Consider the following 72,089-nt stretch of genomic DNA (forward strand, 5'->3'; position numbering starts at 1 on the left):
CTGAGCTTTGTCTTGGCACCCTGCAACAAATTGGTCAACAGACTCATCTTACCTTTGCTGGCAAGTCATAAGCTCAAGCCTATGTTTTGGGAAATTGACCTTTACCTTCAGTTGCTCCTCCAGGAACGTTCATATCTTGCTAGGGGCCTTCTGATTCTCAGCTGACAATCATGTGATGATCCATTATAGGCCCTAATTGTCCACTCCTATCTTGATTTTCACAGCTTGTTTCTCTGGTTTGCTGAGTTCGTGATTCAGCAAACACAGTTTCAAACATTGTGGAAACAATTTAAATTCAGGAGCTATATTGGATGCTTCCAATCCATCACTGGATACCTGAAAGCCATTTTCTGGATGATCCGGCTTTTATTTTTATAAATTTAGGATTTTTTGCAGGTTTTCTTTTACACTGGCACACTTCTTTTATGGGCTTTCTACTTTACAGGTACAGCTTTCTGCTTTTTTTCAGACAGATTTGTTTTTGCAGGCCTGCCCCTTTAAGCGTGAGAGACTACAGCTGCCTTTGTTTACACAGCTTGTCCATTTTTTAAACTGTGATTTTTTTAAAATGAGAGAGCGAGGTTTTTTCCCTCTATGGAGCGTACTGCAGCTTGCAGTACTGGCAGCTGTCACAGCCAGACTCTTACTTTGTGCTCGACCTGCAGTGATGCAGTTGAGCTTTTCAGCTTAGGCCCCACCCACAAACCAAAGAAACCTGGTAAACTAAAGCTGCTATGGCCGTAGCTACTGTTTTTCATATATTTTGACCCACTGCCAAATTAGTTGAAAGCTCCAATCTACTGGCAATTGCCTACTATCTTCACAGAATTTCAATGCCTCCCATGGTCCTGTCTGCAGTCCGAGCTCACTGCACTGTTGTGAGGTCTTCTGCCTATATCTTTAGACACTCAGGTCAGCAATTAGCTGTTCTTTGTCTCTTGGTGTGTTCTTCAGAAAAAAATCAAACATTGCCACAATGTAGTATTTGGTCGTCTTCAGAAAAATAAATCCCAAACAGTGCCACCATGAAATATTGCTTGTTCCCTCAAACTCACAGGACTATAAGATTCCAAGAATACGTAGGTTTTTATTATAACTTAAACAAGAACAGATATATACGCAGCTATTGCAAGAGCATGCCAATACACCTCTTACTCTGTCAGGCTACACCCACAACTCCCTAGTCATGTGTGATGTGATATCACTTCCTCTCTGACCTTCACTTACAGCTTCTTAAGGAGGTCCTTTCTTCCAGTGGTCCCACAAAATCTAATTGGCCACCTCTGCATTTGCTGTCCTATTGAGAAGAGAGAGGAGCATAAACATGGTAATTAATTATACGCCAGTTAATATAATGTCAAGTTGTGTACAAACTCTGAGGGCTGGATTTTCAAATCGGGATTGGAAACCCGACCCCGGATAGTTTCCAGGTCCCAACACCACGCTGCCTCTGTGTCACGCGTGGGACGCTATATTTACATGTAAATGCCCTAATTGGGTGGGAGGCAACTCAGTGCCCAATTAATGGGGTTGAGCATCACCAGGAGGCGGGAGTTGCCTGCAGAGCGCGAGCGGCGAAGGCAGACGGCAGCCATGATGGGGACTGCTGCTGCTTTGCTGAAGAGAGCAGGCAGCACTTTGGAAGGTCAGCACCTTCAACAATCTCAAAAAGCAGCCAAATGGAAGGCAAAGCACTCAATCCAGTGCAAGATCCACCAGCAGCCGAAATTTTTCATCATCAATTAAAAAAATCTTTAATCTCTGCCCGCTTTGAACCCGACAGGTGTGCATTAACATGCACTGGATTGTTCAGGTTCTGAGATCTCAGCTTTGAAAATTGGCTTCCTACACTTCCTGGCCCATTAGCAAGCTCTTCAAGGAGCTAAATGAGCTGTTAATTGGAGGCAAATGGGTTCCCCATTCCCCCCTCCCACTCTGCCTTTGAAAATTGCCTTGAGTTCCAAATGTGGCAGCATCCAGTGCGACCCCCTGGGAACACGATTTTCAAATCCCAACTCCATCAGCAATTGAAAATCCTGGCCTTAGAATCCCATAATTTAAGATAAAAGCAAAATACTGTGGATGCTGGAAATCTGAAATAAAAACAAGAAATGCTGGAAATGCTCAGCAAGTCTGGCAGTATCTGTGGAGATAGAAGCAGAGTTAATGTTTCAGGTCAGTGACCTTTCATCAGAACTGAAGAAGGATCACTGACCTGAAACGTTAGCTCTGCTTCTCTCACCACAGATGCTGCCAGACCTGCTGAGTATTTCCAGCATTTCTTGTTTTTATCCCATAATTTAAGATAAAGTCAGTGAGCATTTAAAACAGCATGGGCTAATTCAGGACAACTAGTGCAGATTTGATAAAGGTATGTCATGTTTGACAAGTTTGTTAAGTTTTTTAAACAGGTGCCTAATTGGAATGTAGTAAGTATATATAGATTTTTCAGAAGACAGTCAACATGATACTTGTTAGAAAAATTCAGACATAGAGAGTTTGACATCTTTGAAAATGGATAAATCGCCAGGACCAGATAGATTGCATCCCAGGTTGTCAAAGGAAGCTAGGGATGAAATAACGGATGCACTGAGGATCATCTTCAAATCCTCACTAGATACAGGCAAGGTACCAGATGATTGGAGGTCTGCGAATGTCGTACCATTGTTTAAAAAGGATGCGAGGGATAGGCCAAATAATTATAGGCCAGTCAGTCTGACCTCGGTGGTGGGTAAACTGTTAGAATTAATTCTGAGGGACAGGATAACCTGCCACTTAGAAAGGCATGGAGTAATCAGGGATAGTCAGCATGGATTTGTTAGGGGAAGGTTATGTCTTACTAACTTAATTGAGTTTTTTGAGGAACTAACAGGGAGAATTGATGAGGGCAGTGCAGTGGATGTGGTCTACATGGATTTTAGTAAGGCATTTGACAAGGTCCCGCATTGCAGACTGGTCAGTAAAATGAAAGCGCATGGGATACAGGGGAATGTGGCAGGTTGGATCCAGAATTGGCTCAGGGACAGGAAACAAAGGGTATTAGTCAATGGATGTTTTTGCGAATGGAATGCTGTCTCCAGTGGCATTCCACAGGGCTTAGTGTTGAGTCCCTTGCTGTTTGTGGTGTATATTAATGATTTGGACTTAAATGTGGGAGGCATGATTGGGAAATTTGCTGATGACACAAAAATTGATTGTGTAGTAAATAGTGAAGAGGATAGATGTAGACTCCAGAATGATATCAATGGTTTGGTTGAGTGGGCAGGAAAGTGGCAATTGGAATTCAATTCAGAGAAATGTGAGGTAATGCATTTGAGAAGAGCAATTAAAGCGAGGGAATGCACAATAAATGGGAGGATATTGAGAGGGGTAGAAGAAGTGAGAGACCTTGGAGTGCATGTCCACATGTCCCTGAAGGTGGCAGGACAGGTAGATAGAGTGGTGAAGAAGGCATATGGATTGCTTTACTTTATTGGCCGAGGTATAAAGCAGAGATATGATGCTGGAACTGTTTAAAACGCTGGTTAGGCCACAGCTGGAGTGTTACTTACAATTCTGGTCACCACATTACAGAAAGGACAGAATTGTTCAGGACAGAGTACAGAGCAGATTTACAAGAATGTTGCCAGGGCTTGAAAGTTGCAGCTACGAGGAAAGATTGGATAGGTTGTTTTCCCTGAAACTGAGGAGGCTGAGGGGAGACTTAATTAAGGTGTACAAAATTATGAGAGGCCAACATAAAGTGGACAGGAAAGACCTGTTTCCCCTGGCGGGGAGGTCAGTTACCAGGGGATACAGATTTAAGGTGATTGGTAGAAGGATTAGAGGGGCCATGTGGAAAAACTTTTTCACCCAGAGGCTGGTGGGTGTCTGGAATTCACTGCCAGGAATGGTGGTGGAGGCAGAAACCCTCAATTCTTTTAAAAGGTACCTGGACATGCACCTGAAGTTCCGGTACCTGCAAGGCTATGGACCAGGTGCTGGAAGGTGGGATTAGATTGGGTGGCTAGTTTTTTCAGCCAGCACGGACACAATGGGCCGAATGGCCTCTTTCTGTGCCGTAACCGTTCTATGGTTCTATATGGTGAAAGAAGAAATGTAGCAGCACAAATAGAAAATTGGCTGAGAAACAGGAACAAAAAGTTCGGGTAAGTGAGCAGTGCTTGGATTGGAGAAGGATTGAAACTTTTATGCCGCACTTTTGTTTTCAGTATGTATAGATGATTTGCCATACGCATAAGGAGTTCAATCTCAAAATCTGCTGATGACACGGGCATTAACAAACAGTGAGGACTGTAAAAGACTTCAGGAAATCAGAGACAGGTTAACAGGATTGCAGACAGGGGTGGCAGATACAATTTCATGTGGATACTTGTGAGGTAATATATTTGGAAGGAAAAACAAGGAATGTGAGTCGATACTTAATGGGATGACATTGAAGGGTGTGGATAAAGAGAGAAACCTAGAGGTTCCAATATATCATTCTCTAAATGTGTGAGTGCAGGCAGATATAGCCATGAAAAGGACAATAATGGTTTGGATTTTAGAGATAGGAACAAAGCGTGTAACAATCAAGAAGTAATAGTAAATTACTGTTTGCAGATCTGCCACTCCACTATAGAGGGTATTCTAAAGGGCATTAATACCACTGAGAGCATACAGCATAGATGCAGCAGGATGATGCCATGGATGGAGACTGTACTTGTGAGTAAGATATTAGAAATATTTCTTCTAGAGTAGAGAAGGCTAAGCAGAGATTTAATAAGGTTTTCAAGCAATGATGTTTTTGGTAGAGTGAATAAAGAAAGACTATGTCCTGTGGATGGGGAGACAATGATGAGTAGTCATCAATTTACATTTATTACTAAATAGTGAGGAGAGAGGTTAGAAGAAATCTTTTTACACAGAGGATTATTGTAATATAGAATGCTATGCCACAGGGGATGGTTGAGGCAGAGGCCATTGTTCCTTTATAAAGTTATAAACATTTGAAGCAGAGGAAAACAGAGCTTTGAGTAGAGTCTGATTAGCTTTGGATAGTTCTAACAAAGAACAGACACAGACACTGAGCAAAGTGGCACTCCCCTACCCTGTAAACTTCTATCATTCAAAGATTAAATGACTTTTCAGTGCTTATCATAATGAAATCAGTAGGTCACAAAATAAATACTACTGCACACTTTGATAGTTAATTGCATTTTTTGAGAAATGGATAGCAACGTAGAAATATCAATCCATTTTGGTAGTGCTTTGACTTAAGAATAATTGAGCATGTTTTCTGACCTGGTCTTCACAAGAGCACTAATGAATTTTGTTCTGTACCACTGAGTGGGCTTTGTGATTGAAAGAGTTTTGAGAAATGTTGAAGAAGTGTGATCGGGTGCTTTAAGTGGAATTACTTCCCCGACCCTTTGAAGTGGATAGAAATGAATTTTGCTATGGTAATTGGAAGTTTAGACTGCTGCCACTGCTGCAGTCCTAGTTACATGGCAACAACAACTTGGATTTATATAGTGATTATATTTTTATCGGGATTAATTAATAGCTCAACAAAGAGTTGGCACAGGCATGAAGGGCTGAATTTTCCTGGTCCTTCGGAGGCGGGTTAGGAGGCGGGATCGGGAACAAAATTACAGATTCTTACATCGGGGTGGCTCCCCAATGCATTCCCACCTCCAGGCATTCTTGTCGGAGGAGTTGTCTGACCTGCACCACTATCCGCCTGGCAGCGGTAGGCAGCCAGTTATACTCAATGAAGTCCCTACTTGGGGGTAAAGTGGTGACATGCCAGAATCTTTTTTACAATTTAATAATTTTTCAAAAGGTGGTTCCGTCTTGAGGCACCCTCGCAGTCTCCTGCCTGCCTCAGCAGCGCCCGCCTCTCCTGGTATGGCTGCCAGCCGGACATCGCAGCTAGCCCTCCTATTGTACCCGCTGGTTCCCTGGGCCACCCGCCATTCTTAATCGGACAGGGCTCCCTGAGGCAGCTTCTTCATTGGCCACCTCCAGGAAGGTTGTGATCGATGTCCTGCCATGACCACTTCTGGGTTCTTGACATGGAATGGAGGGCGACGTTGCAATCATGACCCAAGTGGGAAAATTCAGCCCAGTGGATCGAGTGGGCTGCTGCAGCACTGAATGATTCTTTGAACCTGTATACAGTAGAGGAACAGGGAATCACTAACAGTAACTTTTGGATTTCCATGTTTAACTGCACATGTGAGGACACCAGAAGTTACTTTCAATTTCACAGTTGTAGTCATGGCGAATGTTGACAATTTCATTGTCACTATAGCTGCAAAATCCAGGCCTATATACATACTGGTGTGTTATTTATTTTCTTCTACATTTCAATGAGAAAACTGCTAGTTTAGAAGAACCATTCAATCCTATCAATTACTGAGTAACAATTGTAAATGCTGGAAACAAAAGAAACTTGTCAATTTTAATTTACATATAGTTAATTAGAGATTATTGTGTACTGGGGAGATCTCTTGGGATTAGAAGCAAGCAACTATAATGCCTAATTTCAAAATGGGAGGTAAATTTGACCCAGCCAACCACAGGCGTAATGTTAATAGTCAGTAAATAATAAGAATCACTCTAAACAGTAGTTTGAAGGAGTACTTGAATAACAATAGCACAATAAGAAACATCCAGCAAGGGAATGTAGTGTTGTAGTGTTTTGAAATTGCAATTGCACTGTGCATTGTGTACTCTAAAGACTGCTGTAGAACACACATTCCAGCAAAGGGAAAGTGAAAGTAAAACAGAATAAAGAAAACTCAATTATGTTCAACAGCCTACTGCTTCTGTCTCATGTCTTCTGCTAAACTCAGCTAAACCTCACTCCAGTCCCAAGAACGTCACAGGAAAGATCATGCTTAAGAAGCCTCTCAACTTCTTTGAAGATGTAGAAAACAACGCAGACAGCTGATCTCTCCCTCATATAATTTATTTTAACTTTCAGAAAACTTTTGACAAATTTGCCATGAAAGTCTTCTAATAAATGTAAAACCGTGGGAATCTGGTTAGAATGACAGTAACTAAATAAGTTCTGATGAAAGGTTATCGACCTGAAGCTCTCTTCACAGAGCCTGTCAGACCAGCTGAGTGTTTTCCAGCATTTTCTGTTTTTATTTCAGATTTCCAGCATCCCTAGTATATTGCTTTTGTTTGACTGGGTAAAAAAATAGGAAACTGAAGAGTAGATTATCTTAGTTCTGTACTTGGGTGTAATGCAGCAGGTGCAGGAAAAATCAACCAGATCTATAAGGATCCCTCTTGATTTTCTGTCCATCAATCTAAAGGCATGATAATTGGGTGATGACAGATGATGCAGCCACAGATATGGAGAAGGTTTCAGACAAATTATACAATTGGGAAAAGGAATTGAATATTAATGCGAACAAATACAAATGTGTATTGAACAATAAAATGAACAATATAGTCAATGAGGGGAATTTGCACAGGGAGCTTTAGAAAGGGGCAAGGAAGTGACAATAGACTCTTCACGTTCAGTGTTAAGATAATATCAAGAAAGAATTAAAAAGAGTAAACAAAGGTTAGGATAGATTGCCAGACCAGGCTATAAACCTACTGAGGTTATGCTGAGGCTTAAAATGATTGGTCTGACCTCACCTGGAGTACTTTGCCCAACTTTATTCAGTATGCTTCAAAATAACTAAATACATATCAGACAACATACAGGTAATAACAGGAATAATCAAAAACAGATGAGGTATGAGGAAAGAATAAAGATTCAGCTCTACTGTCTAGAAAGGAGCTTAAAGAGTTCTCGTTGAAGTATATGCTGTATTAACCTGCATAAAGTGAATCCAGAATATTACTTCACAGTAAGTTAGGGCAGTAGGACAATAATCCTTAAATATAACATTAGTTAAAAGCTATTTTAAACAGATCTTAAAAGAAAATGTCTTTCCTCAATGGGTAGTTGTCTGAAGTAATCAATTAGTTAATGTATTGTAGTCAAAGATATTAGGGGAGTTGAGATGTATGGCTGGGTGAGATGTGTTCAATGGGCTGAATGGCCTTTCACATCTGTGACTTTCCATACATTCTTTTTATTAAATTATCCATAAACACATGGGATAGAACTTCCATGCTCCTCCTGCCATAACATCAACATAAACCCATTTATATAAAAGCAAAATACTGCGGATGCTGGAAATCTGAAACAAAAACAAGAAATGCTGGATTCACACAGCAGGTCTGGCAGCATCTGTGGAAAGAGAAGCAGAGTTAACGTTTCGGGTCAGTGACCCTTCTTCGGAACCCATTTATGTCACTTCTCTTAGATTTCCGCCGATCCTCCGCTGAATTAATGCTGGACAATCTGGAGAGCTTTTGCGGAAATTCCAGATGAAGGTATTCAACTGCCATGATTATTTAGGTTGACTTAGCAATACAGGTTTTTCCTGCACTTGGTATACAATGGACCCAGCCTCAAGGGGTAAACGGGTCAATTTTACACCTCTTTATATATTAATGTCAATCCACTCTTTGAGATGTAGGGCTGAATTGTATAAGCCCGTGCTGAAATCGGCGGTGGGTAGATAAAATTGTGGCCCATCCACACGGGCTGCCACGCTAAAGAGCCACCACGATTCCAAGCATGATGGCTCATTTAAATAGCTAGGCAGGCCGTCCCCTCCGATCATGTGTGGGGGGGGGGGGTGCGCTGTCTGTCCCTGGCAATGGCGTCAGCTGCCTGTGTACAGGCTCTGAAGCCATTTTTAAAGGGCTGTTCGCCCTACCAGCAAATGTAAATATTTAAAGAAATACTTATTGAAATTAAATAAATACATCTCTTTTCCCCCTCCCACCCCCTCAATAACAATTAAATTAATTATTTGCCCTTCGCCCCCCCCAAAAAGACACTTACCTTTACCAACTGACCTTCCCCCCACAAACTGCACAATCATTAAACCATAACCCTTCCCACCATCCCCTACACCCATGATGCTAATTTGAACCCATTCGCCACCCCATGCACTGAGAAACCTACCTCCTCCCTGTGCCCCATCAGCATTGCCCCTTGTTTCCCTGGATGGGGATCCAAAGGCACAGCAGTGCCGGCCACTGGGGTGAAGATTGCAGTGGGACATTAGGAGGCAAAGAGAGAGTAATTAATTCAAGTAATTTAATTTATTGAAATACTTAAATTGCAGTCCTGTGGCCGAACGTCAGGGAGGGGCCACCACAAGGCCTCGTTGCCGCCGGCATTATCAGGCCAGGCCCTGCCAGTGTCGAGGTCCGTGGTGGGCCTCATCCGGGGCCATCTTCAGGCCCCACCCCCGCCACGGATCCCAATGTCGAGCCATTTACTATTTGTGTTATGAACAATCAGGATCACAATACATGCTTTCAATAATGTTAGCATAGCAAAATCATTGGATATAGGAGTGCTTTTATCTCACATTGATATTCTCACCAAGGAAATGTTATTAAATGAAATACCAAGCTAATGATAGTTGCTTGTTTCTATATCATTATTTATGCTAGATTTAAATATTTTAGTACAGATTTTCTCCTTGTCTCGTGTCCTACATCCAACAGTAATTTGGCAGTAAATATACTGTATTATCATACTCGCCCTAAGGCAAAATTTATCCTGCCAATGCAGGGATAATGTTTCCAGCAAAGGACAATACAGTGTATCAGTGACACATTTTGAGTTAAGCAATTACTCATTCTAAGTAGCATGGTTAAGCTTTAAGTGGCTGTCATAACAAGGGTCATTCCACTGTTCTCAGCATGAAAGAATGGAAAATAGAAATGAAGGCAAAAATCCATTTAACTTCACACACATTAGATGCCATGATTGAGAGTTAATGTGCTAAAGGGATCAGCTATAATGGACTGAATGGTCTATTCTTATTCCATAATGTACTTATGTGAAAATTAACTATAGAAGGTTAGAATTGCTGTTCACTACCTATTATTTTAAATCAGCCAAAATCTCCTTTTAAACAGCAGACTGAAGAATGTCATAAAAACATGTTCGGTGTTCATTCTGCTATTGCCATCAATGGTCCCTTAAATTTCTTTTTTTTTGTATTCATTCATGGGATGTGAGCATCGCTGGCTAGGACAGCATTTATTGCCCATCCCTAATTGTCTTCAGAAAGTGGTGGTGAGCTGCCTTCTTGAACCGCTGCAGTTCATATGGGGTAGGTACACCCACAGTGCTGTTAGGAAGGGAGTTCCAGGATTTTGACCCAGAAACAGTGACAGAACAGTGATATAGTTCCAAGTTAGAATGGTGTGTGGCTTGGAGGGGAACTTGCAGGTGGTGGTGTTCCCAGACAACTGCTGCCCTTGTCCTTCTAGGTGGTAGAGGTCGTGGGTCTGGGAGGTGCTGTCTAAGGAGCCTTGGTGCATTGCTGCAGTGCATCTTGTAGATGATGCACACTGCTGCCACTGTGCGTCAGTGGTGGAGGGAGTGAATGTTTGTGAATGGGGTGCCAATCAAGTGGGCTGCTTTGTCCTGGATGGTGTCGAGTTTCCTGAGTGTTGTTGGAGCTGCACCCATCCAGGCAAGTGGAGAGTATTCCATCACACTCCTGACTTGTGCCTTGTAGATGGTGGACAGGCTTTGGGGAATCAGGAGGTGAGTTAATCGTCACAGGATTCTTAGCTTCTGACCTGTAGTCATGGTATTTATTTGGCTACTCCAGTTCAGTTTCGGGTATAGGACAAAGACAAGAACATTTTCATTTTACATTTTATAGACCGAACAACTAGATTTAATATTTCTACAATAATAAATAGTAAGGACAAAAGGGCAATTGTAGATAAAATTCTAGAGAAATGGATAGGGACTGGGCGTGGGGCACCAGCTAAATTTCTGACTGATAATGGAGGGGAATTTGCCAATGACGAGTTCAGGGATACATGTGAAAACATGAAAATTACGGTTATGAATACTGCAGCTGGAAGTCCTTTCAGCAATGGGATTTGTGAAAGGAATCACGCAGTGGTTGATGAAATGTTACATTAAATATTGGCTGACCAGCTAAACTGCAAGTTGACAATTGCCCTGGCATGGGTGGTTCATGCGAAGAATTCACTTCAGGTGGTTGGAGGATAGAGTCCCATCAATTGGACTATGGGCGGAATCCCAAATTGCCTTCTGTACTGTGCGAAAGTCCTTCGCTCTAGAATGTATTACAATTAGTTCAATTTTTTCTACACATTTGAATGCTTTACATGCAGCGCACCTGTGGAACCCACCATGATGCAACGTCTGATGGCCGATGCCACAGCTTCCATTGCAGCACAAACAGCTTTCGTCAGAGTTTTGGCTGCATTGCAAGTTCAGACTTCTGAAATCATGGCTCTGGATATCACTGTTCAAGGGGGATACCAGGGCATCACAGCAGTGGATCAATCTGTTCTCCAATAGTTCAGTAGGATTGCTGGGGCACCACCCTGAGAGAATGGCTTCATGGAGCACGAGCCTGCTGCCCTCTCTCAAGGTGACAACATTCCTGCTCCCGTCCTTGCTGCTGCCTTTCTGCCAGCCAGCACAGACTGCAATAGCCCAGGCCAAGATGGTGCGGTCTGAATCCTGACTCTCTAGGCTCAGAGCTGCTTGACGTTGCCTTCCAAGACCAATTGAATTCTCCTCAATTGAATTCAATGCAAGCCTTCCTCCCTCCTTCCCTTCTTCTCTTCCGTCCTTCCTTCCTTCCGTCCTTCCCTTCCTTTTCTTTATTTCTTGAAAGCCAGCAGCCTTCCAACACCGCCGAAACATCTTGCAGGAACACTAGAAAATGTAAAGGCAGTTGGAAGGCTGGCACTAAGGCAATACACAAACATAATTAGTTTCATTTTGTATGCATTATTTAATGAGGGAATTTATAAAAATTAGATTTGGGTTGTGGCCACTGGTCCCCGCCATCCTGGGGTGGTTAAAATTGCCCAAATATTTGTTTTTTTGCTATGACAAAAAATATTTAAAACAATGCACTATTCTTTAATGGATAAAATATGTTCAGTATGTCTGAAACCTTCCTTAATGACCTTCCTTAATGTATTAACTAATGATAACATCCATTGTGACTACGACCATCTTCTGCACATTGCTCTTCGTCAGATTTGCAGTACTCTACCCACTAGTTTTAATTTGTCTATCAGTGTTCTATACAGTTTGTTTCATTCAATTTTCTGAACTATTCCCTGCAATTCATATTGTCTGACCTAGGTTCTTGAAATTCCATGTGGCAACACTCGTGCAATAAATAAAGGTTAATTTCCTTGTAGTATTCCATATTGCTTTTGAAATTAATTTTCAGGAATGCACCAAAGCTCTGTTTTTGGCTCTCAGAAATAAATGAAGCTTCTGCTCCCAGCACAACATGCAATTAATTGTAGTACTGAATCTTAGTGGAGCTGAGTGTTTGGACTGATGTGAACTATACCAGCAGTTTGACAAGATATTTCCTAGGCAGCAATCAAGCTAGTATTCTGATCGAGCTCATCTTGACACCCTTGGGTTCAGTGTAAGGTGCCAGAATGCAAATGCTGAACACTGCAAAGGTTAGTCATTACTTATTTAAATAAAACTATGCGAAAAGACGTTGCATAATAATGGATAAATGAGGCACGCTTGAGTTGAAATTGTACTACGCAATCTCAGTAAAAATGTATGAGCGTCTGATCATATTTGTATGGAATTCCTCCCCCCATTATTTTGAATGAAAATAAACAGGTTACCACTTCTGCTATACTAGAGGGCAAAATAATTTCACTCAAGTCAGTTCATGTGTTAAATACTATTATTGCACACAATTCCAATCCGAACATTTTATGCTAAAAACACAGCTTCTGCATCTTATCTTGTTGTTGGAAAGTCTTGTGTGCAAGTCTCAAGGGTAAATGTTGATAATTGATGGCCTTCACACTTGTGTGTTTGGGCATTGATTGTGTGTTCATATTTTCAAAGTTACAAGATACCTAGGGGATCAGAAAGCCTCTTTGGCCCATCTTAATACATTCATCCAGAAAGATCTTAGATTTCCCCATTGCTGCAACTAATTGCTTCCTAAATGATTTCTGAATTTTCACCTTCACTACTCAACGCGGGGTCCATTCCAGGGGTTGAATTTTCATCATGGAGGAAGGAAACAGGAGCTGGGGTTGTTTTTAGGTCAGAAACCCACCTCCAGTGGCAAACTGATCAAAGTTAAAATTTTCGCGTGGGGAAAACCTTAATTGATATAGATACGGGTTTCCTGTCCACTTAGAACCAGTGGGGGTGAAATATGTGGGTCAGATGAAGTGTGAGACTCATTTGAAACGCACAGCAACTATCACTGAGAATGCTGGTTGTCCTGAGGGAGGGATCTGTGGTTTGTGCCAAAGCCTTCCACTGCACCAGAGGGAAGCAAGATGTCACAGGGGAGCCGGTGGCCCGACAGTCGGGGCAGGACAGAGCCTCGCTTCATCGATGCTGACCTGTATCTAATGCTGGAGGTTGTGAGGAAGAGGAGAGAGGTCCTCTTCCCGGAGGGTGGCAGGAGGAAGCCACCTCATCGTGCAGCAGAGGCACCTCTGTGTTCAGCATCATCTCCCTCTGCCTCCTCTTCCTCTTCCTTTCGCCTCTTGGCTGTGCTCCCCTCCCAATGAGGAGGCCTCCTTCCAGGGCCTTATTGTCCTCAAGGTCCAAACCATTCTGCACAGCCATGTTATGAAAGCATTGCAGACAACCACAATGACAGAGACCCTTGCAGAAGGGTGTTGGACGTTGTCACCAGACTGGTTCAGGCACCGGAATCACATCTTCAAAAGCTCAATGGTTGTCCGACTAGACAGGTGACATTGGTTGTATTGCCTCTGTGTCTCTGTCTGGAGTTTCCGCAGAGGGGTGATTGGCCATCTCTTCAAGGGATATCCCTTGTCCCCTATGATCCATCCATGCACTTTCGGGGTTGGAGTGAAGTTCTGAGGCAGCATGGACTGGTGGAGGATGAAGGAGTCATGGCAGCTGCCAGAAAAGGAGAGGAACCTCTTATTGTGGTTGCAGAAGTTTTTTTAAATTATTTGTTTCATGGGATGTGGGTGTCACTGGCTAGGCCAGTATTTATTGCCCATTCCCAATTGCCCATGAGAAGGTGGTGGTGAGCTGCCTTCTTGAACCACTGCAGTCCATGTGGGGTAGGTACAGCCACAGTGCTATTAGGGAAGGAATTGCAGAATTTTGACCCAGCGACAGTGAAGTAACAGCGTTATAGTTCCAAGTCAGGATGGTGTGTGGCTTGGAGGGATACTTGCAGGTGGTGCTGTTCCCATGCAACTGCTGCCCTTGTCCTTCTAGGTGGTAGAGGTCGTGGATTTGGAAGGTGCTGCCTGAGTAGCCTGGTACATTGCTGCAGTGCATCTTGTAGATGGTACACTACTGCCACTGTGTGTAGGTGGTGGAGGGAGTGAATGTTTGTGAATGGGGTGCCAATCAAGCGGGCTGCTTTGTCTTGGATGGTGTTGAGCTTCTTGAGTGCCATGGAGCTGCACCCATCCAGGCAAATGGAGAGTATTCCATCACACTCCTGACTTGTGTCTCGTAGATGGTGGTCTGACTTTGGGGAGTCAGGAGGTGAGTTACTCACTGCAGAATTCCTAGCCTCTGACCTGCTTTTGTAGCCACGGTATTTATATGGCTACTCCAATTCAGTTTCTGGTCAATGGTAACTCCCAGGATGTTGATATTGGGGGATTCAGTGATCATAATGATGTTGAATGTCAAGGGGAGATGATTAGATTCTCTCTTGTTGGAGATGGTCATTGCCTGGCACTTGTGTGGCGGGAATGTTACTTGCCACTTATCAGCCCAAGCCTGGATATTGTCCAGATCTTGCTGCATTTCTACACAGACTGCTTCAGTATCTGAGGAGTCGTGAATGGTGCTGAATATGTGTGCAACCATCAGCGAACATCCCCACTTCTGACCTTATGATTGAAGGAAGGTCATTGATGAAGCAGCTGTAGATGGTTGGGCCTAGGACACTACCCTGAGGAATTCCTGCAGTGCTGTCCTGGAGCTCAGATGATTGACCGCCAACAACCACAACCATCCTCCTTTGCACTAAGTACGATTCTAACCAGTGGAGAGTTTTCCCCCTGATCCCCATTGATGCCAAACTCTGTCAACTGCTGCTTTGATGTCAAGGGCAGTCACTCTCACCTCACTTCTTGAGTTCAGACTGTAATGAGGTCAGGAGCTGAGTGGCTCTGGTGGAACCCGAACTAAGCAGTTGAACTTTGAGGGAGTGGAAGCCCTTCCAGTTGATGGATCTCACTGGCTGGTCGCTGGATTCCTTGATGACCGCATGGTTGCAATTGATGATGGCCTGCACCTGGGGGAATCCAGGGATGGAAGCAAAACACAAAACCCTCTCTCCCTGTGAGGCCGCATCTGTCATTAGATGAATGTACTGCCCAGCTGTGGTAAAAAAGGCATCAGTGACCAGCGAAGTGCAGTGGCGTGCAGACATTTTTAAGATGTCATTAAGCTCTGCAGCTGATCCTTGGAAGGAGCCAGAAGCAAAGAAGTTCAAGGTCACAGTGACTTGGACGGCCACTGGCAGGGCATGGTAACCAGTACTGTGAGGTGTGAGGTCTTCGGCGATGAGGGCACAGATGTCTATGACCATTCTGCCTGGACAGTCACAGTCTCCTGCAGCACTGGGTCTCAGTCATCTCCAGGTAGCTCCATCTTCAGTGGTCAATCCTGTGTTGAGGGTTTGGCCTTTGTTTCCTTCCTGTCCCTCTTTCCTCTTCTGTGCCCTCCTGATGCCTGGAGTTTTTCCCTTCCTGTGGAGGGGGTTGCCCCTCATCGCTACTATGCCCAAAATCTGAGAGCCATGCCCATTGCCAGCTGGTGCCTTCCTTCTGGGAAGCTGGCTGTCCAACTGTCCTTGACAGCCTTGCCCTTGTGATGGGGGGGATGTCGACACTATTCAAATCCCAGGTGATGAGTGCCCACTCTCCCTGCCACCTGCACAATGCTAAGGGCAACCCCTTACCAAGTGCCCAGTCCTTCTTTGCCCTGCTGACCCTCTTATGGGGCCAGAGTGATGCCCTGTGGCAGCCTTGACTGGCTCCCCACTTATACCCACATGCCTACAGATGATCTATTTCTGAAGGTGCGGTTAACCTGTCCAGCCCTGTAAAAATTTAAGCTTGAACTCCTGACAAGCTCTTAACAAGCTTTTCAACAGTGTTAGTTGGCTTTAATTGGGAGGAGAGCAGGATTCCTGTTCTGCCTGTTGTATGCTTGTTTGGTACGCTATCACCTTAATATGCTTAGTTGGTCTAGCTTCGAGAGATTCCTTAGTCTGGAGTAATTAGAACAGTAAGCTTTATTGCAATATAACTATGTATAGCTTCACACCAGTCTGTGTGAGTCCTCCAAAACCATGCTGCATCTATCTTCAAGTCTCTCTCATATGTGATCTTGCATCATCATGGTAGGAGATATTCTTTACACTCTCTTAACATTAACCCTTTCAGCCCCTTATACTATATCGCACCCCCCCCCACCCTGCTGCTTATTGCCGGAGCTAGGATCGGCGTCTTGAAATTGACATGCCACCAGGCTCTGGCATTTTTGGGCCCCCCTCATTCCTTTCCTACCATCAGGGAGCACTAAAGGTTTAGTCCTATATGTTCATCATTTTTTCTGTAGGGAAGAACTGCCTGCTATCAGTCCTAAAGTTACCTTTTCCTAGTTCAAAACTGTATCCCTTTGCCCTACTCTCAAAACATAATTTGAACTAGCACTGTGGATGTATCATCCCTATTTCCATAACTGGGCTATTGTGCCTCTCCAATAATTAATTTAAAAAATAATATGGAATACTACATGGGTGGAATGGACAGGGGAGAGGAACTTAAGGGGCAGGTGATCGCGGAGAAAAGGAGCCGGTTTATCTTTGCTCAGAATGATCCCAGAGGAGTGGAAAGTTTCGGCAGATGAGAGTTCAGTCCAGTAGAGCTTGATGTGGTCCAGACAAATTTGGCTGTGGATGGCAAAGATAATCATGTTCCTGGTACACAACCGTTTGCTTCGCTTGAATTTGCGGGAACAAAAATGGAGGCCCTACCAGGAAATGATAAGGATGGCACACAGTGAAGGTTTTTGCTGAAGTCAAGGACATTGAACTCCGAGATGAGGAAGTAGTTGAGCAAATCAACAACTACAAAGGTTTCATGGCAAAGGGAGGGCCAAAGGCAAGGTAATTTCACAGTGGCATTATTACAATAGTGGGAAGATGCATCTCCTTTCCTTAGTAGTGTAAGGAAGTTTTAGCAGAAACCTTTGGGATTTAAGCTTCAGCTTTAGTTGTGCTTGAATTTTATGAACCTAAAGTTTACTTCCTGTCCACAGCTCTGCTTCCCCAGCACAACCACAATGATAATCTGAATGCTGATCACTGAATATATGGCATAAGATACATTTATTCTGTAGTTAAATGGCATGTGAAATTGTAAACTGCTAAATTTGGCAGAAGGAGTGATCTTAACCCTGCCCACCTTGTGGAAACGGGGTAGATGGGCAGTTAAAATTGGCCAGGGGACTTACTGCCCATGCCCTGCCTGAATCCTGCCGGCTTCCATTTTAATATGTTCTGGGCAGGAGGCAAACGCAGTCACCTGAAGCTGATGGGGTCCTTCTTTAAATATGCAGGTCAGGGTCTGTTGACATCATTGTGTCCTGAGTGCAATTTTAGTCTGGTCTGAATGGGGAAGCTACTGCAACTTTACTGTCAGTTTAACATAATGGAAACATGATCCAGGAGGAACAGGAATGTGGGCCTCCCCTGCCCTGGATTTCCCATTTCTGTCTGTCAGATCCACTCGCCATGATGTACCTTCTTGCTGGTGAGATTTTGTTTCGTGCTAGCTGATGTCCATCTGCCATCTTAAAAGACATCTTGAAGAGAATTCCACAAAGATCCCCATCTTCTTTTATAGAATAACAATACTTCAAAAGTACTTAATTGGCTACAAAGCCCTTTGGAATCTTAAGGTCATCAGGGCATGATATAAATGCAAGTTATTTATCTTTCTTATGTCTGTATTTTCATTTGCTTACAGAAGTATTTCATACTTTGTTTTTGAATGCATTGATCCATGATATAATCTGTCATTCTTCACACTTCTGAACTGAGGCATATTTCTGCAATCCTTTATAATTTTAAGTGTTATTTGTTTCTAACACTGAAATGATATCTCCATTACCTCCCTTTCCTGTATTATATTGTTACGGTCAAGTGAGATGGGGTTGAAGGGCTTCACTGTTTTCCCTCCTTGTTTGATCACAACAGGTTTAATTCTTTCTTAAAGTGGATGTACTGGCCAATTCAGTAAGTATTTGGTTACTTACTTGCTAAGATCATAACAAGGGCGGCACAGTGGCGGAGTGGTTAGCACCGCAGCCTCACAGCTCCAGCGACCCGGGTTCAATTCTCGGGACTGCCTGTGTGGAGTTTGCAAGTTCTCCCTGTGTCTGTGTGGGTTTTCTCTGGGTGCTCTGGTTTCCTCCCACATGCCAAAAACTTGCTGGTTGATAGGTTAATTGGCCTTTATAAATTGCCCCTAGTATAGGTAGGTGGTAGGGAAATATAGAGACAGGTGGGGATGTGGTAGTAATGTGGAATTAGTGTAGGATTAGTATAAAATGGGTGGTTGATGGTCGGCACAGACTCGGTGGGCCGAAGGGCCTGTTTCAGTGCTGTATCTCTAAAAAGAAACATTTGGACAGGTTTTCATCAGTTAACAAAAAAAGAGGTTAACTTTATTGTACCTAAACGAACTAATAAAAATAAGAAAAAATGCGTCAACTTTCACTCTCACATGCACACTAGAGGTTTACGCACACACAATACGTTACAGAGCAGGGAAAGGTAGATTGGTTGAGTTAGAGTCCATAAAAAAGGTATACAGTCTGTGACATTTGGTGATTCAGCTGGCTTCTAGTTGCATTCAGTGGTCCTGAGGTTTTTAGTTTGAAGAGATAGATGACCGGTTTGGTGAATCTCTTGGAGATAGCAATGCAGATGATTTCCTCTAACAGGGTCTCTGATTGTAGCCAGAGTATGCAAAGGTGGTCAGTCAATAAGCAGGATTTGAAGGTTTTCAAACTGTAATGGAGAGAGAGAGAAAGGGAGATAGAGGAACCCCCACTTAGGGTCTGCTCATTTCAGAGTCCAGTTGCTTCTCATCTGCTGCAGAGAAAGCACCAGATTAAAACCACAGATGGGGAGGGGTTGCCACATGGCAGTCACTCAATGATTCAAATATAACATTTAGCAGTAGTTCTTCTTCTTGCTGAGAGAACAGGTAGTTCCTTTAAACTTCCTGGGTCTTGGTTCTTGCTAGGAAATTAGCAGACATTTCATCTCTCTCCACACAGTCCTTTGTAATGTAGGATATAGTGTAGCAAACTAGGTGATTATCTTAAACTGAAAGGATAACTTTCAAGCTGGCAGCTTGTCTTTTTAAAATGTCTTCAAAAAATGTCATTGAAAAAATATAAATTCAGATCTCCAGTTAGTGTATCTATGTTTGCTGATGATACAAAGGTATGTGGAAAGGTAAGCAGTGGGGAGGACACAGAGAGGCTGCAAAGAGATATAGACAGGTTAAGTGAGTGGGCAACAAGATGGCAGATAGAGTACAATGTAGGGAAGTGTGAAGACATGTACTTTAATCATATTAATAGAAAAGCAGCATATTTTTTAAAAGGTGTGCAACATATAAGTGTGGTTGTTCAAAGAGTCTTGGGTGTGCTTGTACAAGGAACGCAGAAGGTTCACATGCAGGTACAAAAAGCAATTAGGAACGCAAATGGCATGTTGACTTTTATTGCAAGGGGTTTGGAGTACAGGAATAAGGAAAATGCTACAGTTGTACAGGGTTTTGGTCAGACCACATCTGGAATACTGTGTGCAATTTTGGTCTCCACATTTAAGATATACTTGCATTGGAGGCAGTGCAGCAAAGTTTCACTCGATTGGTCCCTGGGATGATGGGGTTGTCCTATAATGACAGACTAAGTAAATTGAGCCTGTATTCTCTGGAGCTTAGAAGAATGAGAGGTGATCTCATTGAAACATATAAGATTCTAAAGTAACTAGATGGGGTAGACACTGAGAGATTATTTCCGCTGGTTAAGGAATCTAAAACACGGGGGCACAGTCTCAGGATAAGGGGCCAATCATTTAGCACTGAGATGAGGAGAACTTACTTCACTCAAAGGGTTGTGAATCTTTGGAATTCTCTACCCCAGTGGGTTGTGGATGCTCCATCGTTGAATACATTTAAGGCTGGGATAGACAGATTTTAGGTTTCTCTGGGAATCAAGGGATATGGCGAGTGGGCGGGCATGTAGAGTTGAACCCTAAGATCAGTCATGATCATTTTGAATGGCAGAACAGTCTTGTTGAGCCATATGGTCTACTCCTGCTCCTATTTCTTGTGTTCTTGTGGACCAAAGAAAATTATCATTCAACAAAGCACATTAGTGTAACAATATTCACATGCTTTACTTTCACTGAGTCTTCAGAAAACAAACTGTTTAATGAACCCCACATAATTGGAATTTAAAATCATTCCAGTTAAGCAGATGTCAAGTCTTTATGTGTAAATTTGGGATGCAAATATTCACCCTTCCAAAAATATAATTCATATCTTAGTTCTTCCATGCTGCTGACCTTACCATTCACAGTTACGAATGTTTTATTTCCATATTAATACATTTGTCACTGTCAAACATTTGTAAGATTCCTTGCATACAGTTTACAGCATCTGCCAACACTGGTTCTTAACGAACTGAGTTTCAGCAGGATTTGCATGGGAGACATCCCATATCCATGCACAGTCCTGGGAAAGAATGAAGGACAAGTAAACAGTATAATTATTCCAAGCAGCAGAAGGAATGAATTATGAAAGATTATCAGAAGCAATGAGTACAATAGTATAGTCGTTATGTTACTGCACCAGTAATCCAGAGGCGTGGACTAATAATCTGGAGACATGAGTTCCAATCCTACCACAACAGTTAGGTGACTAAATTCAGCTAATTAAGTAAATTTGAAATAGAAAGCTAGTCTCAGTCATGAGTCATGACTGTGTAGCTACCAGATTGTGGGAAAAACCCATTTGCTTCACTAATGTCCTTTAGGGAAGGAATTCTGCTATCCTTATCAGATCTGGCCTAGATGTGACTCCAGACCCACGGCAATGTGGTTGACTCCTAGCAGCCCTCTGAAATTGTCTAGCAAGCAACACAATTGTGCTAAACCACAGTGAAAATCTATAATACGGACAAAACTGGGCAGATGAACCAGCATTAGCCTAGACACTGGACACAAAGGCACAACCTTGCTGAAATCTGGGGATTTGTACCAAAATAGGAAGAGCTATCCAACAAACTAGTCAAACAACAGCCTGACATAGTCATACTCACAGAATCTTACCTTTCAGCTAATGTCCCAGGCTCCTCCATCGCCATCCCTGGCTATGTCCTACTCCACCAGCAGGACAGATGCACCAGAGGTGCTGGCACAGTTTTATACATCCGGGAGGGAGTGGCCTGGGGAATTATCAAAATTAACTCTGGACCCCATGAAGTCTCATGCCATCAGGTCAAATTTAGGCAAGGAAAGATCCTGCTGATTATTACCTACTGCCATCCCTCAGCTAAGAATCAGTACTCCTCCATGTTGAACACCACTTGGAAGAAACACTGAGGGTAGCAAGTGTGCAGAATGTACTCTGGGTGGGAGATTTCAATGTCCATCACCAAGAATGGCTCAGCAGCACCAGTACTGACAGAGCTGGCCGAGTCCTGCAAGTCTGTAGGAAATTCTAGTTCCCTGAGTTAAGGCCAACCTCAAGAATTACAGGAAAACACTGACTACAAACCCAAATTATTCTGGTTATATACAAACATATGACCCAGGAGCAGGTGCAGGCCAATCGGCCCCTCGAACTTGCTCCGCCGTTCCATAAGTTCATGGATGATCTGTTTGTGGACTCAACTCCACTTTCCTGCCTACCCCCAATACCCTTTGACTCCCTTGTTTGTCAAAAATCAGTTTACCTCTGCCTTAAAAACATTCAATGACCCTACCTCCACTGCTCTCTGGGGAAGCGAGTTCCACAGATTCACAACCCTCTGAGAGAACAAAACTCTCATCATCTCTGTCCTAAATGGGAGACCCCTTAATTTTAAACTGTGCCCCCTAGTTTTAGTCTCTCCCACAAGGGGAAACATCCTTTCCACACCTACCCTGTCAAGCCCCTTCAGGATATTATATGTTTTAATCAGATCACCTCTCATCCTTCTAAATTCCAATGAATACAGACCCAACCTGTCCAACCTTTACTCATAAGATAACCCTCTCATCCCAGGAATCAGTCGCAAGCTCGAGGAACAGCACCTCATTTACAGATTAGGCATGTTACAGCCTGCTGGACTGAACACTGAGTTCAATAATTTCAGAGCACGATGGGCCCCCCTTTTTATTTTTTATTTATTTTTTATTTTTTATGTGTTTATTTTATTTTAGTTTGTTTCTACTGTGCCTACCCACTGTTTTTTTCATGTTTGTGCTTGGGGCCAGGCTGTTAAGTTTTCTGTCAATTAACATCCTCTCTGCACTAACGCTTTGTTTTTCACCACACCATTAACATATCGTTTGCCTTTGCTCCATGACCTTCTGGTCAGTTATTCTCTGTGACCTTGTCCTATTAACATCTCTTTTGTTATCTCTCGCCTAACCTCCGCTTTACTTGCTTAAAATCTATTACATTTCTCCATACATCTGCCCAGGCACGCGCCATGGAGAGGTCACTCCATAGTCGCCTCACAGCGACCAGAACAACACAGAAGGCAATAGTTACGGGTTATAAGTCCAGCTCAATTGGCGTAGAAATTTGGCGCCACGGGTTGCCTTTGTCAGTGGGAGAGGTCATCGCATCTCACTGGACAGCTGCCGCCCGCCTCAAACCGGGCAACCCCCGGTCAGTAAGGTTCTGTCCCGCCACAGTCCACCTGCTTCAATGGGTGCTTGGAGCTCAGGGTCATTGCCCGACAAGTGGACTGCAACACCGCACCAAATAGCACGACCAAAAAAGGAAAGAAGGTACCAGCCCTTCGTTGTGCAAACTGGAACGTCAGAACTATGTGTCCTGGTCTGTCGGAAGACCTTACACAAATCAACGATTCTTGGAAGACCGCCATCATTAACAACGAGCTCAGTAGACTCAATGTGGGCATTGCAGCACTTCAGGAGACACGCCTCCCTGCGAGCGGATCTCTAAGAGAGCAAGACTACACCTTCTACTAGCAGGGTAGGGATCCTGAAGAACCAAGACAGCATGGAGTGGGCTTCTCCATCAGAAACTCTTTACTCAGCATGATAGAGACACCTTCAAATGGCTCGGAACGCATACTATCCATCCGACTGCTCACCGCCTCTGGCCCAGTACACCTACTCAGCATCTAAGCTCCAACACTCTGCTCCCCACCTGAAGCTAAAGACCAGTTCTACGAGGAACTCCATAATATCATTTGTAGCATCCCCAATACCGAACATCTGTTCCTGCTGGGGTCTTTAATGCCAAGGTTGGGGTCGACCATGATTCATGGCCCTCCTGCCTTGGACGCTATGGCATTGGAAGGATGAATGAGAATGGACAGAGACTGCTTGAGTTGTGTACCTATCATAACCTCTGCATCACCAACTCGTTCTTTCATACTAAACCCTGTCACCAGATTTCTCAGAGGCACCCAAGATCATGTCGTCGGCACTAGCTGGACCTCATCGTCACAAGGCGAGCCTCATTAAACAGTGTTCAAATCACACGCAGCTTCCACAGTGCAGACTGCGACACCCACCACTCCCTGGACTCAAACCAAAGAAGCTGCATTAGTCCAAGCAGAAGGGCCGCCCGCAGATCAACACGAGCAGAATTTCTTATCCACAGCTGTTACATAAGTTTCTAAATTTACTTGAAAAAGCCCTTCAAAATGCTCCTACAGGGGATGCAGAGACCAAGTGGGCCCACATCAGAGACACCATCTATAACTCAGCAATGACCACCTATGGCAAATGTGTGAAGCAGAATGCAGACTGGTTTCAATCTCACTTTGAAGAGCTGGAACCTGTCATAGCCGCTAAACACATTGCACTGTTGAACTACAAGAAAGCCCCCAGCGAGTTAACATCCAGAGCACTTAAAGCAGCCAGAAGCGCTGCACAAAGAACAGCCAGTCGCTGTGCAAATGACTACTGGCAACACCTATGCAGTCATATTCAGCTGGCCTCCGACACTGGAAACATCAGAGGAAAGTATGATGGCATTAAGAGAGCTTTTGGGCCAACCATCAGTAAGATTGCCCCCCTCAAATCTTAATCAGGGGAAACGATCACTGACCAACGCAAGCAAATGGACCGCTGGGTGCAGCACTACCTAGAACTGTACTTCAGAGAAAATGTTGTCACTGAGACCGCCCTCAATGCAGCCCAGTCTCTGCCAGTCATGGATGAGCTGGAAGTACAGCCAACAAAATCAGAACTCAGTGATGCCATTGATTCTCTATCCAGCGGAAAAGCCCCTGGAAAGGACGGCATTACCCCTGAAATAATCAAGAGTGCCAAGCCCCCATACTTTCAGCACTCTACGAACTGCTTTGCCTGTGCTGGGATGAGGGAGCAGTTCCACAGGACATGCGCGATGCCAATATCGTCACCTTCTATAAGAACAAGAGTGACTGCGGTGACTGCAACAACTACCGTGGAATCTCCCTGCTCAGCATAGTGGGGAAAGTCTTCGATCAAGTCGTTTTAAACAGGCTCCAGAAGCTGGCTGAGCGTGTCTACCCCAAGGCATGCTGTTTTCCCTTCGCCAGCTACAGGAGAAATGCCGCGAACAACAGATGCCCCCTATGTTGCTTTCATTGATCTCACCAAAGCCTTTGACCTCATCAGCAGACGGGGTCTCTTCAGACTACTAGCAAAGATCGGATGTCCAAAGCTACTAAGTATCATCACCTCATTCCATGACAATATGAAAGGCACAATTCAGCATAGTGGCGCCTCATCAGACCCGTTTCCTATCCTGGGTGGAAGTTATGCTGAACCTTTATAAAGCTCTGTTGGAAGAGCCTGTCACTCCAGAATTGGCCTTTATAGCCACTCCAGGCGCTGCTTCACAAACCACTGACCACCTCCAGGCGCGTATCCATTGTCTCTCGAGATAAGGAAGCCCAAAGAAGAAGAAGAAGAAGAAGGTTAGGCCACAAATAGAGTATTGCATCCAGTTCTGGTCACCACACTTTAGGAAGGATGTGAGAGTCCTTGAGAGGGTGCAGAGGAGATTTACTAGAATGGTTCCAGGGATGGAGGATTTTAGTTACAAGATTAGGTTGGAAAAGCTGGAGCTGTTCTCCTTGGAGCAAAGGAGATTGAGGGAAGATTTGATAGAGAGGTACAAGACAGGCTTAGATAAGGTAGACAAAGAAAAACTGTTCCCATTAGCTGAGGGTACAAGGACTAGGCGACACAGATTGAAGGTTTTAGGCAAGAGATGCAGGGGGAATGTGAGGAAGAACTTTTTTACAGAGCGAGTGGTGATGACCTGGAACTTGCCATCCACAAGTGGTGGAAGCGGAGACAATCAATGATTTCAAAAGTAAATTTGATGGGCACTTGAAGGAAATAAACCTGCAGGGCTACGGGGATCAGACCAGGGTGTGGAATTGACTGAATTGCTCTGTAGAAAGTTGGCATGGACTCAATGGGCCAAATAGCCTCCTTCTATGCCATAAATGACTTTATGGGCTGGATTTTACAGGGCCCCTGACGTTGGACTCTGTGGAGGGGGGTGGAGGGGGGGGGAGGTGGTGCAGAAGATCATTCCGGCAGCAGCCTACTATACAGCCCGTTGCCAGGAGGGCCGGACCCGATCTTCCCGGCGGGGGTGAGGCTCTGTGGCAGCCGTTCACTCCTGCCAATGGGTGACAGGACCTGGATTAACATAAGGTAATTAATTAAGTGCATACTGAACTGTGAACTTGTTCAGTTTGTGGAGGAAAGGTCATATTTGAAAGGTAGGCGGTTTGGGCAGGGAAAGGACAGATACTTAATTTCATTGTTATTGGGGTTGGGAAAGGGGCAATAGAATTATAATTTGAACAGTGGGCGGGGGTGGTGGAGATTGGTGGTTCCCCTAAAAAATTTAAATTCGATGGCAGGGCTGGCTGCGCTTTAAAAATGCTGGCACACAGGCGTGGGAGAGCCCAACCCCTCCACATGATTGGGGGGGTGGGGGTGGGCTGATTATGGTATTTAAATGAGCCACTGCGCAGGAGGCATCACGGCGGCATAGTGGCACACTCTGCAGACTGCTAACTTTTCACCCGCCACTGCTCCTGGCAGCAGGCGCTTAAAATCCAGCCCTCTGACTATCTTTACTGAGCTTTCTAAAGTAATTAAATTAAGCATATAAACTAGGGAAGTACCAGTGTTGAATATAGTGGCAACATCATTCAACAAGCTACGGTGTCTTCTAATGTGCCTCTCCTCACAGTTGATTTCCTCAGCATTCTTAATTAACAACACAGTCATTCAATTCAGAAGTAGCATTAAACCTATGACGATCCTGGAAGTCATTGTGGTACAGAGCTTCCAGATCTATCTCTGCCAGTGCATCACTGGATCTCTCCCAAAATTCCCAAATCATTTTCAAAATTGCCCCAAATTCAAAGGTTTTTGTCAATCTCCAATTTATTTTTCCTCAAAAGAAACTTGATTTCTTGACACTCAGAAACCATCTGAACTACTTTTCATTAGTTCCATTTAATGAAAATTTTTGATCTTCCATTTAAACTTCAGTAAACCTTCCCTTTCACAAACCCTGTTTTTTTATTCATTCATGGGATGTGGGCAGTTGCTGGCTAGGCCAGCATTTATTGCCCATCCCTATTTGCCCTTGAAAAGGTGATGGTGAGCTGCCTTCTTGAACCGCTGAAGTCTGTGTGAGGTAGGTACACCCACAGTGCTGTTAGGAAGGGAGTTCCAGGATTTTGACCCAGTGACAGTGAAGGAACGGCGATATAGTTCAAAGTGAGGATGGTGTCTGACTTGGAGGGGAACTTGCAGGTGGTGGTGTTCCCATGCATTTGCTGCCCTTGTCCTTCTAATTGGTAGAGGTCACGGGTTTGGAAGGTGCTGTCGAAGGAGCCTTGATGCGTTGCTGCAGTGCATCTTGTAGATGGTACACACATCTGCCACTGTGCGTCGGTGGTGGAGGGAGTGAGTGTTTGTGGATGGAGTGCCATTCAAGTGGGCTGCTTTGTCCTGGATGGTGTCAAGCTTCTTGAGTGCTGTTGGAGCTGCACCCATCCAGGCAAGTGGAGAGTATTCCATCATACTCCTGACTTGTGCCTTGTTGATGGTGGACAGGCTTTGGGGAGTCAGAAGGTGAGTTACTCACCGCAGGATTCCTAGCCTCTGACCTGCTCTTGTAGCCACAATATTTATATGGCTATTCCAGTTCATTTTCTGGTTAATGGTAGCCCCTAGGATGTTGATAGTTGGGGATTCAGTGATGGTAATGCCATTGAATGTCAAGAGGAGATGGTTAGATTCTCTCTTGTTGGAGATGGTAATTGCCTGGCACTTGTGTGTCAGGAATGTTATTTGCCACTTATCAGCCCAAGCCTGAATATTATCCAGGTCTTGCTGCATTTCTACACGGACTGCTTCAGTATCTGAAGAGTCGCGAATGGTGCTGAACATTGTGCAACCATCAGCGAACACCCCCACTCTGACCTTATGATTGATGAAGCAGCTGAAGATGGTTGCGCTTAGGACACTACCCTGAGGAACTCCTGCACTGATGTCCTGGAGCCGAGATGACTGACATCCATCAACCACAACCATCTTCTTTTGCGTTAGGTATGACTTCAACCAGTGGAGAGTTTTCCCCCTGATTCCTATTGACTTAAGTTTTGCTTGGGCTCCTTGATGCCACTCTTGGCCAAATGCTGCCTTGATGTCAAGGGCAGTCATCCTCACCTCAGCTCTTGAGTTCAGCTCTTTTGTCCATATTTGAACCAAGGCTGCAATGAGGTCAGGAGCTGAGTGGCCCTGGAGGAACCCAAACTGAGCAGGTTATTGCTAAGCAGGTGCCACTTGATGGCACTGTTGATGACACCATCCATCACTTTACTGATGATTGAGAGTATACTGATGGGGCGGTAATTGGCCGGGTTGGACTTGCCCTGCTTTTTCTGTACAGGACATACCTGGGCAATTGTTCACATTGCAGGGTAGATGCTAGTGTTATAGCTGTACTGGAACAGTTTGACTAGGGGCATGGCAAGCTCTGGAGCGCAGGTGTTTTCAGTATCCATTGCCTCCAGTCATTTCTTGATATTACATGAAGTGAATCGAATTGGCTGAAGTCTGGCATCTGTGATGCTGGGGACTTCAGGAGGAGGCTGAGATGGATCATCAACTTGGCACTTCTGGCTGAAGATTGTCGCAAATGCTTCAGCCTTATCTTTCGCACCGATGTGCTGGGCTCTCCCATCATTGAGGATGGGATATTTGTGGAGCCACCTTCTCCAGTTAGTTGTTTAATTGTCCACCACCATTCATGGCTGGATGTGGCAGGATTGCAGAGCTTTATTCTGATCCGTTGGCTATGGATCGCTTAGCTCTGTCTATCGCATGCTGCTTACGCAGTCTGGCATGCAAGTAGTCCTGTTGTAGCTTCACTAGGTTGACAACTCATTTTGAGGTATGCCTGGTGCTGCTCCTGGCATACCCTCCTGCACTCTTCATGAACCAGGGTTGGTCTCCTGGCAATTGTAGAGTGGGGGATATGCCAAGCCATGAGGTTACAGATTCTGGTTGAGTACATTTTGGCTGCTGCCCCACAGCGCCTCATGGATGCCCAGTTTTGCATTGCTAGATCTGTTCAAAATCTATACCATTTAGCAAGGTGGTAGTGCCACCACAACAACACGATGGACGGTATCCTCAATGTGAAGACGGGACTTGGTCTTCACAAGGACTGTGCGGTGGTCACTCCTACCAGTACTATCATGGACAGATGCACCTGCAGCAGGCAGATTGGTGAGGACAAGTATGTTTTTCCCTCACCACCTGCCACATACCCACTCTAGCAGCTATATTCTTTCAGATTCAGCCAGCAGTAGTGCTACCAGCCACTTTTGGTGATGGACATTGAAGTTCCCCATCCAGAGTACATTCTGCACCCTTACCACCCTCACTGCTTCCTCCAACTGGTGTTCAACAAAGAGGAGTACTGACTCATCAGCTGAGGGAGGGCAGTAGGTGGTAATCAGCAAGAGGTTTCCTTGCCCATGTTTGACCTGATGCTTCATGGGATCCAGAGTCAATGCTGAGGACTCCCAGGGCAATTCTCTCCCCACTGTGCCACCACGTCTGCTGGGTCTATCCTGCCAGTGGGACAGGATATACACAGGGATGGTGATGGCTGTATCTGGGGCATTGTCTGCGAGGTATCATTCCGTGAGTATGACGATGTCAGGCTGTTGCTTGACTAGTCTGTGGGACAGCTCTCCCAACTTTGGCACAAGCATCCAAATGTTAGTAAGGAGGACCTTGCAGGGTCTACAGGCTTGGGTTTGACATTGTCATTTCCAGTGCCTAGGTCGATGCCGGGTGGTCTGTCTGGTTTCATTCTGTTTTTTTCATTGACTTTGCGGCAGTTAGATATGACTGAGTGGCTTGCTAGGCCACGTAAGAGTCAACCACATTGCTGTGGGTCTGGAGTCACATGTAGGCCTACTAAGAACAGCAGATTTCCTCCATACAGGACATTAGTGAACCAGATGGGTTTTTACAACAATCGACAATGGTTTCATGGATATCATTAGATTAGCTTTCCACTCCAGATTATTAAGTAACTTCAAATCCCCCCTTCGTCTGTGATGGGATTTGAACCCATGCCCTCCAGAGTTATTAATCTAGTGACAATACCACCTCACCAAAGAGACAGAGCTCCCTAAATAGGTTAAAGCCAAGTCTTTGAAAGACACATCTTTTAGTTCAAATCATTACCACGCTGTGATACTGGATATCTGCAGATAAGATCTCGGGCTGAATTTTATGCCCCCCCAAATAGCGGGAAGGTGGCGGGGTGGGAGGGGGGGGGCCTTGCCGACCTGCTCCCACCTCTGCCACCACTTTACGCATAGCGGTGAAAAATAGCCCGCCTGCCCCAGGCCAATCAAGGTCCTTATGTGGCCACTTAACAGCCACTTCAGGGCTTCTGGCTGCCTCCACGAGGATTTTACCCATGGCAGGCAGGCGTCCCGGGCCCGAGAAGAGCCACCTGACAAAAGCAGGCGGATCTCTGATGGCCTGTGGGGGGGGGCCCTCCTGATCAGACACCCAGTGCCCAATGGAGGGCCACCCCCACCGCCCCAACCACCCCAAAACGTCCCCCCACCCCCCCCCCCCCATCCCCTCAATCGATCACCGTTGCCTCGCTGGGACCCGACTGATCACCCTCGACAAGGCAACAAAAACCTACCTTAGTTCTGGGGTACCCCGACGTCTTCTTCTGTCGGCTGGGCTGCAGTCCCAGCAGTGGCCACTTCTCCCAGTGGTGCTGCTGGGACTAAGAGCTGCCGGCCCGCTGATTGGCTGGCGGCTCTATTAGCTGGGACTTACTGCCTCAAGCAGGTGGAAGTCCCTCCTCAGAACAATTAAAGGCCGGGGACCCGCAAACTAAGGGTCAGATCCCCAGGCCAGGTGGAAGCGGGTTCTCCACTGACAAATGGCTCCTGTCCACCAAGGGTAAAATCGTGGCCCTTATCTCTTGCTGCTGTAATCATCTGTACCTGAAACCCATGGTCATCCGTATAAAAGAAAAACAACAAAGAATCTTTCATGGCTCTGCTTAAGAGCTCAATGGGTTAATTTGTCCAATCATATTCATCAATTTAGAAACTTAAAATTCAAAACTCCATTTCCAAACTTTTAGCTTTTTAAAAAAAAATCCCAACCAAGATTTTTAATACAACCAAGGTGATTACACAACCAGAATCATGTCAATTGTCCTAAACTCCATTTACCACCATTAAACATAAAAAAAATCTAAACTGCCAATTCTTACACGTGTGAGTTTTATATCTGGAATTAAAATTCCAACATATTTTATCATATTCACCAGAATTTCTCTGTGGCCTCAAATAAATTCAAGTTCTCATCACTTAACAAGTTAACCTTAATAATTCCATATTAATTCAGGCGAGCACTTATTAACTAAACACAGAACACAAAGTATATGTTCTAAACAAAAAATGATAAATAACATCATTTCCCATTCTTTCTTCAGGTGCCTTTTGAAATGACTGTAAGAAAACTAAAGACAAAGTTAACTCACAGTTAAACAAAATCCTTCAACTATCTTACAGCAATAACAGTTAAAGTGGGTGCAGCTTCCCACAGCTTGTAAACTCCAAGCATTCACACTGGTGTTTAAAGAGACAACACTGCACCCTTGCAATCCTTAACAGTTTAAAAAAAACAGAATTTCTACCATTTCTCCTTTATTCCATAATGAATTATTTAATCCTTTTCCTCACTTTAACCAAATTCTAACTCATAATGTCATCAATGTTATCCCATTTTGTACTGATTCAAAATATCAGTTTGTGTCCTTACAGCAACCTATTACCTCCTGCAAAATTCTTAACACCTTTATCTGTGAGAGCTGTAACAACATAATGAAAAGGGTGAAGGGAACACTGAGGCTCAATATTCCAACACCAATTCCAGATCTCTTTAGACCATTATTCTTTAAAGAACATCACAGATCTGGCTCCGATGCTTTGTGGTTAGTCAATTTTCGGGAAATCCATTGGTAAAATCCACAGGTTGTTTCCTTATATACAGAATCAGCTACCTTAGCTGTGATGTTGTGGTTTTACTCTAACTGATATCATGTCTGAGTCTCGTCCTTCATAAAATTTCCTCTAGACTCTGTGGTTAGATTGTCAGCATGTTTTGCAAAGTGCTACTTTTCGAACTGGGCCTCCTGCTTAGCTCATGCTGCAACCTCTGTTGTTTAGTCCCACCAGAGCACATCGGGTAAAATGGTCACTTGAGATGTTCTGTTTGAGTTCATTCTGCCCTACAGGACATAGCTATCAGACTGGGCTTGCGACAGGTGTTGAGAGACCCAACATGAGGGAACAACCTACTTGACCTCATCAACAACAATCTACCTGACGCTGATGCATCTGTCCATGACAGTCTTGGTAGGAGTGACCACTGCACAGTCCTTGTGGATACAAAATCCCACACTTCACACTGAGGACATGCTCCATTATGTTGTTAAATGGGATAGACTCAGAACCATTTAGCAGCTCAAAACTGGGCATTCATGAGGCACTGTAAGCCAGCAGTAACAGCAGAATTGTATTCCACCTCAATGTATAACATTATGACCTGACATTCCCTCACTCTACCATTACCATCAAGCCAGGGGATCAACCCTGGTTTATTGAGGAGTGCTGAAGAACATGCCAGGAGCAGCAGCGGGCATACCTAAAAATAAGATGCCAACCTGTTGAAGCTACAACACAGGACTACATTAATGCTAAACAGCAGATGCAGGATGCAAGTTGGAGTTAAGTGATCCCACAACCAAAAGATTAGATCAAAGCTCTGCAGTCCTGGCACATCCACAAGTTAATGCTGGTGGACAATTGAACAATTAATGGGAAGAAGGAGCTCAATGAGCATCCCCATCCTCAATGATAGCGAAGCCCAGCACATCTGTACAAAAGACAAGGCTGAAGCGTTTACAAGCATCTTCCGTCAGAAGTGCCGAGTGGAAGATCCGTCTCAGCCTTCTGTTGAGGTGCCCAGCATCACAGATGCTAATCTTCAGGAATTTGATTCACTCCACTGATATCAAGGAATCATTGAGCGTACTGGATACAGAAAAGTCTATGGGCCCTGATAACATCCTGGCAGTAGTGCTGAAGCTTTGTGCTCCAGAACTAGCTGCCCCCCTTGGAAGCTGTTCCAGTACAGCTACAATACTGGCATCTACCCGACAAAGTGGATAATTGCCCAGGTATGTCCTGACCACAAAAAGCAGGACAAATCCAATCCGACCAATTCCCGCCCCATCAGTCTACTCTTAGTCATCAGCAAAGTGATGGAAGGTGTAATTGACAGTGCTATTAAGCAGCACTTACGCAGCAATAACCTTCTCCCTGATCCTCAGTTTGGGTTCTGCCAGGGCCACTCAGCTCCAGAACTCATTACAGTCTTGGTCCAAATATGGACGAAAGAGCTGAAATCCAGAAATGAGATGAGAGTGATTGCCCTTGACATCAAGGCAGCATTTGGCTGAGTGTGGAAGCATGGAGCCCTAGTAAAATTGAAGTCAATGGGAATCAGGGGGCCAACTGTCCACTGGCTAGAGCCATGTCAAGCACAAAGGAAGATGGTTGTGGTTGTTGGAGGCCCAGGACATCACTGCAGGAGTTCCTCAGGGTAGTGTCCTAGGCCCAAACAACTTCAGCTGCTTCATCAATGACTTTCCCTCCACCATAAGGTCAGAAGTGGGGATGTTCACTGATTATTGCACATTATTCAGTTCCATTTTCAACTCCTGAGATACTAAAGCAGTCCATGCCCACATGCAGCAAAACCAGAACAATATTCAGGCTTGGGCTGATAAGTGGCAAGTAGCATTTGCACCACACAAGTGCCAGGTAATTACCATGTCAACAAGATAGAGTATAACCATCTCCCTATGACATTCAATGGCATTACCATTACTTAACCCCCACCATCAACATCCTAGGAGTGACCATTGACCAGAAACTTAACTGGCACAAGCCCATAACTACTGTGGCTCCAACAGCAGGTCAGAGGTTGTGAATTCCACGGTGAGTAACTTACCATCTGATTCCCCAAAGCCTGTCCACCATCTGCAAGGTACAAGTCAGGAGTGTGATGGAATACTCTCCACTTGCCTGGCAGGGTGCAGCTCCAACAATACTCAAGTAGCTTGACACCATCCAGGATAAAGCAGCCCACTTGATTGTCACCCCATCCAGCACATTAAACAGCTACTCGCTCTCCCACCAGTGCACTATAGCTGCAGTGTGTACCATGTACAACATGTACTGCAGCAACTTGCCAAGGCTTCTTTGACAGCACCTCCGAAACCTGCAACTTGTCCGCCTTGAAGGACAAGAGCAGTAGGTGTGCAGGAACTCCACATACTGCAGGTTTCCCTCCTAGTCATACATCATCCTGGCTTGGAAATATATCGCTGTTCCTTCATTGTCACTGGGTCAAAATCCTGGAAATCCCCCCTAACAGCACTGTGGGTGTACCTACGCCACACAGACTGCAGTGGTTCACCTTCTCAAGAGCAATGTAGGATGGGCAATAAATGCTGGCTTTGCCAGCGATGCTCACATCCCATGAATGAATAAAAAAACTATTGATTTTTCTGGAAAGTTGTTTTTATTTCTGTGTTTTATTAAGAATATTTGTTGGGTTCAGTTATTTGATTTGCTGTTTTATGGAACAGCATAAGTGTGACCGGTGGCATAGTTCACCATCTGAATCGGTTTCCTTTACATAAATATATATGTTTTAAAACTGAGAAGGCTCAGTTTAACCAAATAATCCACATCTTTTGAGCAAAATATTCGCTTGAGGTGAAGGAATTATTCTGTAGTGAAACAGTGCAAAGAAACACAAAATAGGTTCCCAATAAACAATTTTATAACATGTTACAAATAGTGTGGAGGGATTCTTCCCCTACTGTTCTTTACACAGTATAGATGTTTAAATTTAGATTTCTAGTTGCATTTCTCAAAGTATACACAGGAAATTCATTAGCAGAAAACACCTTAAAAGAATACAGATACCTGCTGAGCAAAATATTTCCCACCCTTCTAGATTTGGAGCTGAATTGTTACTTACATCCATTCAAAACAGACATGCTGAACGCTGAAGGCATCTGTTAAATGTTGGATTTTGACCAGATTTTGTGTGAGCTTCTTTGATTAGAGTTTTAGGATCATAACTTAGGGGAAATGTTTCTGGTCTTAGAAAAGCAACTAAATCATTGGGGTCAATTCTAACCCGGGGAGCGTTTGGGGTGGGCAGGGAGGGTGGAAGTCTCCTATGAACTCTTCGACATCAGACCCAGGGCATTTTAACTCCTGAGCCTTTAGTTAAATTTGTCTGAAGTGTCTCCTGTCCAAAGTCAGCAGGAATGATGTAAGAGTTGGCTGGTGGGGTGAGAAAACAGCGAGCAGATCATGAAGCTGGAGATTTAAGGAAATGGCCTCCGGCATAAGGTTAGTGCTGGGAGGAGGTAGTCAGCAAAGAGCTGACAGTGGTAGCACGGAGAGGAAAAGCCAGGGCTAGGGAGGACCAAGGATACGGAATACGAAGGAGTACTCCTGCTGCCCCGCAAGGAATTCTCACAAAAAATTACAAAGACAAAACTTACTTTGACCTCTTCTGGCCACTCTGTTGCCCCTGCCAGGCTTTGCTGGTGGGCTTGGGGCTGTGCGGGCCTCTTGAGATTTCTAGTTAAAATGGGGTTGTGGCACTGAAGACATAATTGGGCTGTGACTTTTCCATGTAATGTAGGTCCCTGACTGGGCTGGGTAGCCCTCCTGTGCCTGATCTGAGGTAGGTTAAGAAGTTGGGTGGATTATGGAACCACGTCAGAACCGCATCATGACACCTCCGCCATTTTAACCACCCAACGCATTCCTTTTTTAAAAATTCTTTCATGGGATGTGGGAGTCACTGGCAAGGCCAGCATTTGTTGCCCATCCCTAATTGCTCTTGACAACTGGATGGCTTGCTAGGCCATTTCAGAGGGCAGTTAAGAGTCAATTACATTGCTGTGGGTCTGGAGTCACCTGTAGGCCAGATGAGGTAAAGATGGAAGATTTCCTTTCCTAAAGGACATTAGTGAACCAGATGAGTTTTCAAAATAATCAATGATAGTTTCATGGCACCATTACTGAGACCAGCTTTCAATTCTGGATTTTTTAATTAATTAAACTTATTAATTCATTGAATATAAATTCCACCAGCCGTGGTGGGTGTTGAATTCATGTCTCCAGGAAATTACTCTGGGCTCCTAGATTGCTAGTCTGGTGATATTACCACTATGCCAGCATCGCCTGTCACGTAGGAAGGGTTAAAATCAATCTATTGTTTCTAATAACACAGAGAATCTGAATTATTGTAAAGGTAACATTTACTGCATTTCAGTAGAACAGGAAAATGCTTTATGAAGAGGGGATCTATAAAAATATTTCGACAATACCAACTGTCACTCCACCTCAACTCATCAACTGCAAATCCAGTGCTACTTGGAGGTTGTTGCAAAATTTATGCAGGGATTTGCTTTGAAGTTACTGTATTTGATGCTTTAAGTGGTGCAAGATAAACAAAGGTTTATGGCATGAGTAAATAAAATGGCTGATTGCTGGGTGTGAGGGGGAATCCCGTGGGCTTGAGGTGTCCCTTTACCTGGTCCCACTACATTCACACTCATATTGGAAAAGCTACACCATACATAGGAACACAGGTACAGAAGTCAGCCATTCAGCCCCTCAAATCAGTTCTGCCATTCTATTAGATCATGGCTTATCTGTACCTCAACTCCATTTACACTCATTTGTTCTATTGCCCTTGATACCCTGACATAACAAAAATGTATCATTCTTAGTCTTTAAAATTTCAATTGACCCAACATATGTATGCTTTTGGGATGAGAGTTCCAGCTTTCCACCATCCTTTGTGTATAAAAGTACTTCATAATTTCACTTCTGAATGGCGCTGCCCTAATATTAAGATAGTGCTCATATTATTTCAGTTGAGGTGAGATATGTGGTGTGTATTATATCCATTTTCAATTTCAAACCCAACATAGGAGTTATAGGTAGTGAAATTTAGCTCTATAGCACCTGCACTTTTGGTGCTACAGGTGCCATTTTGGAACCAAAATGGTATCCATACCACCTGTGCACATTTCCATCTTGTTGAGGGTGTTAGCATGGGCATTAGGAGCATGTGCCATAGGTATGCAGAGTAGGCAGATCGTGACATCAGTCAGTGTGTAACACTGATTTGATGCCAGTACTGGCATTTTCAAATTGCCGCTCCAACTAAGGCCCTCTAAAACATGCACAGCTGAACATGCATTCAGCAGCTGGAAGAACCCTTCCACCAGAACTTGCAGGTTAGTTGCTGATTAATCTCTACTGATACCGTTGAGTTTGTAGAAGTGTTTGATGTTTGCAGAGTTGATGAAGTCTGCAAGGGTTCTGGGTATCACTTGCTCCCAATCATGGGTCCTTTTGCTGCAATTCCTTTTGGGCTGCAGCATGAGAGGGAGATGCAGCAGGCAACAAAGAAGAGAACAAGCTGGTTGCAAAGGGAGGAGGAAGAGTGTGATAGGAGACCCTCTGTAATGAACCACCACAGTGTCCTCTTGGTCACAATGTTGAAATAAAAGATACCACAAAACAACCATTCCAAACCAATTTCATCCAACAAAACATCCAATGATCCATACAAAACCAAACTAATTACCCTTGTGCATTGCCTTATTGTCTGTCTGGTGGGTGCCTTTGCCTGGCTTAGTACCCCTACGCAATGCTTTTCCAGTGTCAGTAGCATGGTCAGTGGAAGGCTGCTGGCTTTCAGTAGCAGAGTCTTCAGATGGCCTTGCAGGACCCCCTCGAGCAGCTCTAGGCCTAGAAGGACAGGCGTCAGACTGCACCATCTCAAATTGGGGGCAGCAATCTGTGCTGGTTGGCTGACAGGCAACAACAGGGGCACTGGTGAAGTTGTGGTGGAGGGAACATTAATGCTGTCATCCACTGCCACTTCCCTGGGGTGCTGCCTAAGTAACCCTAGTAATCTGCTGCACCACAGATTGCTGAACAGCTGTGAGACCCTGAAAGTCCCTTTAAGCCCTGGTATCCACAGCCATGATGACAGTAGTCTGAACCTTCATGGCACCAAGCTGAGATTTCATGACCTCAGTCTGAGCTCCCACCGCAGCACTCAGGCATTGTGTGTCTTCTGTTTGTGCTGAAATGGAAGACGAGACATTGGTCATCAGATGCTGCATCGCGGCTGGGTTCTCAAGTATTCTCATGAAGTTGGCCATCACTTCCACGTTGGAAAGGATGGTCTTCAAGCTTTGTGCAAAGCCCTGTCCAAATTGGAACTGGACACCTCCATGCTCCTTTACAGTGACCCCAGGTTTCATGGCAGGCTACCAGTACACCAAGCATTTCTGTGTGCATGCCCATCAGTCTTTTTCTGTACACTATCCCATCAAAAAGCTCATCTGAGTCCTCTGCAGCAAAACTTGCATGCGATGTCAGCCTCCGGGGAGCTGGCACCATGGTGTCCTTTCCCTATGTCCTGGCTGCAGCCCACTTGAGCCTGGTGACTCACCATGTACAGATCCTACCTCTGTGCTACCCTCTAAAGTTCGTGCAGTGTCAGTATCTGACCTGGTGGCTGTGAGTGTGAGTTTAAGTGATGGTGCTTCGTCTTCATTAGTCTCTTGTTCCTCCTGCACTTCAAGCTCCTGCACCAGTTGTTGACCAGTTCTTGGTTATCTGAAAGGGAAAGTCACAAGGGAAGGGTTAGAGTGAGGGAAGAGGGGAAAATAAGAGGTGCATGCTTACACATCAGAACAGTTTCCGGGATGAGGAAGAAGTGGCCATGGCCTCAGTTGTTGCTGCAGCAATGATGGCCAACACCTTCTCCTCCATGGTATATTAGGGCATGCCCCCAAATCCCCTGCCAGTTAGATGTTGCTGCCTCTGATTATGGGTGACCTTGTTCTGTAAGAGAGAAGTGTATCAGAGAGTTTGGTGCAATGTAACTGGGTGCTATGCCTGCCAAAGTTGAATAGCTCGCAGTGTGGGCAAGCAGTGAGGTGTGAGTCTGTGACTTGTAGCAGTGCTCAGTGTGTGAGGGTGAGGTGAGGCAATGAATATTGCATTTGAGAGGTGAGTGAAGTGGGGGTGGGGGGGGTGCAGTGCTGGGGGTGGTGAATTTGACAACACTGAATTCCATTATCCACAGTTTTGCCCATTCACCTAAACTGTAATTTCATGCTTCCATCTGCACTGCTTACAATGCCACCTGTGGAAAGAGTGCTATAGAAACTTATTCAACAAATTGGAACCATCTTCTAATTGTTACGGCCAGGTGAGGAGGGCGTCTCAGACTCCCCTTTCGCCCTTCCTCTCATTTGACCGCAACAAGGTTTATTCCTTTTTAAAAACAGTGGTTGTGCTTATCACCTCAGTGAGTGTTTAACCTTGTTCCTCTAATGTGATTGCAAAAGAACCAATCAACAGGTTTTCTTGAGTTTAAACAAGAAAAAACTAAGTTTGTTCCACTTAATGTTCTAACCCAATTTAAAATACGTTACATATTCACGCATACATTCACAAGTGTGTCACATGCACACACAAATAGATTACAGAGGGCAACAGACTTGATGGTTGGATTAAAGTCCAGAATAAATGGAACTTAAATACAGTCTGTAAGTCCAGTAGTCCTCGGCTGAAGCTGTAGTCTTGAAGTCCTTGCTGATCCAAGTGCACTGTGGTTGGTTTGCTTTGCTCAGGGGTCCTGAATGCAGAATTGGTAGTTGATTCTGCTCCCTTGGTTGCTGGCTGTAGCCGTCTATGCGTTTGGAGGGTCCCCAGTCATGGCCGGTTCTTTCCTTGATATTTTCTGGGCAGAGAGAGAGGGAGACACAGGGGAGCAGCTGCCTGTTTCATTGCTGTCTTTTCAGTTACTGCCTGTCTGCTGTCTGTGTCACAAAACTTTAGTTTCTTTAGAGATGTGCCAGCAGTCACATGGTTCTATCAATCCCTTTTGTGTCTAATGAGGTTTTTTCTGGAATCTTCTGATGAGATTCAAGGTGCTACATGCTTCAGGTGTCCATTCACACTTGGAGGGGGTTGGCTCTTTCAAAGTCAATAGGTGGGAATGGCCTTGACGGCTGTGCTAAGAAAGCCATTCTAGGTAATTCAATCAGTAAGAGCAAGCCATTGTCCTGGCCGAGCTTCTGTTAGACCTTTTGTCTCCAGTCCAATCTCCTGGTATTTCAAATGTAAATTGCAGTAGCCATCTTGGCTGCTAGGTTTTTTAAAAGTTAACTTGTAGGATTTTTTCCCATTAACAGTCTATGGTGAGTTTCCAATCGATGAAATTAATATGCCCTATTTGGCATATAGAGTTTTCCTGACATAATACAAAATTCACATCAATTGCATTAAAACTGCCTAGCTCACTATGTTAATCTAACAGAGCATTTTGTTTCAAAGCAATTGTCAGGTTTCCATACCCTTTTGTTGCTATTTCTGACTGACCCAATAGATCAGGGTTGTCCCACTTTTTCGCGTGGGGGGCACATTACAATTTTTCTCTTACATGGGTGAACGGTCAGTGAGACAATTTCAGAGAGATAAAGGCATTAAAATCTATCTTACTATTAATCAAAACAACAACAAAACTGCAATTTTGTGAAGAAGCTTTAAACGATCAGATTCATTTATTGACTTACTTTCTGGTCACTATGTTGGATACTGATTTAGTGAGATATCTGGCATTTTTTTGCTTGCACAAGTAGTCACTGTTTGCCTGCATACTTGTTCTGGTGATGTGGAGTTTTATGGATAGATGTCATTCTGTCAGGAATGATCTTGATCACTCTCTCTCCCTCCCTCTCTGCACCCCCCTTCCTCTCTCTGCCCTCTCTCTCTTTCTCTGCCCCCCATCTCTCTGTCCCCCTTTCCCTCTCTGTGCCCCCTCTCTCTGTGTTCCCTCTCTCTCTGTCCCCCTCTCTCTCTACCCCCTCTCTCTCTGCTTCCCTCTCGCTCCCTTCCCCCCCTCCGCCCCTCTCTCTCTCTCTCTGTCTCTCAGACAGTTGCAGAGAGCGGGTCCACTCAGCAGATGGTTGATCAGTTTTTTAAAAATCTCAAATCAGTTTCACAGCTGACATATCCTGACATCAGGAACAGCAGTTTCTGAGCTTCAGATAGATTCTGAGTTTTTTAATAGGCCGCCGGAAAACCCCGAATCTGTCCGAAGTTCAGAAACTGCTGTTCTTGATGTCAGGATCTGTCAGCTGTGAAACTGACTTTTGATCTTTTTTAAAAGCCGGTCTGACAATGCAGAATTTCCCATCTGCAGTCACGGATCTCTTGGGAGGATGAGGAATGGCCCCGGGTACAGTTTACACCCCCGAGCCGGATTGAAACCTTTGGCGGGTTGGATCCTGGCCCACAGGCCATATGTTTGATAACCCTGCGATAGATTCTGAAGAATCACATAAAAAAAATTCAATCAATCTGGACAAATGAGAGAGTTTTCAGTACTGAACGTTAGATTGCATGAAATTCTGAGGTATCTACAGTGCAAGTGAGCCAATCACTAATATAAGGGTTTAAATTACTCTCAGGGGTACTTGCAACAAATACATTAGCAATTTCATATTAAATCCCTCTGTAGTTATTTATAATTAAATTTATTTAAATGTATTAAAATAGTTCCAGAGGTAATTTTATTTGAATGCACCAAATAACGCTGACTAATTTCAACCTTTCTTTTACTTGAAACATTGAATACATCAAACTTGAGCATTTACCAGACTTTACCACATACTTTACTAAATAAAACTAGAGAAGGCTGAATAGACATTGCTATGGCATTTCTACATGACTACAAAAGACAGAAAACATTTCTGTATCACTAATCATATTCAGCAGCACACTATGCTCATGACTTGCTGTTAGCCTTGCCTTCAGATTAAAATATTGAGTTAACATCATCTGAATGTATTTAAAATGTCTCCAGTTGCACAGCCCAGCGTATGCCAGATTTTGTCTGATTTCAGAAGCTGTGCAAGGATGGGATTTGTTAGGAATACAATGGAACCACTTGGAAATACCAGATAATTTAACATGTCTGGGTATCCTGTAGCCTACCCCTTGTTGCATCACGTTGTAGATTCATTTCCCCCACCCTCTTCAGGTTATTATGTAGGTTCTGTTTCTGTGCGCTCTGGAATATCCATTCATTCTTTTGATGATAATGGTCTGTGCTTTTTTGTAGATCTCTGCGAAAGTAAGTTGTTATTCCCAGGAGTACTTTCCTGCAATTTCTGTACTGTATGAGTCAGAGAGTCATAGAGTCATTTATGGCACAGAAGGAGGCCATTCTGCCCATTGAGTCCATGCTGCCTCTCCATGTAGCTATACTGTCAGTCCCACTCCCCAGCTCAATCCTGTAGCCTGGCATGTCTATTTCTCTCAAGTGACCATCCAACTTCCTCTTGAAGTCAGTGATCGTCTCCGCTTCCACCACCCTTGTGGAAAGCGAGTTCCAGGTCATAACCACCAGTTGCGTAAAAAGTGCTTCCTCATATTCCCCCTTCAACTTTTGCCCAAAACCTTCAACCTGTGTTCCGTAGTCCTTGTACCATTAGTTAATAGAAACAGCTTTTCCTTGACTAACTTATATAAGCCTTTCATAATCTTGTACACTTCTTTTAAATCTCCCCTCAATCTTCTTTGTTCTAAGGAGCACAAACACAGCTTTTCCAAACTAACCTTGCAACTAAAATCCTCCATCCCTGGAATCATTCTGATAAATCTCCTCTCCACCCTCTCAAGGACACTCACATCCTTCCTGAATTGTGGTGACCAGAACTGGATGCAATACTCCAGCTGGGGCCTAACCAGAGCTTTATAAAGGTTCAGTATAACTTTGCTGCTTTTGTACTTAATGTTTCTATTAATGAATCTCAAGATCCCATATGCTTTACTAACCACTTTCTCAATATGTCCTTCCACCTTCAAAGATCTATTTACATGCACCCCTAGGTCCCTCTGTTCCTGTGCACTCTTCAGAACTGTGCCATTAAGCATATATTGCCTTTCCCTATTCCTTCTGCCAAAATGCTTCACCTCATATTTGTCAGTGTTAAATTCCATTTGCCACCTCTCCACCATTCTGCTCGCCTATCTCTGTCCTGTTGCAGGCGGTTCATATCATCCTCACTGTTTGCTACACATCCACATTTGTTGTCATCAGCAAATTTTGAGATTCTATTCTGTATTCTAAGATCCAAGTCATTTATTTTTTTAAATCAAAAAAGCAGTGTTCCCAACATTGATCATTGGAGAACAGCACTGTCTACATCCTCCAGTCTGAAAAGCAACCATTTGTATAACTTGCTGTTTTCTCTCCATAAGCCAATTTTTTTTTTATCCATTTGGGCACTGACCTTCCTATTCCATGAGCCTCAATGTTGTTAACCTGACTTTTATGTGGTACCTTATCAAATGCTTCCTTAACATCCATTGAAACAACATTTACCGCATTCCCTTCATCAACATTCTCTGTTACTTCATCAAAAAATTTGATTAGATTAGTCAAGCATGATCTGCCCTTTACAAATCCATGCTGGCTCTCCTTAATTAATTCAAGCCTCTCTAAATGTCTGTTGATATTTTCCCTGATTACTGTTTCTAAAACCTTACCCACTACTGATGTTAAGCTAACCAGCCTGTAGTTGCTAGGACTGTCCTTATACCCTTTTGTGAATAAAGGTGTCACATTTGCCACTCTCCAATCCTCACGTAAAAAGTTCAATATGTGGGAAAAGCGGTCTTTGTGTTTAGAATTGTCCATCATTTCTAATCAGCAGTTGAATAAAAGATGTTGGCGGCGCGAACCCAAACAGAGAGGCCTTAGGCTGGCATGAAATTAGGCCTTGTGCTTCATCTACTTATTCCGGGCGAGCTCCCAGTGCCTGTCACAACCCCACAGCAACACATCTTTCTGCAGGAAAGAATTTAGGGAAGCTTGCCTTGCCAGCAGCAATAGTGGACAAAAGAATGTCACACAATTACATTAAGTGTTCTCTCATCAATATTACCAACAGTAATCCCACTTCTGTATCATTACAATTTTAAATGGTGATAATGTATGCTTCCTGCTCTTGAATTGGAGTGGATCTGTTGTTTTTTACAATACGGAAAGGTGCAAAACAATGGTTTACACATCTTTCTACATTTTGTGAAATATCAGGAATTTCTTTAGGATGAAAGTCACATCTTTGACCAGTATTTCTGAACTTACTTTATCCCGGCACTGTACCAGCCTCTGAGTCACTGACATTTCATCAGACTACTGGCCCCACACTTTAAGAATGCCCAGCAGCTAATAATTGTAAGAAATTTGTACCTTGTGCAGTATTTTTTGGAGAATAATATTTTGTGACTATTGGTTTATGAAAATACACCCACTGTAATATTACTTATCCCTTTTGGCGTGTGATCTGTTGTAAGGCTCACAGGACTACAATTAATATCCAAATAAATGTGGGTTTTATTATAACTGAACTGGAACATATATATATACATAAATAATTACTGCACGAGCTAGACTTGAACACCTCTCACTCTGCCAGTCTCCACCCACAATTCCTGGTCATCTATGACCCAACAGCACTTCCTCTGATGATCTTCACTTACAGTTCTTAAGGTGTCTGCTCTTAAGGTCATCCCTTCTTAAGGGCATCCCACCACCAATTCAGTTGGGAGTATTACAAAGAGGTGAGTAAAATGATCTGCGTCTTGAAATGACTTTAATTGGAGAAAATTAGTTTAATTGAAAAGAAAGTTTTAACAGACTTTTATATAAAAGCATTGCATGAACAATTTTTAAAAAGCAGGGTTCTTCTTCAATTGCTGGTGCGGTATTTATTGATATATATATTTCTCTTAGATTGTATTATAATTAATGTCGTTGCCGGAGGCCAGAATTTTACCAGGCCATTTAGAGTAAGGTTGGGGGCCGGGGGTGGGGGGGGGGCGCAGATACCGTAAAATGGGAGCAGACCGTTGTGGGTCAGAAGTCCAATGTCTTGACGTCACTTCTGGATTTTGCCAATGGTAGGAACCATGGAGGACAGACTTCTGATATTGAGGTGGCAGTACACCAATTGAGGTAGAAGAAAAGGCCAATTAACTGCATTTTAATGGGGCAATTTGGATTTTATCAGGCGCACGGGGACCTCAGGGTGAAACAAGGTGGCACCAAAGCAGGACAGAACTAGAAAGTGGGGGCTAAGTACTGGCTTGCCAACAAAGCCATTGGGAGAGCCATGTAGCAGTGGCAGGAAGGGTGATGCGCAAAGGGCACTGTCAGGCGTCAGAAGCCAAGGGGCAGAAGTGCCAGAAGGGTCAGACTGTGTGGCCAGGGTCACATGAGGGCAGTGGGACTTTCCCCCAGGATAGGACTGATGGGTAGGTTTGGCAGGTGGGGGGGATTGGCGGACCTATTACTCAGACTGAGGTCAACTGCCATGGGCCTCATTCAGCCAGGCCTGGTGGCTCCCATTGAAGAGGAGGGGCAAATCAGGAGGGAGGTCCAGGCACCAGTGGGGGTGTATCACCAACCCTACAACCATCAAGAGGGCCAGCCTTGGGGTGGACAGGCGCAGATGGGTGCAGAGGGGCCCGCCAACAGACACATGCATGCAGAAGAGCCTATCCCGAGAAGACAGCATACCACCCATGGCTGAACTTTCTTCAAATGTCAGAGCGGCAGTGTCAGTGAAGACTGTGGTTTTCCACGGAGGTTGTCACTGATCTCTATGCCATGGAGTTTGGTGGACACCCAATGCCAGTGGCACTGAAGGCCACCATGGTTCTCAACTTCTATGCTTCTGGCTGTTTCCAGGGATCCAGTGAGGACCATGTGTGGGATCACCCAGTCTTCAGCCCATCGATGCATCAAGGAGGTGACCAATGCCATGTTTAAGAGAGCTGGTGACTATGTGCGATATCGCACCATTCGGGAATATCAGGTGGAGAGGTTCATTGGGTTCGGGGCCATTGCTGGATTCCCCCAGGTGCTGAATTCCTCCACTGCACACATGTGGCCATCCTGTCTCCCCTGAATCATCAACAGGAAGGGCTTCTGCTCGCTCAATGTGCAACCGGTCTGCGACCAGTGAAGGCACATTCTTCAAGTGTGTGCACGGTTCCTGGGAAGCAGCCACAACACATACATACTCAATCAGTCCCATGCCCCACTGCTTTTCTGGCTCCCTGCGTTCCTTCTGGGATGGATATTTGGAGACAAGGGCTACTCACTGAAGACATGGCTACTCATGCCTGTGAGAAAATCACACATGGATGCAATCGAGAGGTATAACAGCTGCCACGGGTCAATGAGAGTGACCATCGAGCAGGTCATTGACCATTTGAGGATGGGATTCAGGTGCCTTGATCAATCCAGTAGAGACCTTTAATATGCCCGAGTAAGGGTCTCGCATATCATGGTAGTCTGCTGTGCACTGCACAACTTGGCACTGTACAGCAGGGAGGCGTTGAATAAAGAGGACATCACTAATCGTGATGCCTCCTCTGATGATGAGAATATGGAGGAACCAAATGACCAGGCGATGCAAGATGAGGAACCCCTTGGACCACAGGCAAGGAGAAATGAGATACATGTAAGGGAGGCTCAGGGCGCCCTATTACATAGGCGTTTCCTGTGATCTTTGTGCCCTTTCAGAAAGATTCCAATAAAGCCTTACCTGTAAACAGCCCTGATCTCATCTCCTTTATTTGGCACACCATCGCCCAGTGCCCAGCTGCACAGCCCACATTTGCAAGATGAGATGGTGAAGGGATGCGCTTTACTCCACTGTTTTATGCCCATTGAGGGAGGAAGGATGTAGATGCGATCTCATAGGGCACTAACAATAAGAAGCAGGCAGATTGAGTGAAAGATTTATTGAGATGCAGACCAAGAGGAAACTTAAAATCCAGACATTGTAATCACCCATGAACCCCATGTGCAGTTAGGTACTCTTCTTAACTCTCTTATGGGTGCTCCTATGAGGTGCCACCCCTGTGTTTGCAGCTAAGGTGGAGGCAGGCTGGTGATCGTGCTTCCCCGTGGCTTGTGATGACCTTGGTGGCTGTTCTCTGGCTGCCTGAGGACCGGGGGGCCCTGGCATGCTGAACGCCTCCTGCACAGTTCCAGGAACCTCCTCTGTTGTCTTGGCTTTTTGAGGCAATAGAGCCACTGGTGGAGGAGCTGTTGAGCCTCTGTAGGCACCAGGAGCACCCTGAGAGGAGCCTCCAGAAATGGAAGGCAGCTACTCCTCCTCATTTGCAAGGCACACTGCTACCTAAGCGGGATGACGACTTGGTGGAGCACATGGCCAAGGTGATGACATGCAGATCTGTGCATCTCTCTGAAATCGACTGAGTGGTCTGCTGGATCCGGTTCTTCATTAGGGTCACCAATCTCTCAATGGAGGAAGCCAAGCACACACCCAATGGAAACACGGCAGCACTCATGGCCTGGATGGACTCCTCCATCATCCATGCATGGGTGCGCACAGCATCTGGAAGCTCCACCAGATGTTCCACCACCACTAGCTGCAGCTGCAGAAATTGCCATGTTGCAGCCGACTCCAGAGGCACATCATCAGCCTGGGGCTCAGCATTGCTGGGCACTCACACAGTTCTCCGACTGCCAGTGGCCTCGGCTGTCACAGCCTCCATCAGCTACCTGGGCACATCTGTGCTGTGCTCACCAGCTTGTGAACCAGAGTCTAGTTGCAAATGCATACCCACCGATGTGAGAGTATCTGCGCTGGTGGAGGGTGCAGGGGAATGATGTGATAGCACCCGCTGCGGATCCCTCCTCAGAAGTGGCTGGCTGGCCCCCGGTCATTTGACCTCGGCTTCACCCTGACCTGCATGAGAGAACATAAACATGTCAGGATTAAAGGCTTCCCATTTCCTCATCCCAACCATGCTTGCTGTGGAGCTCCAATGTTGGTCACATGGACACTATGCCTTCTGTGTGCCAGATGTACGCTTGTGCAGCAGCATTCATTGACTCATCTTCTTGGGTTGGCACTCCTGTATAGCCATCAGCAATTGCACAGCCGCTCTGGTGGCCTGCTAACTCCAAGGCCTCCTCCTCCATGGGGGTGAGGATGTGGAGATACAGCACCTCTCCACCTGCACACAGTCACTCGCGAGGGGCCTTGTGGGGGTCAGCATAAACAGATGGGCACCTCTCTTTGAGATGCAGCCATGCCTCAGGCAGGATATGCTTCTGCCTTACCCCCTTGCCACCAACTGGGTGGTCACTCCCTTGGCACCATGCCAACCCTCATGTGTTAACACATACAAGCTCCAAAGGGAAAAGAGGTATGGAGTACATACCTTGGTAGACCAAATGATGTCATTGACATGCTTTCGACACTGGATCCAGGTTCTGGGGGTGATCCCATGGCTACTGACCTTCTCTGCAATCTCTGTCCGGGCTTGCTTGGTCAGGTGGGGTGCTCTGCTCCTCCCATCCCTTGGGAAGAGGACCTACCACCTTACCCTTGCAGCCTGGAGGAAAACCTGCAAGGAGGCATTGCTGAACCATGGGACCGCCAGGGGTCTTCCCTCCGCCATTATTGGTGCTACCTTCCGGTGAGCTCTTTGGTTGTTTTGAGTCTTTAGTGTGGGGAGCAGCAGCAGGAGTAATATAGGCAGCAGCAGCAGAATACAACCAGATAACATCAGCAGGAGAACACCAGGCAGCAGCGGAAGTGGGACACCAGACAACAAGAACAGGAAGGAGTCCTTTGTGCAGGCAGCAATGAATGCAGGGCTGGCAATCCTTAAATACTTCTCTAATTCCTGGCCTCATGGGTTCTACACCCTTTAAACGAGAAGTAAATCAAAAAATCATACATGCCTCTGCATCCTTTGTCATCATAGTTTTCCTACTCAATACGAAATGGGAGCGATATGTAATCCAGAGAAAAACCACTGCCAGCTCCTTGGGAGCCATTCCACACTTGGTGCTTGATATCACCTACTGGTTGACATTGGTCATTCAGAGGAAATCTGAATGCAGAGCCTGCTGTGCACTTCATGTTCAGCTTACTGACTTGCTGAGGCAGTGGACAAGATAATTTTACTCAGACGCTGCGCAATGAAAAGGGTTTTCATCTTCAAAGGTCCAATACACTTCCTAAACACATCAAAAGAAACACATTTTTTTTTAAAGAGAAATATGTTTTACACACATTTTTTACAGGAGACTTAACTAATGAGTCAGGACATATGAATCCAGAAAGTAACTGCAGGGTAGAATTTCGCTTGCAACTCTTTATGCTGAAGAGATTTCCCTATATCACCACACTGAATTGATGCCCTTCAGGAATGTGTGATCAGTGGTGAATTCTCCATCTGGCAGTTGATCTATGAATGAGAATAAGGACTATATATCCAAGACACTTCACAGTGAAGTGGTTTATGACTTTAACCCCTTATAGGGACTAAACCAAATCAGGAGTGCATCTCTATGAATCTCCAGCAGGAGCTGGGGAATGTAAATTGGGAGCAGCTGTTTGAAGATAAATCCACATTTGATATGTGGGAGGCTTTTAAAGAGAGGTTTATTAGTGTGCAGGAGAGACATGTTCCTGTGAAAATGAGGGATAGAAATGGCAAGATTAGGGAACCATGGATGACAGGTGAAATTGTGAAACTAGCTAAGAGGAAAAAGGAAGCATACATAAGGTCTAGGCGGCTGAAGAAAGACGAAGCTCTGGAAGAATATCGGGAATGTAGGACCAATCTGAAACGAGGAATTAAGAGGGCTAAAAGGGGTCATGAAATATCTTTAGCAAACAGGGTTAAGGAAAATCCCAAAGCCTTTTATTCATATATAAGGAGCAAGAGGGTAACTAGAGAAAGGATTGGCCCACTCGAGGACAAAGGAGGAAAATTATGCGTGGAGTCAGAGAAAATGGGTGAGATTCTAAACGAGTACTTTGCATCGGTATTCACCGAGGAGAGGGACATGACGGATGTTGAGGTTAGGGATAGATGTTTGATTACTCTAGGTCAAGTCGGCATAAGGAGGGAGGAAGTGTTGGGTATTCTAAAAGGCATTAAGGTGGACAAGTCCCCAGGTCCGGATGGGATCTATCCCAGGTTTCTGTGGGAAGCGAGAGAGGAAATAGTTGGGGCCTTAACAGATATCTTTGCAGCATCCTTAAACACGGGTGAGGTCCCGGAGGACTGGAGAATTGCTAATGTTGTCCCCTTGCTTAAGAAGGGTAGCAGGGAAAATCCAGGTAATTATAGACCGGTGAGCCTGACGTCAGTGGTAGGGAAGCTGCTGGAGAAGATACTGAGGGATAGGATCTATTCCCATTTGGAAGAAAATGGGCTTATCAGTGATAGGCAACATGGTTTTGTGCAGGGAAGGTCATGTCTTACCAACTTAATAGAATTCTTTGAGGAAGTGATAAAGTTGATTGATGAGGGAAGGGCTGTAGATGTCATATACATGGACTTCAGTAAGGCGTTTGATAAGGTTCCCCATGGTAGGTTGATGGAGAAAGTGAAGTCGCATGGGGTCCAGGGTGTACTAGCTAGATGGATAAAGAACTGGCTGGGCAACAGGAGACAGAGAGTAGCAGTGGAAGGGAGTTTCTCAAAATGGAGACGTGTGACCAGTGGTGTTCCACAGGGATCAGTGCTGGGACCACTGTTGTTTGTGATATACATAAATTGATTTGGAGGAAAGTACAGGTGGTCTGATTAGCAAGTTTTCAGACGACACTAAGATTGGTGGAGTAGCAGATAGTGAAGGGAACTGTCAGAGAATACAACAGAATATAGATAGATTGGAGAGTTGGGCAGAGAAATGGCAGATGGAGTTCAATCTGGGCAAATGCGAGGTGATGCATTTTGGAAGATCCAATTCAAGAGTGAACTATACAATAAATGGAAAAGTCCTGGGGAAAATTGAATTGGGTGTTCAGGTCCATTGTTCCCTGAAGGTGGCAACGCAGGTCAATAGAGTGGTCAAGAAGGCATACGGCATGCTTTCCTTCATCGGACGGGGTATTGAGTACAAGAGTTGGCAGGCCATGTTACAGTTGTATAAGACTTTGGTTCGGCCACATTTGGAATATTGCGTGCAGTTCTGGTCACCACATTACCAAAAGGATGTAGCTGCTTTGGAGAGGGTGCAGAGGAGGTTCACCAGGATGTTGCCTGGTATGGAGGGCGCTAGTTATGAAGAGAGGTTGAGTAGATTAAGATTATTTTCATTAGAAAGACGGAGGTTGAGGGGGGACCTGATTGAGGTGTACAAAATCATGAGAGGTATAGACAGGGTGGATAGCAAGAAGCTTTTTCCCAGAGTGGGGGATTCAATTACTAGGGGTCACGAGTTCAAAGTGAGAGGGGAAAAGTTTAGGGGGGATATGTGTGGAAAGTTCTTTACGCAGAGGGTGTGGGTGCCTGGAACGCGTTGCCAGCGGAGGTGGTAGACGCGGGCACGATAGCGTCTTTTAAGATGTGTCTAGACAGATACATGAATGGGCAGGAAGCAAAGAGATACAGACCCTTAGAAAATAGGCGACAGGTTTAGATAGAGGATCTGGATCGGCGCAGGCTTAGAGGGCCGAAGTGCCTGTTCCTGTGCTGTAATTTTCTTTGTTCTTTGTTCTTTGACACTTATTTGAGTCCCAAAGAATTGTACTAGCTTTCCCTCAAAGAAAGAAAACCAACAGAGAATATTACCATCTTTCAGATAGCCTATTTTAATAATTATGGCTAAGTCATAAATCTCCCAGATATTATAAGGGTCTGGGAACTCCCTTCAATGCGTATCTCTCCACTTAAGGTGACACAGAGAGGGAGTTCTTTGTAGTTGTATACAGAATGCCACATGAGACGATGTATTAACTTTTATAGATTTATTAAAGAATCTAACATGCAATAGACTTCCACATGGATAAATATATCACAATATCAAATATTACTAAAAGATATAACACAATCTTATTTCTAACGTAGAATCCAAAAGTTTAACCTTGCTAATGTCACAGCAAAAATATCTTAGAATATCCAGAATATCCATCAAAATTTAAAGTTAACTTTTTACTTTAAATGCCCATTAGTTGAGAAGCATTGTTTGAGGATTCAATGCTTCTAAACTTTTCTTTCAAAGCCTCTCATTTTATACTGTTTCTGAAGCGTTATCTGACTTCTAGCATTTAGATGTGACCTTCCTGTGTGTGTTTAAAATCCATATCTTTAATTACCATTTCACTTAATGTTTTACTGAATTTCCTTTGTTGTTAAAGTTATGAGCATTTATCTGGTCAAAATGTTTATAATCGTGTTTACTTAACCATTCTTGTTCCTGTGAGTACATTCTCATTTATTGTTTAATTATCTATAATTGCCTTAAAGCAACCTCCGGAGTCGATTTGCCTGCATCAACAACCCCATAAACTAATTAAGCTTGTTGCTACCTCTTACGGAAGTCATGCAGAATATTTCAAAGTGTGCATTTATCTTCCAATTCCCTGGCAACAGAAATTCTATTCTAACAAGGACCTTGAAATATTTAACTTCTTAAAGGGGAATGGCAGTGAGTTCTAAAAACTGACCATCCATTCAATCCCTAACTCTAAAAGGTATAATACACTAACTATTTCCAAATTCTACTTAATTAAGCCTATTATACCTATATTCCATCACACCCCCATCTTGACCCATATAAAAGCGAACAACGACAATAGGCTGTTTAAACAATGCCTAAAATATAAACATTCAATAAAATGTCATAACCTATTATGTGAAACAGGGCAATAGTACATAAGACTACATTGACAACAATCATAATCTGTGTTTTTACATGGATCATCTAAATTTTCCAAAAATGAATCTTATAATGCGATCACAAAGTTCAGAATAAAACTATGCGAAGTGTCGGTGATCTGAGGTCGCAAAATACCTACTGAGATGACTGTATCCCGACATGTCAAACATCAATGATCAATTAATGAAACCATGTGATGAGGTAGAGAAGTAACATTCCATCGCTGCCGCTTGATCTTAAACGAATAAAGTCCTGTTGAGATAAACTAAAATGTGTTTTAGTCTATTTTCAGTCACATTCCAGCCAATTTCAAGGTCCTCATACCAGGAATAAAATGAATAGAGCTGAACATCAGGGACAAAAACAAGAAATGCTGGATTCACTCAGCAGGTCTGGCAGCATCTGTGGAAAGAGAAGCAGAGTTAACGTTTCGGGTCAGTGACCCTTCTTCGGAACTCCAGGGAAGTCTGAGGTCACCTGGATAAAAGTGTTATGCAGAACTTGATTATCTTTATAACAGGTGCACAGTCCATCAGAAGTTAACGTGGCAACACAAAGAAAAAACATTCCGTCAAGTTGTCCTTAGTACCATCGCAGTCTCCAATGTTATGATGAATAAGAACATCACTTGCATTACTTCCCCTCCAAAGTCACTCAGGGCAAATGCAGTAAAATGTTCTATTTCTGTTTCTCTGCAAGAAATCGCATAGGGTAAGGTGTTCAAGCAATAAGAGACCTCTGGCATTTCACATGCACTGCTTGCATCCAGAAGATCTTTAACAAAAGAATCTAGCAGTACCTAATCCTTGCTTTATGCAAGAACAAGTTCCATTGCTGAGAGTCTGCAGTACTTCATTCCTTTCCCACAGTGTTTCCTTCTTCTGTTGTTGTGACTTGACTATAGCTTGTTGTGCTGAGTGTGGTTCCCTGTGAAACTAACCTTTGAGGCCCTGCAAGGTCCTGCATGGGTGAGGAACATTTATTGATGCAGTTGTTTCAGTTCGATGAGCGCTGTTTCTGATGCCATCCTGCAGGTTGGGTCCTGAAAGACAGTGTACAACTGCACCTTGTACTGTTCCTCCATTCCTGTACCCTTCAGAACACCTCTTCAGCTTGTCTGGAGAGACAATTTTAAAAGAGTGCTTGCCATTCGGCTGGTTAGCAAATAGTTTGACAGTTCTTTCCTTAATAACAGAATGTATTTAGTTTAGTTTAGTTTAGAGATACAGCACTGAAACAGGCTCTTTAGCCCACCGAGTCTGTGCCGACCATCAACCACCCATTTATACTAATCCTACACTAATCCCATATTCCTACCACATCCCCACCTGTCCCTATATTTCCCTACCACCTACCTATACTAGGGGCAATTTATAATGGCCAATTTACCTACCAACCTGCAAGTCTTTTGGCTTGTGGGAGGAAACTGGAGCACCCGGAGAAAACCCACACAGACACAGGGAGAACTTGCAAACTCCACACAGGCAGTACCTAGAATTGAACCCGGGTTGCTGGAGCTGTGAGGCTGCAGTGCTAACCACTGTGCCACTGTGCCGCCCTTAGGTCTTAAACCAGGTTTCTGTTCAAACTTTTTCTTCTGAACCCACTCCCTGGTTACAGGTTGCCAAGCTTTGTTAGTTATCTGTTTTTGTCTATTCTTCTCTCTGATCTTCTCATCAATTTCATGAATTGGACCTGTTATTTCTTGTTTCAAATCTAATTGTTGCTGTCGGGTCAAGGAGTCAGAAAGTGTAGAGGCAATAAAAGAACGTCAAGTAAGCCATGTATGCATTTCAACATCATACATTAAATAATATGGTGTTCTAGGGAACACTGTCCCTGATGGACCCATGGGCACATTATGTAGTGATAACTGTACTTCCAGAATGATGGTGGCCCACTTATTCCCTCTGATGCTCAACAGTTGAGCTCAACAGCTTGTTTATTTCCTGGTTTTTACATTCCACCAGTCCCGCTGACCGCGGATGACGTGATGTGCTGTGCTCTAATCCAATCCCCCTTTTCACACAATAGTCTTTGAAAACCTTGGAAAAAAAGGCTCTGCCTTGATCAGAGTGTAGGATTTTAGGTGCACCAGCTACAGTAATAATGTCAGTAATAGCATTGACAAGTGCGGTTTCTGAAACAGATTTTGTGGGGACCAACCAGCAAAAAGAAGTGCAAGCATCAACACAAACAAGAACATGTTTATACCCCATTGATGTGGGTAGTGGTCCAATGAAGTCAACAAAAAATGTCGCCATTGATTTATGAGGCTTCACAGGAGCCAACGGTGACGTTTTAATAAGCATTTATTAAACACTGGGAATTTGCTCAATGTGAGCTATGCCGTGGAAGATCTACTAGTACTAACGAAAATCATAAGGAATATTGAAGCATGGTGGCAGGTAAAAAGGAGATCGAACATTTAAAAGGAAAATTATAAAACACTAGGTGACAATATAAAAGGAAATAGTAAGGGATTTTATAAACATAAAAAAAAATATGTTAAAGAGAGGGTAGGAGCACACAGGGTGAACAGGGTAGTCTAATTGTGGAGGAGGTAGGCATGACAAAAATATTAAATATATTTTGTATATTAATTTTTACAAATGGTGGAAATGTGAATGTAGATGTACTAGAGGAGAATATGGAACAATCATCAGTGATAACTAGAAAAGCTTTTAAAAACAACAAAGTAGCAGAAATCAAGGTGAATCAGTGTCCTGAAGGTCTTTATTCTAATTAGCTGAAAAACATCAGACAAGAGATAACAGAGGCTCTGGCTCTGATCGCAATGCTTCAATCCTCCTTACCTATACTAATTGTGCCAAGGGATTGGAGAATAGAGAATATCAGATCTTTATTCAAAACAGGAAAGAAGGATAAAGCAGGAAATGATAGACCAATTAATCCAAAGGACTGTGCATATTCTTAGGATCCATAATTTGTGACAAAATTATTCAACATGTAGAAATGCACAGGTTAATCAAAGACAGCCATTGTGGATTTGTTACAAGCAAGTCATGTTTGACAAATTTAATAGCTTTTTGAAGAAGTGATTGAATAGATAAAGGAAATTAAGTATGCAAAAGTAATGGATTTTCAGACATCATTTGATAAGGTCCTCACAAGAGGCTAGTTACAAAGAAATCAGGCATGTGGCATAAGAGGAAATACAATAATATGGTTGAAAGTCAGTTGACATACTGAAAGTAAAGAGTTAGAGTAAATGGAAGTTACTTGGATTGCAGGGGCAAGTGCTGGGTTCACTTTTTTCTTGATATATATTGATAATTTTAATTAAATATGGAGAACACAAGCTTGAAATTTGGTGAAACAAACAGTGAGGAGGAGTGTAAAAGACTTCAGGAAAACATTGACAGGTTGGTGATATAGACAAACATGTAGCAGAAAGTGCTGGTGCAGGTAGATAAATACTTAAAAAAGATCAACAGCATATTGGATTTTATAAATAAAGTACAAGAGTAAAGAATTAATGATGAATTTATGAATGACAGTGATTAGTTGATAGAGTACCATGTGCAGTTTTGGACACATTACAGAAAGGATATATAAGCTATTGAAAGCATACAGCCTAGATTCATCAGAATGATGTCAGAAAGGGAAATTACAATTATGAGGAGAGAATTCAAATATTAGGACTAGTTCCACTGGGCAGGGAAGGTAAGATGAATAATAGATAAAGAGTATTCCCCAGGCTGAAAACTCAGTGAAAAGGAGTCATTAATTTAAAAGTGTGACTAAGAACGTGATGAGGAAAACAAAGAGAATTTCCTTTCGCACAAGAATGGTTGAGGCACAGATTATTGCATTTTTTAAGGGGAAATTTGACAGATATTTGAAGCAGAGGAAGATATGGATCGATCGGGAGAGAGCAGGGCAGTGGGATTAGAATTGGATTGCTCTGAGAGTGACACAAACATAATGGGCTAAATGGCCTCCTCTGTGCCATGAAGTTTGACAATTCTGTTCTGTTTCATAGCTCACAACAACCATGCTTAGTTTAAAATGAAAGCAAAAAATACTGGAAATACTGAGCAGATCTGGCAGCATCCGTGGACCGAGAAAGAGAGTTAATGTTTCAGGAAAAGTCACAGAGCTGAAATGTTAACTCCATTTCTGTCTCCACAGATACTGCCAAACCTGCTGAGTATTTCCAGCATTTTCTGTTTTTATTTGAGATTTCCAGCATCTGCAATATTTTGCTTTTGTATTCATGCTTAGTTTAATGCTGCTGATGATCTGCAATTTTAACTTACTATTTTGCTGATTATAGAGGTTGACAGGAGCACATCTGGATTTATTTGAACATGTCAGCTAAATTGAGTTTAGGACAGCTTATTTAATGTTGTCTTAAGACTCCAGGAAAGCCATAAATCATGTTGTTTATTCAGATGAATGGTGGTCATGGGCAGTAGCCAGGAGACACTGTAACGTTATATGCCACAATGGCTTTGTGGAGATGAAATAAAGTTATGCTTCCCTTTCAATGCAGTATTTACAGGGAACTCCAATGCATTACATTTGAGGAACGTTGCACAGTTTTTTCAGACAAAAAGTGCACAAATGTGCTTTACAGAGTGAATAGTTTAAATATTAGTGCTGTGATACTATACACAAGACATATTTGACTTGCACTATTTGAAGTTGGAATGAAGCCAGGTTATGTTACAAGATCACCAAGCTTTAGAAGTTTATCATGCATTGTGCAGGTGTTTGTGTTGTTCTGAGCTGCCTAAAGCAGGCCTCTTCACAATATTCTTCATTAGCTTGGTCGCTTGTTTCATGGTGGAAAACCTATGCTTTACTCTCTGTCAGTCTCCTTACTCTGGAGGCCATCCTGCAATTGGGCCTCAGCTATGTCTACACTTTTGAGTTGAGCTGCCACTGCAGTGATGGCTGTAATGGTGGCCATCGGGTAAGTTCCCGGTGGGTGAAATGGTCGGATTGGACAATGGAGGGCGCGGTCATCAGGACAGTGGAGTCAGAATGAGGATTCCTGCTCCTTCAGCACCACAGAAAGGTTTCTTAAATTAAAATTAAAAACTTATCTGGCATTGGCGGCCATGGTGGCTGCAAAAGAATCCGGAGCGTGGAAGGTCCAAAGTCCTTCAACAGGTTTCAGGCCTCTCAATCACATATTTAAGGAGCCCAATGCTTGATTTGTGATGCCTATAAATTGTTCCCATGAAATTAATGGTGGGACCAACTCTTCCACAGGCTTGGTGCATGCAGTGCCACGATTAACTTGGTATTATTTGTGCCCATTTTACACCAGGAAAGGACTAAAAACCAATTTCTACCCATGTGTCCTTATAATTCTCAGTTCTTAAACTTGAGGCTGCATTGACTTTCTTTGAGAGTGTCTGATCACTGTTACCAATATTACTTTAATAATCATCTTGTGTCTTGGTGTTTCTACCACACTGCAAAATTGCTTTTTTCCACAGACAGAAACGTTTGAATCACTGCATGTAGGACGACTCCAGGGTCACCTCATTTCTATGACTTGCTGCTCTGTTCTTGCCTCATTACTTTTTAATGGATTCAAGAACAGAGTTATTCCACCTCTGTGGTCAAACATCACTTCTATTTCTTACAATTTCTATCCCCACTGTACCGCAGAGCGACCGTTCAGTTGGACATCTGTGTATACATGTTAATTCCCTATACCGTGTTTATTCTATTACTGCTGTGCCATGTTAAAAATAATGAGCATGAGATACAATACTGTTAGTTTGTGGAAACTTTTCCTCAAAATATACTACATATCTCCACAATAATTGGTCGGCACAGTGGCGCAGTGGTTAGCACCGCAGCCTCACAGCTCCAGCGACCCGGGTTCAATTCTGGGTACTGCCTGTGTGGAGTTTGCAAGTTCTCCCTGTGTCTGCGTGGGTTTTCTCCGGGTGCTCCGGTTTCCTCCCACAAGCCAAAAGACTTGCAGGTTGGTAGGTAAATTGGCCATTATAAATTGTCCCTAGTATAGTTAGGTGGTAGGGAAATATAGGGACAGGTGGGGATGTGGTAGGAATATGGGATTAGTGTAGGATTAATATAAATGGGTGGTTGATGGTCGGCACAGACTCGGTGGGCCGAAGGGCCTGTTTCAGTGCTGTATCTCTAAAAAAAAAACCATAGGCAGAATTTTTCGGTGGGTGTTGGGACCCCAATGTCAAACCCATATGTGGGGGCTGAATTTTTAAACCTCGCTACCAAGATCAGTAGCGAGCTTCAAAAGAGGCGCGGCGCATAGGCGAAATATGTGCCGCGGAGCCGCCACAATATTTCGTGCGGCGTCTCATTTACATGGAGGGGACGCAACACCTATCCTTGATGATGTAGAGGGGGCGGCCGCTCTGTCCCCAGCAACGGCGTCTAGCACCACCACGCAGGCGCTGGCACCATTTTTAAAGGGCTTCAAGCCCTTCAGTTACATTTACATTTTTAAAGTGACAGGTTTTGCAATAAATTAAAATAAAATTTTATTCACCCTTTGAATCCCCTCTCCCACTCCCCCAATGAATAATCCATTTATTATTTGTCCTATCCCCCCAAAAAAAGTAAATTTTCGATCACGCACTTTCCCCGCTGAACTTTCTTTCCTTAACCTTCAACCCCTTCCCACCATCCCCTCAACCAATCGCATTTGTTTTTGCTGCTCCCCACCCCTCCCACCCTTAAAATTCCTCCCCCCTCCCCACCAGTGTCACGCCTCGGGTTCTGAACGGAGATCCAAAGGCACAGGAGTTCCGGCCATCGGCTGGAATATCGGCATGGGACGGCCATCAAGACAAAGTAAGTGTTTATGCATTGATTAAAATGTATTTAAACATTTAAATGAAGGCTCCACTGCTGAGCAGTGGGGGGACCACCCCAAGGCCTTGGCACCACCGGTAAAATGGGGCGGGGTCTTCCCGGTGTCAAGACCCATGGTGGGCCTCTCCTGGATGTCGGGGGGGGAGGGGGTGCGGGGGGTGGGGGGCTGGTAAAATTGAGCCCTGGGTTCCTAGCCCACATGTTGTTAATGTGCCCGCCGACGCAAACCTCTAGCAGCGGCCTCCTAGTTGGCTGCCTCCATGGAATGGGCAACCTACCAAGTCCCCAGTCTGCTCCTGGGAAAGTCCCCCAGAGGCAGGAATGCGTTGGGGAGCCGTCACAACGTGATTTCCCCTATTTTCCGGGCTTCTTCCTCCCCTTGCCGCCAACCCTGTCTCCACAAGGATGTGGAAATCCAGCCCCTGAGTTAGAGGTCAGGGCACCTGTCAGTCTCTTGGATATTAAGCATGTGTTTCTTTTACATTTCATAAACCTGTTATTTTGTAGCACTCTATGCCACCGCTCCCCTCATCCACTACATTAACTTTAACCAATGATGGTGCCAAATCTCAACAGGATGCCTTTTTTCATAAGCTGTGGGTGTCTTTTTCCCTATTGCCCTTGTAGAGTGGAATCGGTCAAATTAGCAGTGAGTATATCTTCTGAAACGATGTCAACTGAGTGGGATTTATTTGGCTGATCTTATCCTCACCCACCAGTCTGCAAGCAAGAAAATCACTTTATCTTCATTTCATGTGTATTCTTTCCTGTTGAAGCTGCTCAGCATGAAAACTTCGCAGCAGTTTTATTATCATTCCTGAAGGCGTGCTGTAGGGAGTGAGAGTCCCCTGCGGCGTCTCTCTTAGATTCGGAGCCATACTCTAGGCATAACAGGAATGAGTGACTAAACACAAAATAATGTTAAAACAGTAATTTTATTGAGTGATTATTAAGTAATTATTAAATGATTATTAATGATAAAATGGAAAGAAAGATAACTTTATTTCAAAGAAAGGAAGGAAAAGAGTATAGAAAGACAAAAAACTTAAAGCACACTGCTATAACACCAAATTAGTGTGTTCACGCCAGCTCCCTAAAGTGATACCATTCGCCCTTGGTACATACATCACCAGGTCTCCGGAGAACCTTGCACGAGGGTGGACTCTTCGGTCAGTCACTCCATCAATGTCCCTTCCTCCGTAGTCTCCAGTGGTTGACTAGTCCACTCTGGCTGTAGCCCCAAACATTGGATGCTGTACTCCTTTGAGTCCAATTTCTAGCTTTGTTCCAGCTTTCTGAGGTTTCCATCAGATGTTCTCAAAACAAGAGTCTGACAACCATGAGTCCTTATCAAATTCTTCTCACAGGCACTACCAAGGGAAAGCAAGAGGAGAGGGCCCCACATGACCAAGCCAGCCTGCACAGAGATTGCAGAGGAGGTCAGCAGCCGCAGGGTCATGCCAAGAACCTGGATCCAGTATCAGAAGCGAGTCAATGACCTAATTCAGTTTACCAAGGTGAGTACTCCATACCTCATTTCCCTTTGGGGCTTGTATTTGGTATCGTGAGAGGGTTGGCTTGGTACCGAGGGAGTGACCACCCAGTCGGTGGCAAGGCGTTCAAACAGCAGCATATCCTGTCTGAGGCATGGCTGCCTTTCAGTGAGAGGTTCCCGTCTGTGTTCCCTACCCCCACAAGGTCCGTCGAGAATGGCCGTATGCAGGTGGCATCCGTGTGCCCCTATCATGTGCCGCAGGGCCACCACCAGAATAGGAGTTGTGCTCGACTCCATGGGGAGACTAACAGTTTCCTTTCTGTGCCTCCAGGAAAAGGCAGCACACAATATTTGAAAGAGGGCCAAGCTAGCAGAGAAGTGGCGTATCTCCACATCCTCACCTCCATGGAGGAGGAAGCTTTGCAGTTGGCACGCCACCAGGGTGGTCGTGCCTTTGCTGATGGCAAGACAGGAGTGCCAACCCAAGACGGTGAATCAACGAGTGTGGGTGCACAGGCATATAGAAGGCATAGTGCCTATGTGACCAACGCTGTACACATGGAGCTCCACAGCAAGCCTGACTGAGATGAGGAAATGGGAAGCCCTTAACCCTGACATGTTTATGTTCTCTCATGCAGGTCAGGGGCAAGCCAACGTCAGAAGATGTTGAGAGCTTGGGGTCAGCCAGCCACCTCTGAGGAGGAGGAGGGATCTTCAGAGGGTGCAGCATCACCTCATTCCCCCAACACCCTCCACCAGCGCAGATACACTCACGTCTGTGGGTGTGCATTTGCGATTAGATTTAGGGTCACAAGCTGGTGAACACAGCACAGACACACCAAGCGGCTGATGGAGGCTGAAGGTCGAGGCCACTGACAGTCAGAGGACTGTGGGACACCCAATCCATGCTGAGCCCCAAGCTGATGATGTGCCTCTGGAGTCAGCTGCAACACCCCAACCAATGCAGATGCAGTGGGAGGTGATGGAACATCTGGCAGTGCTGGATGAGCATGTGTGTGGACGATGGAGGAGTCCATCTGGGTCCTGAGTGCTACCGTCTCTATGGATATGCACTTGGTTTCCTCCATCAAGAAATTGGTGACCCACATGGTGAGCCAAATCCAGCAGAGCAGTCAATGGATACTCGAGATTTTTGCAGATCTGCATTCTTTTTTTTTCTTGGGATGTGGACGTCACTGACTAGGCCAGCATTTGTTGCCCATCCCTATTGCCCTTGACTGAGTGACTTGCTAGGCTATTTCAGAGAGCAGTTAAGAGTCAACCACATTGCTGAGTGTCTGGGGTCACATGTAGGCCAGACCAGGGAAGGACAGCAGATTTCCTTCCCAAAAGGGCATTGGTGATTTTACAACAATCAATACTAGTTTCATGGTCACCATTACTGAGACTAGCTTTCAATTCCAGATTTTTAATTAATTGAATCTAAATTCCACCAGCTGTTATGGTGGCATTTGAACCTGTGTCGTCAGGGTGTTAGCCCAGGCCTCTGGTTTACTAGTATGGCAACATTATCACTGTGCCACCATCTCCCCTATGTAATCACCTTGTCCATGAGCTCAATGCCGCAGTGGCAAGGCAAGAGGAGGACGAGACACCTGGATTCTCCACTAGGTCTTCGTTCTGTTAAGTTCAGCAGGGAGGTACAAATGTGCCTTATAAGTGGGGGAGGAGTGGCTGCCTTCTGCAATTGGGAGCTCCTCTCAGGGCACTCCTGAGTTTACATGAGGCTCCTCAGCCCCTCTGCCTGTGACAACAGCTGCAGTATCTGTGGTGACGGAGGAGGCTCCTACACATGCTCAGGAGGCCCTCAGCTTGCCTGGGCCTTCCAGTGCCGGCCAAGGTTGTCTCAAGCCACGGGGTAGCATGATCACCAACCTGCCTCCACCTCAGCTGAAAGTACGGAGGAAGCACCATGTGCGAGCATTCATAAGAGTTAAGAAGGGCACTTAGCTGACCTTGGGGTCACGGGTGATTTACATATCCGGTGTGCACCTCAATAAATCTTTCACTCAATTTTTCTGCTTCTCATTTTAATTCTTGTGGCCTGTAAGATCCCACCTACATCCTTCCACCCTCAATGAGGTGGAAGTGGTGGAGTAAGCAGCATCTGTTGAGCTCCTCAGCCTTGCCACTATGCGATCTGCACCTAGACAATGGACAGCCAGATGAAAGAGGTGACAGCAGGGCACATTCAAGGTAAGGCTTTATTCAAATCTTACTGAAAGAGCACAACAGTCACAGGAAGCAGCTCTGTATGAGGGCATCCCGAGCCTCCCTTGTGCGTATCTCATTCTTATTGTGCTTTGCCTATGGCCCAAAGGGTCCCTCATTTTGCATTGCATGGTCAGCTGGCTCCTCCACATTCTCATTGTGTGAGCAGGCATTGTGATCACCAATGTCCTCATTATTCAATGCCTCCCACCTCTGCAGTGCCAGATTGTGCAGAGCACAGCAGACCACCACAATATACGAGACCCTCGCTGGGGCATACCGAAAGGGTCCACTGGATCAGTTTAGGTACCTGAATCGTGTCTTTAGAAGTCCAATGGCCTGCCCAAATGTCGCTCGAGTTGACCCGTGACAGGTGTTAAACCTCTCCTCTGCATCCGTGCGTGGATTCTGCATAGGCATGAGTAGCCATGTCTGGAAAGGGTGGCCCTTGTCTCCCAGATTCCATCCTTGAAGATGCGCAGGGTTCCAGAAAAGCTGTGGGACCTGGGACTGGCGAAGTATGTAGGTGTCATGGCTGCTTCCCAGGAACCTTGCACACATCTAGAGTCATTTCAAGTCATTTACGGCACAGACGGAGGCCATTCAGCCCATTAAGTCCATGCCGGCTATCCACGGAGGTAAGCAGTCAGTCCCACTTCCTGACTCATTCCCCCGAGCCGTGCAAGTCTATTTCTCTCAGGTAGCCATTCAACTTCCTCCTGAAGTCATTAATTGTCTCTGTTTCCACTACCCTTGAGGGCAGAGAGCTCCAGGTCATTACCACCCATTGCATAAAAATTGCTTCCTCATATTCCTCCTGAACCTCTTGCCCAAAACCTTCGACCTGCGTCCCCTGGTCTGAGTACTATTTGTTAATGGGAGCAGTTTTCCTGGTCCACTTATCTAAGACTGTCATAATCTTGTGCACTTCTATTAAATCTCCCCTCAATCTCCTTTGTTCTAAAATTAATTAAAATCCTCCATCCCTGGAACCATTCTGGTAAATCTCCTCTGTACCCTTTCAAGGACCCTCACATCCTTCCTGAAGCGTGGTGACCAGAACTCAACATAATACTCCAGTTGGGGCCTAATGCGAGCTTTATAAAGATTCAGTATAACCTCCCTGCTTTTGCACTCAATGTTTCTATTTATGAAGCCCAAGATCCCATATGCTTTACTAACCACTCTCTCAATATGTCCTACCACTTTCAAAGATCTATACACATGCACCCTAGGTCCCTCTGTTCCTGCACACTCTTTAGAACTGTGCCATTAAGTACATATTGCCTCTCCCCATTCCTTCTGCCAAAATGGATCACCCCACAGTATTAAATTTCATCTGCCACTTGTCTGCCCATTCTGCTACCCTATCTATGTCCTGTTGCTGGCAGTTGATATCATCCTCACTGTTTATCGCACATCCAAATTTGGTGTCATCAGCAAATTTTAAGATTTTACTCTGTATTCCAAGATGCAAATCATTTATATGTAGCTAAAAAAGCAGTGGTCCCAGTACTGAGCCTTGGGGAACACTACCATCCTCTAGTCTGAAAATCACAATTCGCTGTCTTCTGTCCTTAAGCCATTTTTTAAAAATTCAGTTGGGCAATGACCCTCCTCTTCCATGAGCCTTAATTTTCTTAACCAGCCTTTTATGCGTTACCTTAACAAATGCTTTCTTAAAATCCATATAAATAAGATCGACCGCATTCCCTTCATCAACCTTCTCTATTACTTCATCAAAAAATGTAGTTAGATTAGTCAAGCATGATCTGCCCTTTACAAATCCATGCTGCCTCTCCCTAATTAAGTCGAACCTCTCTAAACGTCCGTTGATATTTTCACTGATTATCGTTTCTAAAACCTTACCCACCACTGCTGTTAAGCTAACTGGGTTGTAGTTGATAGGACTGTCCTTACAGCCTTTTTTGAACAAGGGTGTCACATTCGCCACTCTCCAATCCTCTGGCACCTCCCCCTGTATTCAGGGAAGATTGGAAGATAATGGCAAGTCCTTCCGTTATCTCCACTCCCACTTCCTTTAGCAACTTGGGATGTAAGCCATCTGGACCAGGTGACTTATCAACCCTAAGCATAGCCAGCCTTTGTGGTACCGCCCCACTTTCAATTTTTATCCTATCCATTGCCTCTACTCTCTCTGCTTCTACTGATATATTGTCAGTTTTCATTTCCTTAGTGAACACTGATACAAAGTATTGATTAAGTATATTAGCTTTGACCTGCGCCTCGAGCATATGTTACTGTGTCCCTAATAGTCTCCACTCCTCCTCTTACTACTCACTTCTCATTTACATGCCGGTAGAAGATCTTTGGATCCCCTTTTATGTTGACTGCCATTCTATTTTCATATTCTCCCTTTGCCAATCTTATTTTCCTCTTCACCTCCCCTCTCAACTTATTGTATATGGCCTGGTTCTCACTTAAGGAGTTCATACATCCTCTTTTTTAGTTTCATCATCATCGCTATTTCCCTCGTCAATCAAGGACCCCTATTCTTGGTTCCCCAACTTTCACACTTGTTGAAATATTCCTAGCCTATACCTGAAACACCTCTTTCCTTAAAGATACTCAATTGTTCCCATACATCTGTAGGATTCTATTTCGGTGATCACAAACTAGTTGAACATTGAGTAAGTGGAATCCTTTCTGTTGATGAAGACCACTGGCTGGTCTTGGGGATTCCTGATGGCCACATGTATGCAGTCCCTCAGACCTTGCAGGTGGGGGAATCCAAAGCCAATGATCCTCTCTGCCTGAATCTCCAGATCAGTGTGGTATCGCACATAGTCACCGGTCCTATTAAACAGAGAATTAGTCACCTCTTTGATGCACTGATGGGCTGCAGACTGGGAGATCCCACACATGTCCCTAGTGGATCCCTAGAAGGAGCCAGAGGCATAGACGTTGAGAGCCACAGTGATATTCAGGGCCACTGGCATTGGGTTTCCACCAATCCCCATGGGTCTCAGCTCATCCTGAAGCATGGTGGAGAGATCAGTGATGGCCGCCCTGGAGAGCTGCAGTCTTCAGAGACACTGGCGCTTGGACATCTACAGGAAGTTCAGCCTTGGGCGGTATAGTCTTTCCTGGGGATAGGCTCCTCTGTGCACACGTGGCTGTTGGCATGTCCCTCTGCACCAGGCCCACCATGAGGATGGCCCTCTTGATGGTTGTGAAATTGGTGATGAGCCCCCGCCAGAGCCTGCACCTGCCTCTGCCTGAGCTGCTCAGTGGGGGCCATAAGGTCTATTGAATGAGGCCCATGGCAGGAGGCCTCCCTCTCAATTCTTGGCCTACCAACAAGCTGAACTCCTCACCCTCATTTGTTCCCCTGAGACCTCTCTTCGGGGCATGTGCCACTACCCCATGTGACACTAGCCACACCCACCCCACTCCTGGCACCTTCTCCCTCCTTCTGCCAACAGCTGCCAATGCCCTTTGTGCACCACACTTCGCGCCACCGCACGCTGGCTCTCCTAATGGCTTTGTTGGAGAGCTAGCACTTAACCCCCACTTCCTTGGGGGGTGGCCTCACTGCCACCTCGTTTCATCAGGTGGGGCTCCGAAGCCCTGTACGCCATTAATAAAATTGAAATTACCCTGTAAAATTGCAGTTAATTGGCTTTTTAAATACCTCAATTGGTGTCCCACTGCCTTAATGTCAGAAGTCAGCCTTCCATCTTTCCTGCAGCTGGTAAAATCCAGAAGTCATGCTATCGGACTTCTGGCCAAATGCGGTCGATGTGATTTTATGCTCCCCCCACCTCCAACTTGGCACTTAATGGGCTGGTAAAATTTCGGCCGATGGTTCAGGTCAAGGAAAGGTCTCCTATTCTGATGAAAGGTCATTGATCTGAAGTGGATTTTCCTGGCCCAGTGGTGGCGGGCTTGGAGGTATGCAGAGGGGTGGGGGGGAGTCAGGAAAATAGGAGCTACGTTGGGAAGGCTCCCCGACATATTTCTGCCACCGGGGAGGTTTCCCACGGGCAGCCTGGGAAGGGAATTGCCTGCCCTCTGCAAGGAGGTGTGCTGCTAATTTGTATATTTAAGGCCCCAATTAGGTGCGATTTTGTGGCACTGCTGGCAATTTGCTGACAGCAGAACAGCCCCTGATGCATACTGAGGCTGCCAACTTCTTGGAGTCATTGGAGTCAGAGGCTTCCTGCTGCAAAGAGGGGGCCGCTGGCAGGAAAATCTGCAACCACGGTCCAAACGCTTCCATTGGAGTATCGGAAACCTGCTCACCGTCCTTAATTCATCCCGACATCAGGGACCCAAAGGCCTGTGGGAAAATCCAGCCCATTAACTCAGCTTATAGCTCCACAGATACTGCCTGATCTGCTGAACATTTCCAATATTTTCTGTTTTTATGTCATTAGTACAACGTTAAAAATCAAATCTAATTCTTATTCATTTAATTTTTCAATGTCTATAAGCCAAATAAGTTCTCTTTTGTTTTGATTACTTTTTCAGTGATGATTTATAATGCATTTTTAATGTTCGTAATTTAATGTTTGGGATTTAACAGCCCTGTTTCACCAAACCATTCTTTCTTGCAATGCAATGATTCAAATAGAGAAAGGCAAGTATTATCTTAGGAAACATAAATGGCTAAAAATTTGCTAGCTATTGTTTTCGTGTGCAAGAGTTGTGATTCGCAAGCTGCCTGTGCCCTGTCCCATTGAGGCAGGCAGCAGGCAAGCTTTGTACTGCTGCCTCATTTCCATGATTGCAGTGTTCAGCTGAGTACAACCTGTGCTTCTGGCTGGCTGGACACTCAACAGGGGACTCAGTAGCATGTGTGGCCAGTATGTGTTCTGTAGGGTATGAAAGGGTTAATCTTGAGGGAATATAAAGATTACCGCTCACCATGATGAGGTAAGAGATCATGTGGGAGAGACTCGAGAACAGTTACAGCGTGGCATTTGAAGGAGACCCACAGGCTAGTGTGGAGTCTATATTGTTACCATACAATAAAGATTAATGTTTAAGCAATACAATCTAAGAACCTCTCTGGCTGGACTCTATACAGCGGCAGCATTACGAACCAAATATATAACATGGTGAACAGTGCTGGGTTCGAAGTCCTATAACCAGAAGAGAAAATCTGAAGCAATAATCATCCTCCAGCCAGAGGAGAAGAAACTTTAAAACAAGTAGCTGAAGAGAAAAAACTAACTACATACTGTAGAAGGTGGAGAAAAGCTCCATAGAACAGAAGCATGGCTGAAAAACAAGCGATCAGGTGAGTTATTGTGCCGATGATCGAGAAATCCCAATAAAAAAAGAGCCTTTGAAGAGCTTAAAAGATTAATTTTCCACAGGCTCCATTTGGGTGAGAGAAAAAAAAGGGAAAACCCAATCCCTCACTCAATCTGAATGCAAGGGCGAAGAGCGAGAAAACTCTGAAAAGCGTGCAAACTGAAAAAAGTCCGAAAGTGAAGAAAAAAAGTGCAGAAAACCCCTGAACACAGCAGAGTATCCATTAACGCAGCTAAGCTGAAGAAAAAAAAATCATTAAAGCAGTCAGCTTGAACAAAATAAAAAAACTCTAGCTGAAAGACAGCAATTGGAACTGTCTATCAAATTGCTCTGTCAAGTCCAACAGGCAGCTGTGTGAACACTTCAGTGAACTGCTGAAAGAAAGGGGAAGTCCCTACCAGAAGCCTATAAAAAACAAACCAGGAACACTGTCAAGCACCTGCTACACTGCTACACTCCATCAAAGCAAGCTCTCCTGAAAAAAAGCATTTCCTAAAGGAGAAAACTCTTAAAAGTCTATGAAAAAAAAAGGGTCAAATTTTGGGACTGCCAGAAAGCTTCAAAAGTCATGAGGGATCCAATCAGGCTCAAAGCTGGAAGAAAAGGTTCTATGGAAGAAAAGGTTCCTCAGATACAGAATTGCATCGCAATTGGACAGCAAGTCCGAAACAGTGCAAGTGAATACATTATTATTTTTAATTGGTGCTGTAGATGATGATATAATAGCAAGACAATGTATTGATGAAACATCAGCCAAATTCAAAGAAGTCTGACTTGATTGAGGTGTACAAAATTATGAGGGGACTAGATAGAGTAGACAGGAAGGACCTGTTTCCCCTAGCGGAGAGGTCAATTACCAGGAGGCGCAGATTTACGGTGATTGGTAGAAGGATTAGAGGAGATGTGAGGAAAAACTTTTTCACCCAGAGGGTGGTGGGTGTCTGGAATTTACTGCCAGGAATAGTGGTGGAGGCAGAAACCCTCATGGACATGCACCTGACGTGCTGTAATCTGCAAGGCTAAGGACCAGGTGCTGGAAGGTGGAATAAGACTGGGTGGCTAGTTTTCTTGGCCGGCACGGACAGGACGGGCTGAATGGCCTCCTTCGGTGCTGTAATTTTTCTGCAGTTCTATGGTTCTACGTTGTGATTCCTATTTCAATTTGCGCAGTAATAACAGAGCAATCCTGTGAGGTGAGAAAAGACCTTGATACAGGAAACTTCCTGCAACTGTTCAGTTCCTTCACCAGAGGACTGAACAAGAGGCACCAGGAAAAAAGGTACACTGGGGGAGGTGGGGGTGGGGTGGAGAGCGAATGACGTCATAAAACCCTGACAACGCTGTGGTGCAAAAACTTCCCACAGGCGTGAACAATGTCCTGCCAATAGAGCAGAATGCTTTTATTGAAGAAAAATAGGGCATTTCAGTAAGATGTGCTGAAATAAAATCTCGACTACCTCAAGCCCTAAAGGAAAAGTAGTTCAGAATAGAGAGGTAAATGAAGTTACGTAACCTCCTGCAGCAAACCAATTGAAATATTTTCTGGGCGAAATCAATGATCTGAAACAAACATTTTGGTCAGCAGATGTATATGTCAACGGACATATCACTGATTTCAAACTCGACACAGGAGCAAGTGTAACCTTCCTGTCAGATAAAGAGTTGTAGCTATGGACACACGTTCTGCAACCAACAGAAACTCAGTTACATGGCCCAGAGGTGTTGTGCTTGAAGTAAAGGGGAAGTTACAAGCAACACTTCAATATAATGGAAAGCAGATATTAGAAACACTTTATGTTCTAAGAAATCAGGAGTTCTCACTCTTAAGTAGAAGAGCTTGTCTTGACCTTCATAGAATAGAGAAAGTTGAAGAGATTAAACAAGAAGAATCCAGGAGCAAGGACAGAGAGAGAGCCCCCAACCTGACCTGAGCACTGCAGAGAGTCTGGATTCCACCACAGAGCCCGCACAATGCAGAGAGAACCTGCACAACACAGCACAGCCCACCGTGCCACTCAAAGACTACCAGAGCGAGAAAGAGAAATGCAGCAAGTTCCCACAGGAGTGCTACACAGACAGAGAACTTGGGAAGAAGCAAGTCCAACAAATTTGTCAGGTACACAAACAAGATCAAAGAGAACAACTACCCACGACCCAATTCCCAACTAGACCATGGGAACGGTTGGCGATGGATTTATTCTTCTTTGAGGGAAGATCCTATCTAATTATAGTTTATTACTTCACAAGATGGATCGAAGTTAAGTGACTGTACACAACAACAACTGAAGCAGTCATCAGAGTTTTACAAGAAGTTTTCACAACACATGGTATACCTGCTCAGATAGTATCTGATAATGGACCACAATTTGCAAACAATTACTTCACGCACTTTGCAGAAGAATGTGGATTTGTTCACCTAACAAGCTCTCCTAACTACCCACAATTAAATGGAGAAGCTGAGCGAGCAGTCAGAACCATGAAAATTATGTTGCTGAAAAATCAAGATTTCCAGTTAGCACTACTGACATACAGAACTACTCCATTATTGTGCAGATTAGTGCCATCAGAACTCTCAATGGGAAGAAGACATCGAACACAACTTCCAATTCTGCCCAAGAAATTACTTTCAGGATTCCAAAGCAAGGATTATCAGAAAGTACAAGACAAAGAAACGTTGTATCGAAACAAACAGACCCATAATTATAACAGAAGATACTGTACAAGAAACCTACCAAAGTTGTCAGAAGGGCAAAAGGTATGGGTACGAGACCAAGATAGAGAAGGGGTAATTCTCCAGAAAGACGAGAATCAACAGCGATCTTATCGAGTATGAACTCAAGAAGGTTCTATATGGAGAAATAGAAGGAATCTTATTCCTTTACATCAAAGATGTCAATCGGTCATACATTTAGACGACTCAGATGATGAACCAAAAATTCAAAAAACACCAAATGCTACAAACCTCAATGAAGACTGTCCAAGTCAAAAAACAAGGGATCAGAGAAATCTTCCACATCTGACAACAAGATCAGGGAGAGTTGTGAAGTCTTTTGATAGTTTTTTTAAAAAGTTTTTTTTAGAGATACAGCACTGAAACAGACCCTTTGAGTCTGTGCCGACCATCAACCACCCATTTAAACTAATCCTACACTAATCCCATATTCCTACCACATCCCCACCTGTCCCTATATTTCCCTACCACCTACCTATACTAGGGGCAATTTATAATGGCCAATTTACCTACCAACCTGCAAGTCTTTTGGCTTGTGGGAGGAAACCAGAGCACCCGGAGAAAACCCAGGCAGACACAGGGAGAACTTGCAAACTCCACACAGGCAGTACCCAGAATTGAACCCAGGTCACTGGAGCTG

Source organism: Heterodontus francisci, chromosome 13, assembly GCF_036365525.1.
Source record: "Heterodontus francisci isolate sHetFra1 chromosome 13, sHetFra1.hap1, whole genome shotgun sequence".
NCBI classification, from domain to species: domain Eukaryota; kingdom Metazoa; phylum Chordata; class Chondrichthyes; order Heterodontiformes; family Heterodontidae; genus Heterodontus; species Heterodontus francisci.